Consider the following 72,089-nt stretch of genomic DNA (forward strand, 5'->3'; position numbering starts at 1 on the left):
CAGGGCACAGCTGGGGCTGAGGGGTGTCTATAACAAGTGGCAATGGTGAGAGACTTATTTCTGGAAAGGTGGATTTTTAAAAGTAGAAGCTTGAATTGTTTGGGCACAGACCTGGATAGTATGACAGAACTCTGCAGTAGATTGCAACTCCGCCCCCTTTGGCAGTTCTATCTTGTCTGAAAATGTTGTAGTTGGGGATGGAAATTTCAGAATTTTTGGTGGCCTTCCTAAGCCAGGATTCAGACACGGCTAGGGCATCAGGGTTGGCGGAGTGTGCTAAAGCAGTGAATAAAACAAACTTAGGGAGGAGGCTTCTGATGTTAGCATGCATGAAACCAAGGCTTTTACGGTTACAGAAGTCAAAAAACGAGAGTGCCTGGGAATAGGTGTGGTGCTGGGGGCTACAGGGCCTGGGCTAACCTCTACATCACCAGAGGAACAGAGTAAGATAAGGGTACGGCTAAAGGCTATAATAACTGGTCGTCTAGTGTGTTGGGAACAGAGAATAAAAGGAGCAGATTTCTGGGCGTGGTGGAATAGATTCAGGGCATAATGTACAGACAAGGGTATGGTAGGATGTGAGTACAGTGGAGGTAAATCTAGGCATTGAGTTACGATGAGAGCGGTAGTGTCTCTGGAGGCACCAGTTAAGTCAGGTGAGGTCTCTGCATGTGTGGGGGGTGGGACAAAAGAGCTATCTAAGGCATGTAGGGCGGGGCTGGGGGCTCTACAGTGAAATAAAACAATAATAACTAACCTAAACAGCAGTAGACAAGGTACATTGACATTAGGCAGAGGCATGTGTAGCCGAGTGATCATAGGGTCCAATGAGCAGCAATAGGTGGGTCAGTAAGCCGTTCGGTGGTCGCTACTACGCTAGGCGAGCTGGAGACACGGCGATTCAGAAACCTAGCGGGCCGGGGCTAGCAGATGTGTCTACGGCGACGTTGCAACGGAAAAGCCTGTTGAAACCTCCTTGGACGATTAAGTTGGCAGACCAGTCGGGATGGATAGGCGGGGCTCCGTGTCGGCAAAAAGGGTCCAGGCCAATTGGCAAAATAGGTATTGTAGCCCAAGAATTAGCTGGTAGACCTCATCTCTTCGAGATGTGCCTAGCTCGAGGCTAGCTCAAGGCTAACTGGTGCTTGCTTCGGGACAGAGGCGTCAGCCAGCAGTAGCCACTCAGGTTGCAGCTAGCTAGCTGCGATGATCCGGTGTACTAGTCCAGAGCTTGCAGTAGGAATCCGTTGATGTGATAGAGAAAAAGCAGTACAATATGCTCTGGGTTGATATTGCGCTGTGCAGACTGGCAGATATTGCCCCAGCTGAAGCTGGCTGGTGCCCTTGTTAACGGTGAAGACCGCTAGCAGTGGTTAACTGCCTACAAGCTAGTAGCTAGTTAGCTGGCTACCTCTGATGGGGGTTCCGGTTCTGAAGTATAAAAATAGCAGATCCGTGCCACATTGGGTGAGGCGGGTTGCAGGAAAGTATATTCAGGATGGAAAGAGTGAATAAAAAATATATACAAAATATATACGGAAAAAGCGAGGAAAACTACTATTAACACGGGACAAGACAAAACACAAGTCCGACTGCTACGCCATCTTGGATATCATCTGTGTAACTGTCACCAGCTGCATTTGAACAATAAAGCCTGTGATGATGTATTTATTTATTTGCATGAAACATGGTGTCTTCTTGACTCATTTCAATATCATGTATAATGAGATATTGTGGGATATTAATCACACAATATAGTTGGGCAGTGTGATAAGTAAAATCCTTTGTGAGTTCGTGCTGCCATCTCGTGGTTAGTAAACATGGTGTCTACTTGACTCATTTCCATATCATCTATAAAGAGATATTGTGGGATATTAATCACACAATATAGTTGGGCAGTGTGATAAGTAAAATCTTTCGTGAGTTCGTGCTGCCATCTCGTGGTTAGTAAAATACTTGTCAAACGTCAACGTCGTAATGTTCTATATTATCATGTATCAGAAGTGAATAATAATTCATATTGTTGACAATTTGACACTGTCTCTGAAAATGTTTTTATTTTTATTTTCACAATTTGCTGTTGAAAGTCTCAAATGGGCAGTTGTATTTCTAGAGGACGGAACAGATTAATCAAATACCGGGGTTACTGAGGACTGCATTTGTGGATGCACTACAGTAATACTACTACCTGTGTTCTTCCTACTTCGCTTGACCTGTTGGTCATTTTGTTCACAACATCACTAAAAGGCTCATCTACGGGCTACTTCAGTCATGTTTCAGAATGCTTTAAGAAGATTATCTAATGAGACTCTACGTTTTCAAACGTCTGTCAAATATGTGCTTTTTTTACGGGGCGTAAGACCGCTGCCTGTATCGGCAAGGCATTTGACAGATGTGAAGGACGCACTACCGTTTGACACTTCCTTGCTCAAATTTCTGGTCTGTCCACTATCCAAAAAGCAATTAAGGTGAGTTATTATACAAAGCCAATTCAATACTAATGTACTTCATCCAACGACAATATTGTTTTGCCATGGCTTAGCTGAGACAGAAACAACACACTTTTTTTCAGCCAGAGTTAGCTACGCATCAGCTAGATAGCCAGCCAGCCAACAAGCTAGCTAATTGTTGTACTCTTCACTCACTCAGGTACGAGGAAAAGACCAATGAACTCATCAACGAGGAGCTTGGAATCGCATACCCAATCATTGATGGAATTCCAAACATGATCCCCACAGATGCTAGATTGATTAAAAACGATCCTGAAACATCAGTGGAACCAGCACAAAGGCATGAAACACCAAAGACTTAAGATATTGACCCTGCACAGTGTATAAAATAACTTGTAAGCCAAAAGTCGAGATGTTTTCTGTCTACCCTTACAGTACTGGTTCCCATAGTCTCCCTATTTTGACTTTTCTGTTCTGTGACAGTAGATGAGAATTTTCGACAGGCAGCAGAATGATGTGAATATTAAATAAAGGTTTTAGATTATTGGTACTAAAGTGGATTTAATGGATGTTTTGGAATGTTGTGTTGCATATTATCGCTACCAAAACCAGCAAATGATTCTGTAAGTAATAAATGGAATGACATTCAATGACAAATTCATAAATTTTATTTGATGAGTGACATGCAAATTATTCCATAAAATTCAATACATTTGAATGTTTTTAATGGAACTTAACCTTTGGAGAGGAAACCTATGAGCAAGAACATCTATCAACAAACAAATGTGTTCTTGTGGATTACGATCACTAATAAAATGTGATTGTTTTTTACATTTTAGTTGAACCTTTGGGTCCCCTCTAAAGGAAAGTGTGGGTGTGAAGAACTTAACTTATTACTTTTTAGTTTTCTTCTCACTGTTGGCTTCATCAAAGGAGAATGTGGTCTTGGAGACTGCCCCTCGCCCTTCATCTTAAAGGATTCATACAGTCTCAACCTGACTCTTGCACCACCAGAATGGGTCATTCTTCTTACTGGATGTTGTGTCTGTTGACTTCTGGCCAAGTGGGAGGCTGGTTTCCTTGTCATTAACCTTTCTAGGTGAGGATGGGCAATGTAGGCCAATCTTTGCTCTCATCCTTTTAGCCAGACAGGTCGGTAGGTTGCTCTGAGCACTCGGCAGCTCCACAAGACTGGTGAAAGCTGAGGAATGTGGAAATCTCTGAGATAAAGAAGTACTCTCTTTGAGTGGCTGCCTCATATGTAGACTTCCAGAACAGTGGCTCCTCTTTGGCTGTAGAGGTGACTTGGTATGTCTGGGCACTGTTGTGGCGATAGCTTCACCACTGCCTCCACTGCCGGAGTGATCTGAAGATGGTACTACTCTAAATTTCTTCTGAGTTATGAACATATCCTCACTGTTGGCATCGTCAGCAGTCATTTGAGAGTTTTTTTGTCCCTCTCCATACTCTGTCCCATTTTATTGTCCCTCTCCCACTGATACGTCTCAGGAAAGTATATCTCATTGTCACCCTAAGGGCTTTCCCAGGGAAATTTCCTTCTTGTGCTTACCTTTGGATTTATTTTTTTTATTTTTTATTATTCAATCCCAGGCGCCATTATATTTTGATGTAAAAATGGCACGATGATCATTTTCTGAAGACATTAATTCTCTTTTCCAGAGGGAGATGGCTGAAAGAGCGGAGACGGAGCACACAGAATCTGACACGTTTTTGGATTTACCCAGGAGACAAAAAAATAAAATAATTAAATGTAAAAGACAAACATCTAAAAAAGGACAAAACTCAGAGTTTCACCTCTGGGTTTTGTCCTTTTTTAGATGTTTGTCTTTATTTTATTTTATTTATTTTTTGTCTCCTGGGTAAATCCAAAAATGTGTCAGATTCTGTGCGCTCCGTCTCCGCTCTTTCAGCCATCTCCCTCTGGAAAAGAGAATTCATGTCTTCAGAAAATAATAATCGTGCCATTTTTACATCAAAATATAATTATACAATAATTTAATTTCCATTACATAGACCTAACTCCCATGTATATAGTCTGGGGGTCAGGGTTGGGGTCAATTCCTTTTCAAGTAAATTCAGAAAGTAAACTAAATTCTAATTCCACATTTTCTCATTGAAAAGCATTGAAGAAATGTGTAATTTCAGTGTACTTCCTGAATTGACTGGAATTTAAATGGAATTGACCCCAGACCTGCTGGAGGTAGCCTCTCACAATGGATTTGTACAGTTGAAGTCGGAAGTTTACATACACTTAGGTTGGAGTCATTAAAACTCGTTCTTCAAACACTCCACAAATTTCTTGTTAACAAACTATCTCATTGTAGAGTTGGTTAGGACAGCTACTTTGTGCATGACAAGTAATTTTTCCAACAATTGTTTACAGACAGATTATTTCATTTATAATTCACTGTATCACAATTCCAGTGGGTCAGAAGTTCACATACACTAAGTTGACTGCCTTTCTAAAGCCTTGACATCATTTTCTGGAATTTTCCAAGCTGTTTAATCTTCTGAAAGGCTAATTGACATAATTTGAGTCAAATGGAGGTGTACCTGTTGATGTATTTCAAGACTTACCTTGAAGACCTCAGAAAAAAAATTGTAGACCTCCACAAGTCTGATTCATTCTTGGGAGCAATTTCCAAACGCCTGAAGGTACCACGTTCATCTGTACAAACAATAGTACGCAAGTATAAACACCATGGGACCACGCAGCCGTCATACTGCTCAGGAAGGAGACGTGTTCTGTCTCCTAGAGATGAATGGTGCGAAAAGTGCAAATCAATCCAAGAACAACAGCAAAGGACCTTGTGAAGATGCTGGAGGAAACAGGTACAAAAGTATCATATCCACAGTAAAATTAGTCCTATATCGACATAATCTGAAAGGCCGCTCAGCAAGGAAGAAGCCACTGCTCCAAAACCGCCATAAAAAAGCAAGACTACGGTTTGCAACTGCACATGGGGACAAAGATCGTACTTTTTGGCCATAATGACCATCGTTATGTTTGGAGGAAAAAGGGGGATGTTGCAAGCCGAAGAACACCATCCCAACCGTGAAGCACGGGGGTGGCAGCATCATGTTATGGGGGTGCTTTGCTGCAGGAGGGACAGGTGCACTTCACAAAATAGATGGCCTCATGAGGGAGGAAAATTATGTGGATATATTGAAGCAACATCTCAAGACATCAGTCAGGAAGTTAAAGCTTGGTTCCAAATGGGTCAAATGTACAATGACCCCAAGCATACTTCCAAAGTTGTGGCAAAATGGCTTAAGGACAACAAGGTCAAGGTATTGGAGTGGCCATCACAAAGCCCTGACCTCAATCCTATAGAACATTTGTGGGCAGAACTGAAAAAGCGTGTGCGAGCAAGGAGGCCTAGAAACCTGACTCAGTTACACCAGCTCTGTCAGGAGGAATGGGCAAAATTCACCCAATTTATTGTGGGAGCTTGTGGAAGGCTACCATAAACGTTTGACCCAAGTTAAACAATTTAAAGGCAATGCTACCAAATACTAATTGAGTGTATGTAAACTTCTGACCCACTGGGAATGTGATGAAAGAAATAAAAGCTGAAATAAATCATTCTCTCTACTATTATTCTGACATTTCACATTCTTAAAATAAAGTGGTGAGCCTAACTGACCTAAGACAGGGAATTTTTACTAGGATTAAATGTCAGGAATTGTGAAAAACTGAGTTTAAATGTATTTGGCTAAGGTGTATGTAAACTTCCGACTTCAACTGTATATGCTTTTAGGCTGTTTATCAAATTATAATTCTCTGACTTTATTATAGTGTGGTATCCCAGGAGGTCTACCCCGGGGGATGGTAACAGAGGGGAGGTACGTGAGGCAACGTTGGCTCCCTCTCCTGGGAATACACGAGCTGGGCACCCCGACCTGGACAGCTAAGTGGAGGTAATTAGAGGAAAGTGCCAACCAGCCGTGGAGGCTAAATAAAAGGAGCATGATGGCACACCGCGGGAGAGAAGGGAGAGAGACGGACACCAGTTAAGAGAGAGACGGAAGACCAAGCTAAACCTGAGTTATGTCTTTGATATATTTATTTATTTTCTTTCTTAAATTGTTTTTCGGACTAAAGCCTCTGTGTCAATCTCTGCACGCTCAAACCAACACCCCACGGTTTACCACAATAGCAATAATGTATTTAATTCTTACCAGATATTAAAGACACCTTCTATTCCTCCAATGTTAGCGAGCTGTTACCAGTATTCTCTCTTTAAACCATGTAACCCAGCACCTGTATTAAACATTAAAGATTTTTTGTATTCATGATGGAACTTCTTACAGGTGCCTAGTACTTAGAAAATAGTAGCCTTTAACTTCGAAAATATTACCGGCTTTGATTTTCGACGACACGAGGTGTTTAGGCTATACAAATATACTGTTTAGGCTACCATACGCCAAATAGCCCGGAATATGGAAAACTGAGATTATTAATTTTGAAATCTATACCAATTAACGTTTTCAGAAATGAAATTAATCATGGCGATGAATTACTTCCTCCGGCCCCAACACTTGAATTGTCAGACTCCCACCAGCCCACCTGAAACTTCAAAGAGAGCACCTCTTTCTAGTGCTCATGCTGTTTCATTTGACAAGGCTACTTACTGGCTGATCTCGTGACACAGCTACTGTGTGCGAATCTTGCCTATTACTCACCTGCACATTTGGCTATAGGGTAATTCACCTAACGAGAATATTAGGTTTCAAGAATAGTGTCACCTAACGAGAATATTAGGTTTCAAGAAAAATGTTGGCTAATCTAAAGTGTCAAACTGATTCATTTTAAGGTGGTTTGTCTCAGTAGCAGTGCGTGGGTAAAATCACTGGGGAAGCCAAGCACCCCCCACCAACCACACCTTTGTTTTATCATCAAACCTGACAGCAACCTCTGTCCTTTGAAGACCTCCAGCTCTCCGCTTTCGCTGCCTCCAGCTCAGCTTTGGGGCGGCGATATGAGGAGGCTGCACGAAAGCGCGGCTGGAAGCCAGAGAGGCAGCCCCAAAAATGTCTTGGGGGGGGCACACGGGGAGTGTGGCTAAGCCAGGTAGGAGACCTGAGCCAACTCCCCGTGCTTACCATGGAGAGAGAGCGACCGGGCAGGCCGCTTGTTATGCAGAGATGCGCACGGTGTCCCCGGTAAGCAGGCATAGCCCGGTGCGGTACATAACAGCACCTCGTATCGGCCGGGCTAGAGTGGGCATCGAGCCAGGTGCCATGAAGCCAGCTCTACGCAACTGGTCTCCAGTGCGTCTCCTCGGGCCGGTGTACATGGCACCAGCCCTACGCATGGTGTCCCCGGTTTGCCAGCACAGCCCAGTGCGGGCTATTCCACCTCGCCGCAATGGCCTGGCTACGGGGAGCGTTCAGCCAGGTAGGGTTGGGCAGGCTCGGTGCTCGAGACCTGTAGTGCGCCTCCACGGTCCGGTCTATCCGGTGCCTTCTCCACGCACCAGTCCGCCTGTGGCAGCCCCTCGCACCAGCCCAGTACCACCAGTGCCAACACCACGCACCAGGCTTCCTGTGCGTCTCCAGAGTCCAGTATGCCCTGTTCCTTCTCCCCGCACTCGCCTTGAGGTGCGTGTTCCCAGCCCGGTACCACCAGTTCCGGCACCACGCACCAGGCCTACAGTGCGCCTCGGCAAGCTGCTCGTCTGTCCAGCGCCGCCTGAGCTGCCCGTCTGTCTAGCGCCGCCTGTGCTGCCCGTCTGTCCAGCGCTGCCTGAGCTGCCCGTCTGTCCAGCGCCGCCTGAGCTGCCCATCTGTCCAGCGCCGCCTGAGCCGCCCGTCTGTCCAGCGCCGCCTGAGCCACCCGTCTGTCCTGAGCCGTCAGAGCCGCCCGTCTGTCCTGAGCCGCTAGAGCCGTCCGCCAGTCAGGAGCTGTCAGAGCCGTCCGCCAGTCAGGAGCTGCCAGAGCCGTCCGCCAGTCAGGAGCTGCCAGAGCTGCCCTTCAGTCCGGAGCTGCCCTTCAGTCCGGAGCTGCCCCTCAGTCCTGAGCTACCCCTCAGTCCTGAGCTGCCCGTCAGTCCGGAGCTGCCTTTCAGTCCGGAGCTACCCCTCAGTCCGGAGCTACCCCTCAGTCCGGAGCTACCCCTCAGTCCTGAGCTACCCCTCAGTCCGGAGCTGCCCCTCAGTCCGGAGCTGCCCCTCAGTCCGGAGCTGCCCCTCAGTCCGGAGCTACCACTCAGTCCGGAGCTGCCCCTCCGTCCAGTGGCGCCATCTACGATGGTCTTCAGTCCGGGACTCGCTGCAAGGTTCCCCGCTCCAGAGGCGCCACCAAAGCGGGTAATGACTATGGTGGAGTGGGGTCCACGTCTCGCACCCGAGCCGCCGCCGTAAGAAGGCCCACCCGGACCCTCCCCTTCTGTGTCAGGTTTTGCGGCCGGAGTCCGCACCTTTGGGGGGGGGGTACTGTCACGCCCTGACCTTAGTTATCTTTGTTTTCTTTATTATTTTGGTTAGGTCAGGGTGTGACATGGGGGATGTATGTGTTTAGTCTTGTCTAGGGGTTTTGTATGTTTATGGGGTGTTTACTAGTCTAGGTGTTTGTATGTCTATGGTTGCCTAGATTGGTTCTCAATTAGAGGCAGCTGTTTATCGTTGTCTCTGATTGGGAACCATATTTAGGCAGCCATATTCCGTTGGGTATTTCGTGGGTTATTGTCTATATGTAAGTTGCCTGTGTATGCACTAATATATAGCTTCACGTTTGTTTGTTGTTTTGCATACTTTGTTTAAGTGTTCTTCGTTTCGTTAAATAAATAGAAGAATGTATTCTTATCACGCTGCGCCTTGGTTCTCCTCTCTTCATCCAAACGACAAACGTGACAAGAACCTTTTAGAAGGACAACCATCTCTGTAGCACTCCCCGAACCAGGCCTTTATGGTAGAGTGGCCAGATGGAAACCACTCCTCAGTAAAAAGCACATGACAGTCCGCTTGAAGTTTGCCAAAAAGCAGCACTCTCAGACCATGAGAAACAAGATTCTCTGGTCTGAATGCCAAGTGTCATGTCTGGAGGAAACCAGGCACCGCTCATCACCTGGCCAATACCATCCCTACGGTGAGGCATGGTGGTGGCAGCATCATGCTGTTGGGATGTTTTTCAGCGGCAGGGACTGGGAGACTAGTCAGGATCGAGGAATTGATAAATGGAGCAAAGTACAGAGAGATTATTGATGAAAACCTGCTCCAGAGCGCTCAGGACCTCAGACTGGGGCGAAGGTTTACCTTCCAACAGGACAACGACCCTAAGCACACAGCCAAGACAACGCAGGAGTGGCTTCGTGACAAGTCTGAATGTCCTTGAGTGGCCCAGACAGAATCTCTGGTGAGACCTGAAAATAGCTGTGCAGCGACACTCCCCATCCAACCTGAATGTGCTTGAGAGGATCTGCAGAGAAAAATGGGATAAACTCCCCAAGTACAGGTGTGCCAAGCTTGTAGCGTCACTCCCAATAAGACTCGAGGCTGTAATCGCTGCCAAAGGTGCTTCAACAAGTACTGAGTAAAGGGTCTGATTACTTATGTAAATGTGATATTTCAGTTTTTATTTTGCAAACATTTCTACAAACCAGTTTTTGCTTTGTCATTAAGTAGTATTGTGTGTAGATTGATGAGGGGGGAAAAACGATGTAATCCATTTTAGAATAAGGCTGTAACGGAACAAAATGTGGAAAAAGTCAAGGGGTCTGAATACTTGCCGAATGCACTGCAGATCTCAATGCAGATTTCATAATAAGTTAATACAATATCCAAATACTAAATCACCCTACAAATTGATATGGTCAGTGTACTGTATAGGCAACCTTTCCAGTTTCCCTTCAGTGTTCTGCAGGGTGTTAAATACAGATGTAACCTTTTTGCAACAATTCAGTCCTTTGTGAGTCACCAGTCTAGCTTCCAACAAGTCTCATAGCATAGTGTCAGTCACCTTCAAGTCCTACTGTGCTTACTGTTTTCACAGGCTGAGAGGGGAATGCCTTGCTCACAATAATGGGAGGACTCCTTTCTCTTTTTATTGTGGGAAAAACGTTTCTCTTAACTCTTGTCTGTGGCCTTGATAATGTCAGTCAACAAAAGCCATGATCAAGGGTGATTGAGAATATTGTCTGTGAAAATAGAATGTGCTATTTGTACGATCAGATTGATACAGTAGTAGTCTAGCGTTGTACGGCGCAAAGCTTAGTCATTGAGAACTGCTTTTGGATGTTATTCAGGAAATTCCTCTTTCCGGTGACAACTTGGTGTGCCTGTGACGTAGTTAGAGAGCCAGGGGGGGGAAAGCAGGTGCAATAACATTACGTACATAACATGCAATAAATCCACTACGCTATTTTGTTTAGCATCATTCATCGAATGATATTGTATTAAACCATACATGTACCATACGTGTTTTATTATAATGGAAGTACAGTAAATAATCAAGGTTCTTGAGTTTGCTCCACATTTATGTTTTGAAAAGGATCCAAGTTCATTGGAGCAAATATTCTGAAACTGTTGCCTCATCCTGCTTGCCCAAACACAGACAATACTGTAGCTTACACTGTGACTTTCTACCACCTGGTCACACATGGGAACATCTCTGCAATATAACATGGAAGGAAAGTATTTATATCTGAAACTAACATAGTTGTTGAAGTGTTAATTGGTGAATAGATTAGATAATAGGCAGCGATGGCTCCAGTTTTACACTAGTATGGGAGGCTGACACTGATGTCCGGTTGGCTGACCTGCTAGCGAGAATTTGTTGGTGGCGTTTGGGTGATTTAAAGGCCCTGTTTCTGTCAACACAACACGTAGGCTACGGTGTCTGACCATTGACTGCCATTAACAAGTAGTAGACAGGAAGAGTGCCAACATTGTATGAATGGCAATACATGTAATTGTGTTTTTAAGTTATCCATGACCTCCTGTTTGATTTAGGTATTGCAATGCCAAAATGAATCTGACTGTTTTTATTAGTTAGGACTGCCATAGCATTGTCCAAAAATAACATTCCATATCTTCTTGAATGTTGAGACATATTCTTATCAATAGGATTGCTGTTGATTTTATGCTACTGTTTAGAAATATTTGTGTATTTTTCACATTATATCTAGATCAACACTTAGTCAACAACATGGGATTTCATTTTCTGACATTGAGGCCTTTATAACGTTGTTATTCACATTTACAGTGGCTGCGGCTGTTTTGAATCGGATGTATTTGACATATTTAGACACTGCACAAATGATTGGTTGACTAATGTGTGGATGACTTCCAGATAGAGACTCTCATCTGTTTTCCACTCTTGATGCTCCATTCGTCTGAGCGCTACATTACTTCTGCCTGTAAATGTTCAACACACCCAAGGGATTCTCTTTATCTGTGGAGGTACAATGAAGAATGTGTCAAAACCATGGGCTTTGCTTATTTTTGGAAGCAAACTTTACCCCTTAAGTGTTAAAACACAGCATATAGCTACAGCCTTTTCACTACTCCAGCAATGGTTCCGGATATGGAATAATATAATTCATAGCATCAGATCCTCCAAACAAGTGGGCCCCTGCTATAAAAAAGAATGTGCTAATATGCTAGCTTGTTAATGCTATAGCACATAATGTGACCAGACTGTTTGTCTTACTGTCTAAGTAGTAGTAGTAGTAACCAGGCTATTTATTGTGGTGCTCATGAGCCATTACCAAGGTAGTGGTGAAATATGCAACGGATGCTACAGCTCTACCTAGATCCCTGAATTACAGGGAAGGTCAGGGCTGCATTATTGTCAGATGCCTTCCATCATTTCATTTGTTCCACGTGCCCACGCTGTCTGGGTCTATGGGTCAGTCGGTGACCATCCATGACTAATTTAGGACAGGGACAATTATTTTAAAAAACAAGATGAAACAGTGGGAAATGTTTGACATCATTCAATGAGTCTTCAGAATCAAAAGCATGCATTGGCTTGCTCTGCGAACACATCTGGTGAGACTGTTGTGTTGCCATGGGAATCCTATGGGTACAAAGGTAGCCCAGCGGGATCTTTCTGCAACTTATATCAGGTGTGAAGGTGCTGACTGCTGAGGAGGTGCTTGTAATGGTGCGACCACTACCTGTTCTCTGCGTAACACTTGGCATGAAAGCCCTCAACCCGTGACCAGCTGCAAACGGAACCGTGAGACACGTGCTTCCCTGGGATAGCCTTTGAAAATGCACACGCTTCTGTTGTCGAACACGCATAGATCATTCAGACATGTGAGAGTAAAGTGTGTGGCGAACAGCTTCACAGTTGTGATGAATTGGGATGAGGCCCTTAATAGATGGCACCACAGAGACCCAGAGTTCCAGTACACAGTACTGTACTATATCTCATACAATAATGCCATGCCTTTCCTCCAAGATGTGCGGACCGGCCCAGTCGATTTCTTCAGGGTCATGTACTGACGTTCTAAATGAACAAATGTCGACTTCCCCTCAGCTGTTGGACCCAAACCCCAGTCTGAGTCAAAGGAAGTGGAAATGTTCAATGTCTAATGTTGTGCTTAGAATAACGTTTTTCCTTCTCAGTCACGCGTGAATCCTGCTGAAACACAGCAAGTCTCTGCCGTCATTCAGATAACTACACAGCATGCTGTTGTTTTAATTTCAGATGGCTTCCACAGATAAGGTCTTGAATATTTTGGCTTTTTTACTGCTAGTATGATTGGCTTATTGGTCAATTCCAACCGACACAGTGTCAATGAGTCAGGCATACAAGATTTGTTTTGGTGGCTCTGAAGTAACTTGGAAACGTGTTATTTTATCTTGCTTTATTGTAATGTAATCAAGTTGCATGCGTCTTCAAAGCTGGTGGGAAAGGTCTGGTCAAAAGAGAATTGATGAGAAAACACGTGTATGAGAATACTCCTAACAGAAGAAATCCAGATATACTGTATATGTACTTCATAAGCTATCAATTATATTTCTATGTGTGATATGAAACCTTTCTCCCCCACCATGAAGGTGAGAAACCGCAAGCATCCTCTAATGTGTAAGGTTATCCACATTCTACTGCACACAACAAAATACTTTGGGGGCTGCTTTACATGCTTTACAAAGCGTGTGCAGACTAGAGTTAGTACTAGAGAGCACCGGATCCGAGAAGGTGATGGAATGCAGACCATCAACCAAAGTCGATGCTGGCTTGCCGTGAGTTACAGTGATGCCCATCATAGTGCATTGCCACTTGGACACATCTGGGGGGGGGGGAGGTCAGACTTAACTAGAGCAAGACGAATGTGGTGTCTGTAGTGTCAGAGATAAGTGACTGTATTTTCACGTTGAAAGGTTCTCCTGGTTACACTTTTGCCTTGCACCGCAAATCCTAAAGGCAGGCTATACTAATCAACATACAGTTAACAAATGACCATTTTGCGTTTTGAGTCATACAGGTGCGTTCCATGTATACATTCTCATATAGTCACTCCCTGTGGTATCAAGATCATCTCATGTCAATACATACGGTTAAGTATGGTATGATTTTGGTTGGACTCAGACTTTGCCATTATAGCTATGATGCAAATCTTTCAAAACATACATCTATAGATCTATAGACCATCTATAGATCCTTTCAAGTTTAAACAATATAAATCATGAAGTGTAATTTCAACTAACCCATAATGTACTATTTTGATGACTTATGAGGAGTATCTCTGCGGTGTTATGCATTAAGTCTGGCTCCTCCAGCTTTTTTTATAGTCTATGAAACCAAAAGGAAACCTATGAATAGTACTGCTACGCTAATTACTGATTGTATTTACTGTATTGCTTGAATTATTAATAAGTAAGCACCTGCTAGTCATGATTGTCATTATTGTATGGGTAGATGTCGTTAGCAATGCCTTCTCTTTAATCCCGGTAGGATTTCCATGCACCCCAATGCTGTCACATACCACCGGTGACATTGCTTGCATTGAACCAACATGAGGTAATGAGAACTACATGGTTTAGGATCTCATGCTAAGTTCAAAGGTCATTTTGTTTGGTGGGTGTCATCTAAACATGCCTGCTGCGGTCCATAATAGTATCAAGAGAAACCCGTAAGAGGGCAACATCTTTAACGTGCAGGTCAGCTTGGCCATCAATCTTGTTGAACTGGTATGTAAACAACTTTAATTGCACACCACCTGGGAAGTTTGTTTTATAGAATGATTAGATAGTAAATCAAAAACGAGCATTGTGCAAATTGAGCTTCAGTCTCGGACCATCATTATCAATATTAGCGGTTCAGGACATTGATTTGGTCAACAATAAAGTAACTTACTAAAATGGATATGCCAATCTAATAAAAGGATTAGAATTTTCTTAAAAGGAAGAGTGCATTGAACTTGCTTGAGACGTGCAACTATGCATGAACCAAAGTGCACCAGAGTGCATAAAAGTGCACCTTCAAACATATTCCAGAACTTTCCAACACCCAAGCTGCATTGTTTCTCCCCCATAGTGAATATCAAATATTATGTTCTTTGCCCAGAAGCACCTGAAAGTTGCTTATGTCCTCACATAACGCCAAGGACTGCCTGCTCTCTGTCAGCAAGTTCTTTTTGGGGGCATGCATGCCTGCAGCCTTGACAGAAACCCTAACCAGTCCACGAGGGAAGATCTTTAGGTCGGACCTGTTTGGTTCCTCTTTGGGATGTATTCTCTGTGTCATGACATAGCCATTCCTCTTCCACATTTAGAAAGATTCCCTCATGGTTACCTAATGTGCAATTGCCCGCCCAGCGCCCATAAAAGTAGGACAGGGTTGCTCGTGTCCCAAGGATCATCCTAAACACCTGTAGCTACAGCAGGATATCTCGACTCCGGGGCATCAGAAAGGGAGCGATTTGACGTATGGCTATAATGACTTATGTCTATTATATGGCGTAACATGTGTCAATAGAGCTGATGTGTGGCTCATCAGTTGGATAGATGAAGACCAATGGGGATTCTTCTGTCCATACATCTGGAAGATGGAGGGGGTCTAGAGTTGATATTAGTTAGGGAGTTGACACTGCACATACATTACTGGACAGACAGGGTGGGTGTGGGGAATCTTCTTAAAATGTTTCTGCAGGTTTGGAATGCATTTGATAGACTGACCTTTGAAGATTATTTTTCAACCACTTTTATGTATTATTGGTATTATTTTATCATGACTTACAGAAAATGTGACACATAAGGCAATGATGTTGAATCAATGAGGTGTGTAGGCTTACATTTGAGTGAACTTGCATTACAAAATAAAATAAAATCTATATAGCATGAATCATTTTATTAGGCTTTATGGTTTATGTTTCCATCTGAGCCGTATTTGAATCTTAAACACTGCAACGATGTCTCTGAGTTAAGTCATGAATTAGGGGAGACCGGGGTTGGTTGTCTCAACGGTTGGTTGTCACAGTACTAATTACTTCCAATCTAAATGGCGCTGTGTACTAATTTTAAGGTTAATATGTGTGAATTCTTTGAAAGAGCTCATCCACCTGGTCAATTCATGTCAGCATGATAAAACATTGAGGTGAGGGGAATGTATGTGTTTTTCATAGGTGAAAGTAAACCACTGCCGGTATACAATAAATCCCAAGTTATTTTGTGCTTGTGCTATAAAGAGCCCCCTTTGTTGCCTCTCTCTCACAAACATATTTTTTTCTGTCACACACCAACACATGCATACACACAAATTTACTCAGAATGTAATTCTCAAGGCATAAAATGCTGAATTTTGTTAGGAATATTGTTCGATCAAAGAAAGGATGGACTTTTTTTAAAGATTGTTTGCTATATTGCTTTATGTCCTGTTACAAAAGGAATAGGTTACCAGCAAACATTGTGACAACCAATCCCATACTGTGTGACATCCAACCCTGTGATGAGGCTGGTTGTCACACAGTTGTCACACAGTGTGTTTGATGGCTTATAACTCCATGTTGGAATAATATATGAGGATATAAGGGTCCCCATTTCAACCCAAGACCTTGCTCTTTCTCATAATATTAAAAAAAAACTATTGTAAGCGGGTGCTGAGAAATACATTTGGGTTAAAAGTGTTGCAACCAACCCTGGTCACACCGTACTAGATGTCCCACTGTGAAAATATGTTGCACACAGAGCCGCCAACTGCACATTTCAAACTTTCCAAAACATAGCCCTTTGGATGATCAACCAAGTGCATTGGTATTTTCCCGTCACATTTCACTCATTACCATCCGGCCCACTGAAAGTTACTCTGACGTCATTGTCGGAGTGAGAAGAAAAAAAAGCGATTCAAAGTGAGTGGATAGTTGGTATCCCAGGGAAACTTGATAATTCCCTATAGTCATAAATGTGTCTACTGTTAATTTCTCATTTGAGTCTTGGCAGAAAAAATCAAGAGATGACGACATCCATCTATTTAGACTCATAAGGACTGAAATACAAGTATTGCATAATATTGATAATCTATACAATAAATATATATATATATAATATAAGCAATAAATACACAATTTGACAAGTCATATAGGCCTACAATAAATATAAAATATATACTTAATTCAATATACAATAAATGTGACACAATTTGACAAGCCTATAAAGCCAATTTAATATAAAAATGTATACTAGGTATCCACCCAAAAGTTGCAATAGACCTATATGTCAGTAACGAAACATTAACACTGAAAGTCTGATCCATCTAGGCTATTATAAATATTTGCTATTGAAAATGGGTTATCCCCAGTAGCGCAGAGTTTCAAATGCAGCGCAATTAATTATCCCCGTGCAAATGTGCTGAAAGCTCGAAGTTGCGGAGGTGTTTTCATGCGCATGCCTATCCCCATCAAGGCAAGGGGTGACATCAGCACTAATAATGAAGGCGGCTCATCAATGGGCAGAGGGCTATAAAAGGAACTTTGGGAGACTTACCCTAATCATAACAGATAGGCTGATCTACAAACCGGGTTTACACCTCTGCACCCTACATCACAACTTTCCAGAGAGAAGCCTATTGCACAAGAGGCAAGTTGAACTTCATCAACTTTGTCATTATTTTGTCTGCATGACATCCTATGTTCAAAGTTGAATTCTTTAGCCTATTTAACTTTATTTGTCGTAAAAGTGGTTGCTTATCAATCACATGTAGTCGTATTTAACTTTATTTGAAGTGAAACATTTTAGCTTATCAAACACAAATGTATTACAGATATGGGCTTATGTTCTAAACTATTTTCTTACTTTGACAGGTTATCAAAATGTTTCCCATCAGAGGTTTGGACGTAAAAGTGGTACTCATATCACTCTGCATTTTATACTATTCAACGCAATCTGAAGGACGACCAGTGATGTAGGCTTGAACCCTATATGACCTGGAAATAACTTTATGGAATAACTTTATATGATATACTATATGATATTGTATTGTAATATGATTGGATATGACATGATACTATATTATAGCCTACTTGCAAATGATAATAATGTCCTGTTTAAAATAAGACATATAACTTAGTATTATTGTTTCTTACAGAAAGAGATCCATTAGTGAAGTACAACTAATGCACAACCTTGGGGAACACAAGCACGTGCAGGAGAGGCAAGACTGGCTCCAAATGAAGCTGAGGGACATCCATACAGCCTCGCTTCAAAATGCAGAGAGGGGGGAGAAAGTTAGAACCAGAAGGCTTCTTCCCGAGGATCTCCTGGATTTGGAGGAATTAACGCCAAACGAAGTTGAATACATTTTAAACATTTTGGAGAAGCTACTCAACGCTCAGTGAATTTAGATTTTTGCAGTCTGGACTGTAGGCTACCACGTTTGACACTTCATTCTATTTCATGACTTTTATAGTTTTTCTGTTTTATTTAAACAACTCTTATTTATGTATAGGGCATGCGATTTTAAAATGGTATTGGAGAAATAAAGTTGTGAGGAGGCTAAGCTTCCACAGTTTTAGCTTAAAGCACTTGTATTTATTATTCAGTAGTTCAAGCTATTTATTTATCCTAATCAAATAAAAAGGAAGGGCAAATACTGTTTAGGACCAAAACATTGTTTTTATTATCTGAAAAAAGTAAGCGTTGTACAATTGTTTATTAACTTGATGATGGTTGTATTTTCGTGTTCTATACGTGCTATGGTATTTCTATATGTGGTGTAAAACTGTGGTAGTATGTATAAATAACTAGTAAATAGTGTAACTTGTGCATGGATACTTATATGCAGTAGGCCTAATTGGGATAGGGATCATTACAGTTGATGAGCTATAGCATAAATGTTAAATATTTATGCAATTTAACTGTAAAATGTAGCCACTTATATGTTTTATATCAACCAACTCCAAAGTGCCGCAATGTAATTGTTTGTTGTAAATAAAATAGCATTATCACAATAGCTATATACTGTATGTTTCGTAATAAACAATTAAGTTAATCTTCCATTTTTATTTGCATCTGCTGGCTTTTTAAACTGCTGAATAGTCATCCTACTAATGTATTAATTTATATTTCTACTTAATGTATCAAACCTGATGTTTCCGAAATTGGAAGGTTACTGTACGTATTAATATGAATTTACACCTCAGACGGGAGGTGATTGGTTGCTGATGTTAGCTCAATAACTGTTAGCGCCTCAGTGGTTGTTCACAGGGGTCAATGTACACGGTAGCTGCATAATAACTCATCATAATTAGTAGCCTATATGAACATAAACATTGATATATAACCGTTATATACACATATAACAATTAATACAAATATTTAATTTCCTAACTGTTTGGGGGCTTGATGGGGTTTTTAGACTGCAGATTGCGCAGGGTGTAGTAATTCCGACCCTCGTGAACAAGCCGAGGTTATATAGTCTCGCGATCTATCACCTTAGTTGCGCAACAGTCAAAACAAGGGATTACAGTTAGGCCTGTTTTAGTGACTGTCCGGGGAACATGGCTGTCATTATTACTGTAATCAGTCGGTCACCAATCTAGCAAAAATATTTATAAGGAATTTGTTTACTTTCGCTTTCGGATAAAACTCAGACAACAATGAATCCGAAGAGGTAAGGAGCGCCATGCTATAGTTAGCGGGCTACTTCAGGCAGTGAGGTAACGATATTTAGCTAACGTGGGCGTAATTGTATCCAACTAACGTTAACGCTAGCTACAAGTTTACTGGTTAAAACGGTTTGATATCGAGCTAGCAGTTTGGTTGTCTAAACTGTCTTCATTGCTTGCTAGCATGAGTCATAACCTAGCGGTCAAACACGGAAATTGTTCCAATTGTTTTTTCATTCATTTGGGGATTTTAGAACTACTTCAAACAAGGTATGTTTGTTTTCATGTAACGTTAGCTATAGTAGGCTTTCCTTGGCGTGACGTCTTGATAACCGTATAACTCTCTCAGACAAGGTGACTTATCAATATATTCGACTTTATTTACTCTAATTCTAATTAGCATCAAAGTACACATACAAGACTATAGCCCTTGATCAGGACTCTTAGTTCCATACACATGAGTCATTGGTTGAAGGCGTCTTGTAGGGGGGGTGGTTTGTTAAGCGCCACGACGCCCGGTCTGAACATTAACACGCAGCGCTTTCGGTGCTGTTTTGGAAGCATAAAGACCTTGGTGAGAAATATCTTTTTTTTAAAGTTTAAATTGATACGTACATTTTTTATAGGGTTAGTGTTCCCAAACGGCCATATTTCCATGTTACATCGCTTGTTTACGGAAAACAGTCAGAAGGACCGAGTGTACTAACGTTACCTGTGTTAATTAACTAACTTACACCTATGTATAAACAGAAGACAGACGCCACAAACTTGTTGTCACTGAAAAATACTGCCGGATGTAACTGTTAAAACATCGTACAGTAAGTGTGTATTTTGCATTTGTGAAATTGTTTTCTTGTGATATGAAAGAGTGATCAATGTAAACATCGTACAGTAAGTGTGTATTTTGCATTTGTGAAATTGTTTTCTTGTGATATGAAAGAGTGATCAATGTTTCGAGAACCGTGCCGCGAGTCAATCTATTCACGTTTAGATGGAGTATTTGGCTGTTCTGGCTTCCAGAACCAATTCGCCATTTAAACAGAACATGTAACTTGGACGAAGGAGTAACAATATTTTCCTTTAGTCGAATATTGGGCTAACAAGACAACAAATCCCTGCAAGCTCCTGCACTTAATAGCTGACACGTCTAAGAGGTTCAGTCTAGCTAGCTAACTAGCCAGCCATGTCACAGCAATGTTTTCAGTTACCCATTTGGTAAATAACTTGAGTAGAGGTAGCTAAGTTATTCCATGTCAAGCTAACTAACTTAGCTAGCTAGCTAACAAACAATGGGCCCATCTAGCTAGCTTGGTGGTGGTACTACTACTGTAGCAAGCTTGTTATTTTTAGTCAAGTCTAACTTGGCTAGATAGAGAGTAAGTTTATTATGTTTGCCAATAGAAGGCTTTGGGTGTTATCTAGCGTTCCATTATAAATTATATGTTTACATTTCTTCAACTAATGTGAAGAGAACAACAAACGTGTATGTTTTGTATTAACAGGACATCATGAGTGCTGATGGTGGCAGATTCCCTATTGACACCTCTAACTGTTTACCTGTGATGGCTGAATGTCCACATTTAGATGACAACTCAAGCGACACTGACAACTGGGAAAGTAGTCTTCACAGACACTCAAGGTAATAAACTAGCACTCATTAGGGAAGAGTCCTGTATTGCTACTTAAAAAAAGAATTGTAGAACAAGGACATCACTTTAGAAAGAATTCTGAATGTGCTGGATTGTTCTTGATTGTTCAGCATTCAAGACAACTGTCCAGTACTATTTTATATATAGTGTCTTCAGAAAGTATTCACACCCCTTGACTTTTTCCACATTTTTTTGTTTCAGCCTGAATTTAAAATTGATTACACTTTTACAAATTAATGAAAAACTGAAATGTCTTGAGTCAATAAGTATTCAACCTTTTGTTATGACAAGCCTAAATAAGTTCAGGATTAAATATTTGAGTACTGAGTCACATAAGTTGCAAGGACTCACTCTGCAATAATAGTGTTTCAATTAAAAACATTAGAAGAAGAAAAAAAAAGTAGACATTGAATATCCCTTTGAACATGGTGAAGTTATTAATTCCACCTTGAATGGTGTATCAATACACCCAGTCACTACAAAGATACAGGCTTCCTTCCTAACTGTTTCTTGAGAGGAAGGAAACCACTCAGGGATTTCACTGAGGCCAATAGTGACTTTAAAACAGAGTTTAACGGCTGTGATGGGAGGAAACTGAGAATGGCTCAGTTACTCCACAATACTAACTTAATTGACAGAGTGAAAAGGAAGCCTGTACAGACTACAAATATTCCAAAACATGCATCCTGTTTGCAACAATGCACTGAAGTAATACTGCAAAGAAGCAATTCACTTTTTGTCCTGAATACATAGTGTTTGGGGCAAATACAACACATTACTGAGTACCACTCTCTATATTTTCGAGTATAGTGGTGACTGCATCAGGTTATGAGTGCTTGTAATCGTTAAGGGCTGGGGAGTTTTTCAGGCTAAAAAATAAACCGAATGGAGCTAAGCACAGGCGACTCTTGCTCGACACCCAAAACACATTGAAACGGCTGTGCATACGTACACACCACCTCATTATTGCAGTCCTACTAAGACTATTATTGCGTTCTAGAGAGGACTGGCATGAGCATGAAGCATCGTATTTGCTTATCAACTTGTTTGAATGTAGATGTGGAGGAACTAGAATATTTCTGCCGTGCGCCGCTTTGACAGATCCCATGGTGCGCACTCTACGCTGATAAGTCTATTCTTTGCTGTGTTATATAGCCCTATTGGATAAAGCCAGTATTACTTGAGACGTTGGTTAAGTAATTATCCAAGCATGTGCATTATTCCAGATGACGGTTCACACAGTTTCCAAACTACCCCCTGGTAATTTTACATTTTTATGCTGGAAACCTGGAGGTTTTTATTCGAGATGTGACGGTATTTGGCTGCCAAATGTATAGGTGTTCCCATAATATTTTAAAATTGAGGAAGTGTCATTATTTTAGTTATCCATGGTAGATGTCCTTCCTAGCAAAAATGACCCCCACCCCTTCTGATTTGAGCTGCTGAACAGTATTTGCGCTTGATGCTTTTATGGCCCAGAAAGTGAAATTGCCATTTACAAATTGTTTAGCGGGGATGCCCTGCTTTAAGATCTATTGCCTAGGACATCAACAGCCAGCTGTGGTTTCATTTTAAATAAGCTATAGGTACAATAGGCCTACTTTTTATTGCACATTTAGGCCTAATTAAACTGACTCATTTGGCAATATTCAACTTCAATTCACTGGCACTATGTAAAATAGCTTAGCCATACTCAGTGATAGCCTAATATATACTTTTAGTGAACTTACTAGGCATTGCAAGACAAGACATTGCGATATAGACGAACAAGATATAGCCTATGTGCACGGTTCCGACTGTCTGCCGGCACCTCCTCTTGCTGGCTTGCCTGCTCTTTCTTTTCTCAAAGAAAGGTGTGTTCAGTCTTTGGCCTGTTGCGTGTAGAATAGCTCAGCCTACTCATTGATAGCCTCTACTTTTAGTGAATTCACGAGCCATTCCAAGTCTCAAAATTGCGAGATAAAGCACTGCCTACAGTTCCTATGCCTGGCTGTACCCCCTTCCTACCTCCCTTCCTCACTAGCTTGCTCTTTCTTCTAAAATGTGTCATTCTATTACCAAGTCGGTAACAGAATGAATGCAACTGAATTGGCTAAAATGGGAATTAAAAGTAAATCACAAAGCACAGCTCAAGTTGTCCTATCATAGCTGACACCCCATTCTTTCTGCAGACATCTTTGAATCTTAATTTGGAGTAGATATTTAAGAGTTTTTGGAAAACGTGGTCACAAACTGAGGGAGATTTTACCATCATTCTGTTACCAAAATGTACATCTACACTGTTCTTTGAGAAAATGGGTAGTTGACGTGCCACAGCTTTTTTTTCACTCCAATGTGTCAAAAACACTCTTATTTTAATTTGTGACAACATTTATTGTATGGTTAAGAAGATACTGCTTTGTTTGGATCATCTGCAGACACATGCAATGAATAAACATTTTATACATCATTTTTGAGCTAACACTAGCTAAGCTAGCGCCATCGTCTTGGAACGCCTTACAAAATACTTTTAAACTGGAAGAACTTGTCCCGATTGGTATTTTTAAATCACTGATGAATGATCTTGAGATGGTTTCCCTGACCTGTCAATGTTTTAGGGTTAAAGTTACATTTTGGAGTTAGGTTTAAGGGTTAGCTAAAAAAAAAGGTTACGGTTAGGGGAAGGGTTAGCAAAAATGCATAGTAGCTAAAAAGTAGTAAATATTCGAACTCGCAGCTAGAAGTTTGCGTTATACGCCCACCCACCCGACCAACCACCCTACTTTCATTTTTTGCCTTTAGTAACCACCTGTCTTACGTAACATACCAAATGTAACATATCATACTAATTTGGGTATCCTGGATTTACTTTTACTATGTTGTGTCTAGTCTAGTAGACCAGGATCACCACAGACAACGTGTCAAATGAGCGCTTTTTAGGGTGTGGCTATTCCGGTCCATCAGATAGCCTATGTATTTTTGACACACTCAGATGCATATTGTGGACTGTTAATCATGTCATACACTTCCTTAAAGTGGTCGTTCAGGCTTTTGGCAATGAAGCCCTTTGTCTACCTCCCCCAGAGTCAGATTAACTTGTGGATACTATTTTTGTCTCTGCGTCCAGTATGAAGGAAGTTAGTGGTTTTCCATAGAAGATGACAAGGAGAGATGACATTTTGGAAGCCGTTCATTTTCAATGGAGGGAAGTGAAGTGGTCGGGGGACCATTGGGTGACGTGAAGAAGCTGAACTTATACCACAAGTCTATTGACCAATCGAAACTCACTATATATTTTCTATCCCCTACTGGATTGGCCGTTACCTCTCACTACCTAGCACCCACATGGGGGTGAAGCTAGCATGGCTATCCAAATTATCATGTTCAAAGGAAACCCACAGTTGGAGGTAGTTTTGCGAGCCAATACTAATTAACGTTAGCCACCTAACTAGAATTCGTAACATGTTTTTTGCAAATTCTTAACATATCATACAAATTGTAATTTGTAACATATGAAATGGGTGATTGATATCCAGAAATTAATACATACCATATGAAATGTAACGCATACTATACTGAACAAAAATATTAAAACAACAATTTCAATTATTTTACTGAGTTTACAGTTCATACAAGGAAATCAGTCAATTTAAATAAATGAATTTGGCCCTAATCTATGGATTTCACATGACTGGGCAGGGGCGCAGGCATGGGTGGGCCTGGGAGGGCATAGGCCCACCCACTGGGGAGCCAGGCCCAGCCAATCAGAATATGTTTTTCCCCACAAAAAGTCTTTATTACAGACAGAAATACTCAGTTTCATCAGCTGTCCGGGGGGCTGGTCTCTGACAATCCCACAAGTGAAGAAGCCAGATGTCGCGGTCCTGGGCTGGCGTGGTTACACGTGGTCTGCAGTTGTGAGGCCGGTTGGATGTACTGACAAATTCTCTAAAAGATGTTGGAGGCAGCTTATGGTAGAGAAATTAACATTAAATTCTCTGGTAACAGCTCTGGTGGACATTGCTGCAGTCAGCATGCCAATTGCACACTCCCTCAACTTGAGACATCTGTGGCATTGTTATGTGACGACAACTACACATTTTTAGTGGCCTTTCTTCACCAGCACAAGGTGCACCTGTGTAATAATCATGCTGTTTAATGAGTCTTAATATGCCACACCTGTCGGGTGGATGGATTATATTGGCAAAGGAGAAATGGTCACTAACAGGGATGTAAACAAATTTGTAGAATACATTTGTGAGAAATAAGCTTTTAGTGCATATGGAACATTTCTGCGATTTTTTTTAAAAATATATTTTTTAAATTTATTTATTTATTTATTGCCACTCATGAAACATGGGACCAACACTTGTTGTGTTTTTTTATATTTTTTGTTCAGAATAAATTGAGTTTCCTACATTTACACACAGAATCATACACAATTCTCTGAGACCAGGTTGCTGTAGTTGTAATCCTACCTCTGGATGGACTTCTCAGTCCTGTGATTCTCAACCAAAGCCCTTATCTGGGGAGTCAATCATTTATATGAATCTCTAGCTCAAATTAAATTTTTATTAATATCAACAAACAGAACACATTTTTAGCACATATTGGCATTGTAATCTACAGCCAAGTAAAATCCAGAGGTCAATTGGTGCGCTGTCATGTTCATCATTCGCAAATCAGCAATTTTATTTAATCAGCCAAGCAATTCTGCTGAAGACAATCGTGTCGAGTCGGAAAAGGCTATATAAGGACACGCCTGACGCCCAAACCGATATTTCATTTTAGTATTAATCACAATGAGGTTACTAAGGTAAGGGACAGTTTTAGGTTTTTGCTAGTGGGTTTAAGCGTCAACTGTGTCCTTATAGTCTTCCCCTGTCGCGTCAGGCAATATCAGGACAGTAGACTGGGAGGTCGCACTACGTCAGAAGGGCTGCTCTGTGAGTCTGATTCAGTGTCGTGGAAAAAAAGCGCACAGCCATTCATTTCTACGGGTCTCCCTGTCTGAACTGAATGACTGGTCCTCGCTCTTTTTTTCCCCTTTTTTTTTCTTCCAATTGGGGCGATCGAGGCTTTCGAAAGATAATTTTACAGCTAGCAAGTTGAACAGTCTACGAAATAATGCTGAAGTTCGAAAGTAATGCCCAAGGATGCTAAACCGGCTGGCAAGGCTGCATTGTTCGGAGGAGCCCAAGTCCTTTGTGCTTTCATTCCTCAGCTCATCCCGTGCTGCTTTGTCTTTAATTTGCCGTGCGATACAAACGGGTAGGTCTGCGAAGCATCCTATGCATTGTATTTATTATAGCATATGTTGATTACCTATGTTTTTGGAAATATTTATTTCATTGGTCGGCTTTTTGTGGTTTTCCCACGCATTCTTATGAATGGCAAGAGGAAAAGAACCAAGACTACGCGTCTTTTTAAAATGAAGTGTGTCCTTTCATGGGGTTTGCCGATCAGAACGCCTTTTGTGGAGGGTTAAACCCCGACACTAGCGTGCATTCTCTCTGTTTTAATATCGTAGGGAAAGTGTCAGCAGTGCTCTAAATTATTGATGGGACCCTTTTCTTTAAGTAACGGGACTTAATGCTGCAGACGCTTATTTATAACACCAGTTCATCTGTGCTTTGCCTCCATTATCAGTCATAGTAATCGTCTTAAAATGACTAAACTTAACATTAAACATTGCAATTTGTATTTGATCATTTCGTGGAAATCAATGCCTTTTCCAAGAGGTTATGTGAGGTAATAGCGGCAGCCATTGAGTTGATATGTGGATGGATATAGCTTTGCATTTCTGCCTGCATGAAAGATGAGATGAGCTCTATCGCTTTCGCTGACCCTTTGTTTGTTAATCCAGACTTGCCTTATTCATGCACTGGGGGAAGATTTGTTATATACATAAAATAAATCTGGTTACCAAACTTTTCCCGTTTTGGCATTCTACTTTATATTCAGAATTGCAGTTATGCTAAAGGAACCAAAATATTGTAGAATAGAAAGAGGGATTGATACTGCTATGTTTCCACACCTGAATTTCTGCTGAGTGCAATGGGGGCATCACTCCATAACTAGTGCTGATTCTCCATTCAAGCTCTTAATCACATTCCCCAACCTGATGAGACTCATCACTCTATTGAAGAGTTTCTCTTTTTGAGATTTCATATGAGCCTGTAGAGCAATTGTATGCTCCATGTCAAGAACTGTCTTTCGAATAAGAGCCTTTTTCAATACATTTTATGAAGTCCACAAAAGTCATGTGAGGACACAAGGGATGTACATTTAGTTCTCTCATTGTTGTTTTTATTTACATGGCTGAAGGTCTCATAGCAGTACAGAATTCAATGCAGGTGTAGTAACGAGGACAAGCTGCACAAAGATCAGGGGACCCACATACTGTAGGGCAGGCCTGGCGGTCCCTGACCTGCATACAATGTGATTACAACTTCCCGTTTCTGGACCAGTCATTAGCATCCATTCAGTTGCTGTTGAAATTTAGACAATTATTTGTTTCAATAAGTGTTAACACTATGAACAAGATATTACAATCAGCCCAATCTTTCCACATCCTTTAAAAAAAATTTTTTAAAGACATGTCTGCTGAAATGAAGTTGTCCACATGTAGTGGAATGACTTCGATTTTTCCTACTCAGTCAGTGAGCCATCTCTCGCACTCTCTGGGACTTCATCAGTGGAGGTGGCGCCTCAGTCAGACATTGTTAACGGTTGACTGGGTTGAATATTTCTAGAAGGTGGATGGATGTCGTCCATTTGAGGGGCTATAAAGGCAGCTTCTCTAGAGCTCTCCCGTCTTTGAGAGTTCCTCTTTTGTGCTGCTGCTCTCCAGTCCATTCACTTTAGCCTCATCATATTTGATAATCACTTCCCTCGGGAGGGACGCACTCTTTATTAGGGAGACCTGCTGCATGGCACGCTGGTCAGACTAGACAGACCAGACAGTGTGAGAGAGCTTTCAGAGGTAAGGTGGCTGCCGCAGATAACATAACAGCTCTTGTGGATGCTTTCGGCTTCTCTGCCTGTCTCAATGGGATGGCCAGTTTCTCCAGTTTCCCTACAGATAGGCTCTTTTGCGATGGATAATAGGGTTATTATCCTGTGGAACTATTTTTAAAAAATGATTTCAAGAAGGTGTGTTTGGTACTTCATGCTCCATCAGTGTAATATTTCATATTTTACCAATGCCACTCCAAGAGGTGTAATAGTCCTATTTATGTGTTCTTTCACTCCCTAATGGGTTTCTCAAAGTATAGGACTGCAGGCAGCAAGCAGTAGTGTTGTATTGGCTGTCTTTCTACAGCAGTCAGCGCTGCTATTTTTTTTTTCTCTCAGAGGGTTCATATGAGTTTACTGCAGGCTTTTACCCACTTCTCTGCAGAGAAGCATACAAAATACTCCCTTTCCCCCTCCGTGCTCGTGTGTGTGTGTGTCTGACTGTGTGTGGTGTGCTCCTCTCAGTGCCCAGCCCCGCGTTCCAGTCCCTCAACTAGAGGCCGACCTGGTCAACATGAACCTGCATGGCGCCAGCGGAGGCCTCGAACGCTGCAGGGACAGTGATCGCCGGAGGTCTAGCGACCGCTCCCGAGACTCCTCCCACGAGAGGGGAGAGGGTCAGCTGACCCCTTGCATCAGGAACGTCACCTCGCCCACCCGACAGCACAACAGCGGTGAGTACTCCATTACTGCTTTGAGACCACACAGGGTGCTTTCTCATGCCTCCGGTACAGCTGTGAGATTGAGTCCCTTTCTAACTACATAAAAGCAGTGACTGAATCAGAGCTCTCAGAAATGTGGTTTCATTGTGTTGAAATCGCCTTAAAGCCTCACCCAGAGGCGGAGCCAGGTAGTCATACTACTCCTACTCAGTCTGTACCCACTCAGGGAATTAAGCCTATAACTGAATGATGTTTAAATTGCTACAGTAAGAGTTGAATAGTAGAGTCTTGAAAGGAAAGCATTTTGACTCTTGCAAAAGCTTTCAATTACTTGACCAGCGTTAACAATGTCCCTTTTCATCCAGTGTGATGAGACAGCTGTGTTGGCACCTTAATTATGGTACTCTGCCTGTCTGTCTCCCAGATCGTGAGCGGTGCGAGGGTGGTTCTTCCTCCAGGTCGTCGAGTCCTCGGCCCCCCAGGGCCTTAATCTCCGTGGGGCCCAGCTGCATCGCAGCGAGCAGGAGCAGCCTTTTCAGTACTGAGACCCACTGTAAGAGTCTGGGCCATGGACACGTGCACGGTCCCTGTGACCACCTCTACGTCTATGAGAACGCAAAGGAGGGGACGCGCACATTACGGACCGCCGAGAGGGTCACTCTGATAGTGGACAACACCCGCTTCCTGGTGGACCCGGCCATCTTCACCGCCCAGCCCAACACCATGCTGGGAAGGTATAAAGCATACTATTGTATCACCAGAAATTAAAGTGACATCCAAAAGGGATATTAAAACAAATTAATTTCAATCCGAATGTTTTTCTTCTCTCATAGAATGTTTGGATCCGGGAGAGAATACAATTTCACTAGGCCCAATGACAAAGGAGAGTTTGAGGTGGCAGATGGAATCAGCTCAACGGTTTTTAGAGCCATCCTGGTAAGACACTCTGGCTTTATAATAAGATCTCATTCACGGTTGATAATGTCACTGTTTTTCACCTAATGTACCCAGAGACAGGTTGGTATTGACGAAGTGAAGGATTACGCTGCTGCGTCATTAATCTTCATGACTGGAATGGGAAAGGCATTCTCTCTCAGATTCTATATCCATCCCCTATTTATTTTATTAGGAAGAAGAATAGGCACTCAGGTCAGAACACTATCTTTCTAAAACAGACCTTGATTATGGCACCAAATTAAAGGGATACTTTGGGATTTTGACGATGATGCCCTTTATCTACTTCCCCATAGTCAGTTGAACTCGTGGATACCATATTTATGTCTCTGTGTCCAGTATGAAGGACGTTGAGGTACACTACATGACCAAAAGTAGGACACCTGCTTGTTGAACATTTCATTTCAAAATCATGGGTATTAATATGGGGTTGGTCCCTCCCTTTGCTGCTATAACAGCCTCCACTCTTCTGGGAAGGCTTTCCATTAGATATTGGAACATTGCTGCGGGGATTTGCTTCCATTCAGCCACAAAAGCATTAGTGATGTTGGGCGATTAGGCCTGGCTTGCAGTCGGTATTCCAATTCATCCCAAAGGTGTTCGATGGGGTTGAGGTCAGGGCTCTGTGCAGGCTAGTCAAGTTCTTCCACACTGAGCACGGGGCATTGTCATGCTGAAACAGGAAAGGGCCTTCCTCAAACCGTTGCCACAAAGTTGGAAGCACAGAATCGTCTAGAATGTCATTGTATGCTATAGCGTTAAAATTTCCCTTAGCTGGAACTAAGGAGCCTAGCCCGAACCATACAAAATGGTCCCAGACTATTATTCCTCCTCCACCAAACTTTACAGTTGGCACTATGCATTGGGGCAAGTAGTGTTCTCCTGTCATCTGCCAAACCCAGATTTGTCCGTTGGACTGTCAGATGGTGATGCGTGATTCATTTCTCCAGAGAACGTGTTTCCATTGCTTTAGAGTCCAATGGCGGCGAGCTTTACACCACTCCAGCCGACGCTTGGCATTGCGCGTGATGATCTTAGACTTGTGTGCGGCTGCTCGGCCATGGAAACCCATTTCTTGAAGATGCCGACAAACAGTTATTGTGCTGACGTTGCTTCCAGAGGTAGTTTGGAACTCTGTAGTGAGTGTTGCAACCGAGGACAGACGATTCTTACGCGCTAGGCGCTTCAGCACTGGGCAGCCCCGTTCTGTTTGCCTGTGTGGCCTACCACTTCGCGCTGAGCTGTTGTTGCTCCTAGACGTTTCCACTTCACAATAACAGCACTTATAAACTCAGCAAAAAAATAAACGTCCTCTCACTGTCATCCTCGTTTATTTTCAGCAAACTTAACATGTGTAAATATTTGTATGAACATAACAAGATTCAACAACTGAGACACAAACTGAACAAGTTCCACAGACATGTGACTAACAGAAATTGAATAATGTGAGGGTCAAAAGTAAGTCAATGCAGCTGGTGGCCACACCAGATTCTAGGTACTGCAGTGCTCCTCCTCATGGACTGCACCAGATTTGCCAGTTCTTGCTGTGAGATGTTACCCCACTCTTCCACCAAGGCACCTGCAAGTTCCCGGACATTTCTGGGGTGAATGGCCCTAGCCCTCACCCTCCGATCCAACAGGTCCCAGACGTGCTCAATGGGATTGAGATCCGGTCTCTTCGCTGGCCATGGCAGAACACTGACATTCCTGTCTTGCAGGAAATAACGAGCAGATCGAGCAGTATGGCTGGTGGTATTGTCATGCTGGAGGGTCATGTCAGGATGAGCCTGCAGGAAGGGTACCACATGAGGGAGGAGGATGTCTTTCCTTTAATGCACAGTGTTGAGATTGCCTGCAATGACAACAAGCTCATTCCAATGATGCTGTGACACACCGCCCCAGACCATGACGGACCCTCCACCTCCAAATTGATCCCGCTCCATCCAGAGTACAGGCCTCGGTGTAACGCTCATTCCTTCGACGATAAACGCGAATCCGAACATCACCCCTGGTGAGACAAAACCGCGACTCGTCAGTAAAGAGCACTTTTTGCCAGTCCTGTTTGAAGGGGGGTGTGTGTATATATAGTGTAGTTTCGTGAGCCAATGCTAACTAGCGTTAGCGCAATGACTGGAAGTCATGCTAGCAGATTCCAATAGACTTTCAGTCATTGCGCTAATGCTAGTTAGCAATTCCGCTGGTGGTATAGTTATCAACTTCCTTCAAACTGCACGCAGAGACATACACATTTTATCCATGAGTTCATCTGACTCTGGGGAAGTAGATGAAGGGCCTCATTGCCAAAATCCCAAAGAATCCCTTTAATGTATTTATTAAATTCCATTGTGGAGTTATGGCCACAGATTTTGTAGTGGCCATGTGTATAGGGGTCAATACATTGTTTTTTTGAGCATATTATTGCTGCATCATTTCCTTATTATTCAAACACTTGTATTGTGTTTGTATGCAATTACTGTCAAGTGATACGTTGACAAGTAAGCTCGTTTACAAACATCTCCGGGGTTATCTATCCGACATTGTGTATTTTTGGGGAAGTGTGGAAATGCGGGGCAGATAATCTGTGCAGTGTTACGTAAGGCAGATTTTCAGGGATCAGAGCTACTAATACTGCACAACATGCTAGTGCTTTCATTTTTGTGTACGTTCGCCCCGGCATTCCACTTAAGTCTCCAGAGACACAGGGCAGGAGAACAACCAGGTAATTGCATCTGTTTTGTGTGTATCATACGGTTTCTGGGCTTTATTACAGTATCAGGGGCAGCTCTCTGTGTGCTTCAGAGGTAGTACTGTGTTCTAGCATGCCAGAGTAGCAATTTCACATCTGTATGCTTCTTTGTATGTGGGAGAGAAATGCTAATGTAGATAGTCAGGACTCGGGTATGCTGCAAGCACTTCTGTGTTTGATTTCAATGCTTACCTTGGGTTTTCAGTATTGAACGTCTCGTAGTACCGATCCGTTCTGTAATTGGGAAAAGCTCTTCTATCAAATGCGACCCGACCATAATAGCAGGGAGAGAGAAAGAAAACCATGGATGGCAGCATTATCATTTAGGGCACAGAGCAAGCTAACAGCCGTTTCCGAAGCGGTCTTGTGAAGAGCTGCGCGTCGCTGCTGCTGCCTTGATACCGTTTATTTTCATCGTTATACTTGAACTCTGTCAATATTCCACTGGCTGTAAATAGCTCTGTGGGGGTGGGGGGGAGAGAGGGTGTGACGTCGCTGCCATTTGCTGTTGTCGGAAGGCTCTGTTCTGTGTGTGCGCAGACCAGCCTCAGTAATGGCTGCCTGTTTTGTTTTTCCTGTGTGACTTTTAAATGGCAGGATTACTACAAATCTGGGATAATCTGCTGTCCTGATGGGATCCCCGTTCCTGAGCTGAGAGAAGCATGTGACTACCTCTGCATCTCCTTTGACTACAGCACCATCAAGTGTAGAGACCTCAGTGAGTCTGTATATATTGTATGATTCCCCCTCATTGCTGTAAGTTGATAATGGGTTATTACATTTTAGGCAGAATATTCCTGTGTAATATTTCATGCCATATTCTGTATTAGCTGCAAATTTTAGCCTGTGTTCAGTGTTGTGAGGTTGTTGATATGATGCACAGCTCTGAAACCAAGTCAATATTAGCCTACAGATTTGATGCAAGTCAGATGATCGCAGGTTTCCACAATGTGGGTCACTGACTGCTGTAGCCATTGATTGACGTTGTTTGAAATGTGGATGAGTGCCTAGTTTTGTTGACTTGCTGCGAGTGAGCCTGTCTGTGTGTGTGTGAACATGTACAGTGCATTCGGAAAGTATTCAGAGCCCTTCCCTTTAAAAAAATTGTTTTGTTACGTTACAGCCGTATTACAAAATGGATTAATAGAATTTATCAATCTACACACAATACCGCATAATGACAAAGGTAAAACGGTTATTAGATTTTTTGCAAATGTATTACAAATTTAAAAAACTTTATTTACATAATTATTCAGACCCTTTGCTACAAGACTCGAAATTGAGCTCAGGCGCGTCCTGTTTCATTGATCATCCTTGAGATGTTTCTACAACTTGATTGTAGTCCACCTGTGGTAAATTCAATTGATTGGACATGATTTGGAATGGCACACACGTGTCTATATAAGGTCCCACAGTTGACCATGCATGTCAGAGCAAAAACCAAGCCATGAGGTCGAAGGAATTGTCCGTAGAGCTCCGAGACAGGATTGTGTCGAAGGCACAGATCTGGGAAAGGGTACCAAAACATTTATGCAGCATTGAAGGTACCCAAGGACACAGTGCCCTCCATCATTTTTAAATGGAAGAAGTTTGGAACCACCAAGACTCTCCCTACCGCTGGCCGCCCGGCCAAACTGAGCAATCCGGGGAGAAGGGCCTTGGTCAGGGAGGTGACCAAGAAACCCGATGGTCACTCTGACAGAGCTCCTGTGTGGAGATGGGAGAACCTTCCAGAAGGACAACCATCTCTGCAGTACTCCACCGATCAGGCCTTTATGGTAGAGTGGCCAGAAGGAAGCCACTCATCAGTAAAAGGCACATGACAGCCCGCTTAGAGTTTGCCAAGGCACCTAAACAAGATTCTCTGGTCTGATGAAAGCAAGATTGAACTCTTTGGCCTGAATGCCAAGTGTCACATTTGTAGGAAACCTGGCACCATCCCTACGGTGAAGCATGGTGGTGGCAGCATCATGCTGTGAGGATGCTTTTCAGCAGCAGGGACTGAGAGACTAGTCAAGTTCGAGGGAAAGATGAACAGAGCAAAGTAGGGTGAGATCCTTGATGAAAACCTGCTCCAGAGCACTCAGGACCTCAGACTGGCGGCGAAGGTTCACCGTCCAACAGGACAACGATCCTAAGCACACAGCCAAGCAACGCAGGAGTGGCTTCGGGACAAGTCTCTGAATGTCCATGAGTGGCCCAGCCAGAGCCTGGACTTGATCGAACCTGATCGAACATCTCTGGAGAGAACTGCAAGTAGCTGTGCAGCGACGCTCCCCATCCATCCTGCCAGAGCTTGAGGATCTGCAGAGAAGAATGGGAGAAACTCCCCAAATACAGGTGTGCCAAGCTTGTGGAGTCATACTCAAGAAGACTCAAGGCAGTAATCGCTGCCAAAGGTGCTGCAACAAAGTACTGAGTAAAGGGTCTGAATACTTAATCTTTTTGCAAATGTATTAAAAAATAAACTGTTTGATTTTTTCAGTATGGGGTCTTGTGTGTGTGTAGATGGATGAGGGACATATTTGAAATAAAGCTTTTACGTAACAAAATGTGGGAAAGGTAAAGGGGTCTGAATACTTCCCGAACGTACTGTTTACATTTCAGCGCGAGAACTGGAGTACGATCATCACATCACACATGTCCCGTGATGCACTTTTCATGACCTTGTCCCACTGACACCACCCACTCCTATCTTCTAGGTGCACTCATGCACGAGCTGTCCAACGATGGGGCGAGGCGTCAGTTTGAGTTCTACTTGGAGGAGATGGTGGTGCCGCTGATGGTCGCCAGCGCCCAGAACGGAGAGAGGGAGTGTCACGTGGTGGTCCTGACTGACGACGACGTGGTGGACTGGGACGAGGAGTACCCTCCGCAGATGGGAGAGGAGTATTCACAGAGTGAGTTAGGTCATTCGCCTGACTGGCTCTGTTGATATAGTATATGTAGAATACTCTACAAGCAAGCCATTTCAACAATCATCCATGAGTCATCAAAAAGGAGGACCAAGGCACTCTTCATATAATTAATTCAAATGCCTTTATTAGTATGGCATGTTCAATAGAAAGTTTTTTTTTTTTTTAATCCGATGCGTTTCGGCTGCATGGCCTTCGTCAGGGAGTACAAAAAAGAATACAATGTCCTCTTTTGAACAGCTTTTCCAATTAGCCCTAATTAGAAGAGGGAGTGGTTACAAAATTGATTGGACACACCTAGTAAGCAATACTATACACATTAAAAAGTGAAATACTGAAGCTATGTTATCATAAAAATACAACTCCAAGCTAGAAGTATCAGAACACTTAGAAAGGTAGTTCTAACCTTAAATATGACTGGGAGAAGTGTCAAGAATAAGAAAGCAATATATTCCATAGTACACTAGAACACAGCAAAACATGAACAACAACAGTCTAAACCATAGCTGAGGGCAATTGAGCAAAATGTTCACTAGATGACAGCAAATGGATCTGTCACAACCCTACAGGAAGGGTGAGGTAAATGTCTTCATTTAAACCAGGGTATTTAGTGGCCTGTAGTTTGTAAATCCACAAACTTTCCCTTTGGTTTAATTGTTTTAGACAGTCCCCTTTTATAATAGAGGCTGGAATATGATCATCCATGAGTGGTTTATATCCTTGTGTAAAGAATTGTCCTTGGCTGTTTTTTACTGGTATGATGTGTGTCCCTAATGTTAAAGGCCCAGTGTGTCAGTTCTGGACAACAAGTTACTTACTGTAATGGTTTTTCCTTAAAATGGTCAAAAAGAAACAAGTTTCATCAGCTGTTTATATGATACAAAACCCTGGAAATACAGAATGAGTGCACTAGGCCTTTAAACCCAACACCTAATAGTTATGTATTGCTGAATGCCTGTGTGGTTTAACTTCTAATATGTATGACTTAATTTTTCTTTACAGTTATATACAGCACAAAACTGTACAGATTCTTCAAGTACATAGAGAATCGAGACGTTGCCAAATCAGTATTAAAAGACAGAGGACTTAAGAAAATCAGACTTGGAATTGAAGGTATGCTGGATCATCACTGAATTTCCTTCTTCCACATGTCTTTACAATTTGATAACACTAAGCAAGTTCTTAAACCTGCATAGTAATCCTGTAATTACCAGAATCACTATTGTGCAATCCTTATAGGTCTTATTGCTACGTGTCAATGTTACTAGAAGAGTAATAACTGTGTTATTATACAGGTATAAGAGCAACTCAATGTTACCTCAATTGGGTAAAAGAAAATAGACTACAGGTGATGTATTTAGACAGTGTTTGAACAGAAAACATACATCTCTTTTTACCCTCCCAGGTTATCCCACCTACAAGGAGAAGGTGAAGAAGCGTCCCGGCGGCCGGCCAGAGGTCATCTACAACTATGTGCAGCGGCCCTTCATCCGCATGTCCTGGGAGAAGGAGGAGGGCAAGAGCCGCCATGTTGACTTCCAGTGTGTGAAGAGCAAGTCCATCACAAACCTAGCAGCCGCCGCTGCAGACATTCCCCAGGACCAGCTGGTCAACATGCACCCTGGTCCTCAGGTGGACGAACTGGACATCCAGCCTCAGCCAAGCTACCACTACGAGCCAGACCCAGACGCCCCCTCACCGGCTGTCTGAGACTGGGCCCTCTGAGTACTGTTTGACAGCAGAAACCAAATTGCCTTTGCACCTCTTCTGCAGCCTTAAGGCAAAAAAAAAAAAACTGGTATATATTGTCAACAGCTTGGGAAGGAGTAGCAAAGCACACAATTGCCTCCTTGTACTGTTCTTAACTGACCAAAGGAGATCTTTTATCAAGAATATTTGAATCACAAACTTGTCTGTGGGTGTGGTGCTGCTGTGTACAGTACTGTAGTTCCTAAAGGGTTTGGTTTTATCCACTTCTGCTTGCTCTCCCTGTTGTGGTGCGGGTGAGACGGGTGAGACTACCACCTGGGGAGCCTCACTGTGATGCTTTGACCTCAATAAAGATTTTTATTTAATATTCACTTTCATTAATGAGTTTGTTTGCGCTTGTGCTAGAAAGGACCCCAAGCTAAGCTTACATGTTGTTCCTTATTCGCCATTTACTGTTTCAGTTGGAGAGCAAGCTTAACATATTTGCACCTTGTCAGCCATCAGCGCTAACCGCTCACTGCATGAACATACATTTGTTGGCAAACTTTTCCAAAAATACTCAGATTTCCTGGATACGAGGTCTCTTACTGGTTACCCATGTAGTAAAAATGTCAGGGCTTAAACTAGTATATTACCTCAAATCCTTGTGCTGATGTCAGCTTAGTTTCTGCCACTGGATGGCAACATGATAAAAATATCCCAGCACTGCACCAATAGGTTCAATGGAGCAAATCTGAAATAAATGTGACGAATTGCTTCCATTACATGCAATACCCTGAATGACTCACTCAACCACCCTCGGATTGTTTAGAACATTTTAAATATGGATACTACTTATTCATTAGCACACTGCATCTGTTAAGCTCAAACTTTAATTAAAAAAATATTTTACTGCTGATACCATACACTCCCATGTATTCATTAGTCAATGGGGATATCCAACAAGGAAAACCATTATGTACTGTAGTGTAAAAGCATCAAGACATGTTTTCAATATAGAAATCCCCGTTAGGATAATGTTATGTGGGCCTTAGACCAAGGATTCCAACAGCCCTGCTGGGGCTGTCCTCACAAGGGCCAGGGTAAGTCACTGAAGTCTACAGGGCCACCGAGGCCTGCATCAGCCTCTAGGAGACTCATGATCACAGCCATGGCTGCCTCGTCGTTACTGGGGCTGCTGGAGCTTGGTTCGTCCATGATGTCAATGCTGAGGTGCGAGTTGTCACCTGGAGGGGTGTTGAAGGAAAATGCTGTAGTCAGTCACACGGTTTTGGTTTTACTTGAAATGGGCAGGATTCAGTGTTTTAAATTCTTAGAACATGTTACCTTTGTGTGCACAGCTACTTACTCATAATAGACTGGTTGGAGTATGGGTATCCAATGGTGTCGGGTCCTCCTGGTAGTGTCCCTGCCGACGGAAGGTCTGGCGTTCCATTTTGAATCTGCCAGAACAAATAGGTCAGTGGTGGTCTACATAAAAGATCAGCTTTCAACCACAGGACACAGGCCTAACTAAGGAAGCAACAGACAATACTGGATCAAGCACAAGATCCACCCAATTAAAAATCAGTGCCAGACAGTGCAATTGAAAAAAATAAAAAAGTAATCTTTCAACCATCCCAATATTCTTTATCGTGTGTCTCCCTCAGACTCACTCGCTTGCCCCCTGGAGAGCAGTCTGGAGGAGGGGTGCTGATGTTCAGGGGGCTAGAGCCACAGCTGGAGGGGGTCGAGCCTCGGGTCCTGGCAGAGAGAAGAACAGACAGCGCCATTAGACTAGGGCTCTGAGACAGTGTGAACAATTCAGCTGATAAACCTTCTGCTCCAGGTAATTCATCATAGCTGACATAGCCCAACTGAACAGACTCATTTGCAAAGCCTGTCACTTTTTTGATAAAGGGTGCATAAATATCTGAGAGCAGGGAATTTGCCCGCGAAGGGATGTGTACAGAAAAGTAAATCACCGAACAAGACAGGCTTTATGGTCTGGGTGTTATTCTTTTGGTTCTACAGCTATTAACAACCTGTCATCCATTTTCTGCCTTCACTCTCTCCATCTCTCACCTCTGAGTCTCCATCACCTCCTCTGCGATCATGCGACCGATCTTACCGGCACCTGCACGTGTTCCCCCGGGGATGCCTGGCACCGTCTGAAGGGCCCGTCTCCCTCCACCTGCAATCAAACATATCAATCACACTGACTGCTCCTAGACTGACTGACAGATCATTACATTTGATCCAACGCTCCTATAGTCTTGCTACAAGATCAGATGTTTTGTCATTTCGTACACGTAGATACAGTACATTTAATCAAAGAAAGCTATTCATTATAGCATGCATCTTTGCGTACAGAGAGAATCAGCTGACAAATCTCAGATCTTGTTCCAAAGCCCTAAAGGAAGCCCCTCTGATATGTAGAAAAGCATGCCTTCTTTCGCATCACTCAATAAATGTCACCTTCTGTCGTCAGCACACTGTCCATAGAGGCAGCGGGAGAGACGGCAGACTGAGGATAGCTGGAGTCTGCACCATCCAGCATACTGCACCTAGAGATGGAGTCACACAGCAACATCAGGACCAGTTTCGAGTACAAAAACAGTACATCCACGTACTGCCAGTTAGCTCTAATACAAATCAATGGAGCCCCAATGATACATGAACAGTTAAGAGTATTTTTTCCAATGTAAACTTCGTCATAAATAGGGCGGTAGAGAGAAGGGTGACTTACGAGACCACTGTGTTTGTGGAGACGATGTACTCCACCTCTTTGGTCCAGGGATTCATGAAACTGAACCAGCGGCTTCGCAGAGTGATGAAGGAGCCATCTTTAATCTTGAACTTATAACAGTTTGTGTTGATCTTTTCTCTCATCTGAAGCACTGTTAAAAACACAAGATACCCAGGATGTAAGATCACAGAACAAAATGTGGTGACTAAATATAGTAAGATGTAAATCACAAATTAATGTTGTCATGTCAGACAGTTGATCCAATACCTTGTCTGTGACATTCTGCCAGGTGGCCAATATCATCCTGATGGAAATACTCGTAGAAAGAGGTGCCAAGAAGCTCCTGGGGTAAGTATGCAAGAATGGCTGTGGCCCTGAATAGAGAGGAAAGAGAGTTTCTTATCTGTGCTGTTCTTTGTTTTTGAGAAGAGAACACTGAAGAGCCTTTAAAATGGCACCGGAGCATTTACTATGAACATTAATCAGTTCACGGACATTTTTATGATAGTTTAAATTTTCGCCATGAGTAATAACGGCCTGAGGTGTCAAGCTGTGACCAGGAGATTAATTCATAAAATATACAGAGGCTGAAACTGCCTTGACGAGCCTATGTACATAGGCAAATTTTGGGTGAAGGGTGGTTGAAGGGGAGAAATTTACGGACGATTTGTTGCCTCTTCACATATTAGTTTAAACCATACTTCTAGAATGTGTGTTGTCTTGGCCAACTTGATGAACAACTAGCTCACATCTAATCCTAAACCAGCAATGTCATAGTAAAATGAAGTTATAAGCTCCATCATCGTACCTCTGGTCAACAAAGACAAACTTCCCATCGATGGCGTGGCGGGAGACGTAGTCGGTGGGTTTGACGCGGATGTCCTCGTGGGAGGGCTGGGGGACGATGTGGGGATGCAGCCGGCCGATGGCCACCAGGCAGCTGAGGTTACAGCCCTCATTGTCGGGCTCGTTGTCATCGTCCAGGCCCATCTTGGTGGGCGGCCAGCTCTTCAGGTAGCCAGTACTGTGGATCGTGCAGAAGCTCTTGCGGTCGGCTGTAGGTGGAAAAATAAACATTGTAAATATATTTCCTCCCATACAATGGTTCTGTTTACGGGTGGTCCATGACTTTAAGTCAAGTCTAAATGACTGATTTAATGAGACAACCACAAGCTAAGCAAACAAGTAAAACCAGCCATCTGAAATCAGTGGTAGATAAAATATTCATAAGCACTGAAATATTCAATGAGGGCGTCGCTGGACATTTGCATGCCGTTTTGCATAACCTGCACAGCTTTGCTTACTAAATGGTTTTAAATCGCAGCACATTTTAAAAGAGATTGAACAGAGGTTTTGTATACTTTTAAGCCAGTAGTTCTGAAAGTACCACTCAAGAGCACTAAAAGGGTGCCGAAAAATGTGCATAATTCTGTACATTATCACGTCATGTCTTTAGTGTTTTGATGCTTTTACACTACATAATGGTTTTCCTTGCTGGATATTCCCATTGACAACTGTATCAAACAGTATGTAATGAATACATGGTAGGAGTGTATTGTATAAGCAGTAAAATATATTTTTTTATCAAAATATTTTTTTTTGATAGTATCTATTCTCCAAGACTTTGAGCTTAACAGATTCAGTGTGTTAATGATGCTAATGAATTTCAACTCCCAGGGTGCAATGCTCCGCCCAGGGCTACTGGCTGGCTACTGCTAGAGAGCCCAGACAAACGCAAAGTAGTCGAAATATATTGTGGTCATAGCTAAGTTATGAATGCATTTCACATTACTTTTGGGTTGTTATCATATTATAATGCTCACATGAACGTCATGCTGAATATACGTTCATGCCATTGTCACTCAATAATTCCAATTTAGTTGCTAGAAGATTAACGTAGCTTTTTTAATGTTTTGGAACTAAACCGCCCTTGCACCGCACTGCTTTGTAACACCTTTTGCCTAGTGGTTTCGGTGGGCTGGTCCTAATCATCTGCTCTGTAAGCAAAATCTTCCCATAGTTTGCTTCTGGAGCCAGTTTAGTCAACAAGCTGTGGGCGTGAAGGTATGATATTTTCGTTAGAAGCCATGCTGTTGCCATTTTCTCTCCTCTCGCTTGCTTCTCAAAAGTGTCTCGCGCTCAGTGTTGCCAACTAATTTTCAGGGTAAGTTGCTAGAGGCAGGTTGATTTGTTGCTAAAAGTTGCTAAATGGTGTTGTGATGTCATTGCGTGATTATTACGTAGAATACACAATAACGTTACTCAAATTGACTGGCCATCTCAGCGAAAAATATGATTTGACATTTGTTCAGCTACAGACTCCCACTCTTTTCTGTTCTTCTGGCTGTACAATTTTGATTGAGACATGTTGATTGATGTTGTAAGTTCTGTTCAAGATCAAACATTCGTGACCAACTATATTCATTGGGTTTGCCTCGTCTAACCCGTACTACTGCTGCTGCAGTCAGCCAACAATGGTTTGCAATTTTCTGAAATTGCTGCTGGCCTGCTGCTGCCTGTGCACGAGCTGAGCGCCTGCTGCTGACGTCACGAGGCCGAGTGCGTGACAGATAAAAATTGTTTTTGTGTCATTTAGAAGGAAAATGCGTGCATTTTAGCATTTGCGTCACCTTTCAAAAATTTCTAAAAGTTCAAAATCATTAATTATTTTCTAAATTTGTTTCTAGGTGCTGTTTGAAAAAAAGTTGCCAGGGTAGTCTGAAAAGTTACTAAATCTAGCAACAAAATTGCTAAATTGGCATCACTGCTCGCGCTGTGTCAGCTGCATGCATAAGTAGCCTGGCTAGCTTACAAACAGTGGCGGAAAAAGTACCCAATTGTTACACTTGAGTAAAAGATACCTTAATAGAAAATGACTCAAGTAAACGTGAAAGTCACCCAGTATAAATAATTTCAAATTGCTTATATTAATTCATTTTTAAAATACATTTATGGAAAGCCAGGGGCATGCTCCAACACTTAGACAGAATTTAGAAGCTAAGCATCTGTTTAGTGATTCCGCCAGAGTGGAGGCAATAGCGATGACCAGGGATGTTCTCTTGATAAGTGTGTGATTTAGACTAGACTATTTTCCTGTCCTGCTAAGCATTCAAAATGTAACAAGTACTTTTGGGTGTCAGGGAAAATGTATGGAGTAAAAAGTACATCATTTTCTGTAGGAATGTTGTGAAGTAAAAGTTGTAAAAAATACAAATAGTAAAGTACAGATACCCCCAAAAAGTACCTAAGTAGTACTTCAAAGTATTTTTACGCCACTGCTTACAACTGCCTCCTTGAGAAGACTCCACCAAATTACTAGAGACTCGATCCTCTCAATCCGTATGTGACGTGAGACTTGACAGAAGTACCAAAAATGATATTACCGAACCGTTTCATGTTCTAGTATCAAAAAAGTACCAAAAAGTTTCACTACAGGGTGCAACACTATACTAACACAGTACACCAGTGACACCATTTACGATATACAGGTTGTGAGCATAGTGTATCTGATCTGGCTGACAATGAATTATCTTCTAATGTATGTCTGGCTTCAGTGCACATCATTTTCTTCTTGGTTTCCAGAGATACGCATTGAAAGAGAAATTAAACTACTACCGATGTCTAATAGATCTAACTATCCCTGCTCCACGTGACAGGAACGAGCGTGCAGATCTTGTGCACTAAATGATGCCAGGTTAGAATGCAATCATTTTTTGCCTTTCTCGGCTGGGAGAGGACTGCAGATGGTTTAGTTTGCATGTATAAGCCATACATTGACATGTCGAGTCCAAAACGAGAGGTTTATTTTTTATTTTTTTAAGTAACGAGGTAGTTTTCAAACCTCGATAGTTTCACTTGAAGTTCTAAAATAAGCATATTGTTTATTAGCCAAGCCACTTGGTACATAGAGAAGCATACATCCTGTACTCTAATTGTAATGCTAGTATGATGCTAATGATCTGTGATGACAGGTTTATAAGTACCGAAATAAAGGTATCAGGGAAGGAGGCCGGCCTAGATCTTGAGATGGGTACCTTTCTTTTTGGAGCAGGTGGAGGGGAAGTCCTTGTCCTCTGTTTTGACGTAGGGCCGGTTACACTTCATTCGGCAGAAGAACGAGCGTCTGGCCCCGGAGCACAGTCGAGATGGCCCAGGGGTGATGTCTGTCTTAACTGGTAGACCGGCTGAGGGAGAACAATTACGTCTGCTGAACATTGTGAGCTAATCATTCCCAATAACGTGTATATAATGTTAAAAGCATTATAATCTTATATGCCATGATGTTTATATACTTAATATCACAGGTAAACTGGCAGGTAATTGGCATACAGTATTTAATGAGACAATGCTGTATTGACTTTTTCACCCCGTGTCAGACTACTTTCCTGACTTGACCTGCCCTTATGAGGACAGGGTCTGACATGACAGGAGGGAGAGTTTACTTTTGGCATCAATGAGCCGCTCCCGAGGTGCTGTATCCGATGACGACAGTTGCTCCTTGACTTTGGCGATGTCTTTAGGATGCAGGTAATCAAACAGACTCTGGCCAATTAGGTCATTCTGAGGAAAGGGAGATTTTCAAAGTCAATTAGCATTTGTGAGCTCAGATTTGGTCTGGTATAGTACAACATGAATTACAGTATAACAGTAGGACATTTGACAGGAATGGAGACGTGCCTGGCAATAGTTGAGGATCTTGTAAACTGACTCCGAGACAAAAAGGATCTTCCCACGATCACATCCAACAACAAACAGAAAGCCGTCAGCAGCCTAAAACACAAAACATTGAGGCTTGTGTCGTCAGGCTCACCCAGAGAGCAACTTAGCAAAGAGGAGTTAGAGGGCTTGAACCTACCCTCAATATTAAGTGCTTCAGTTCATCATCGGACAGGAAAGACGGCTTGTAGTTCGCCTCTGTGTAAGGGTTTGCTGCTCCTGTAGAAAAACACAAAAAATTGTCATTGAATTCTCAAGTCACAACTTCTCCCTCCTCTTTGATGTCCAGTGATAATTTGCCTGCTGTCTCTGTCTCCATCGCACCTCTTAATGTCTTCATATGCTGGACAGCCATGCGTAGGACCGTGAGTTTGTCCAGCTTGCGGGACATAACGTTGCAGGTAGGGACTAGTGCCGCCAGCTCGTCTATGAAGCAGTTCATCTTGTCCCTGCGCCGCTTCTCAATCTGACTGTGTGCCTCCCTATTGGCAGTGTAGCAGTAAGCAAACAGTCAGAACAACTCCTAGTCCTTCTGTTACACAGTGCAATCTATAGACTACATAAAGTGCCTATTCATCAATGGGACACAAAGCTTTCTCTGTCTCTAATAATAATAAAAAGGAGCATTAAATTCACCCTGCAAGAGAGATTAGAATATATTTGATCCTGGAGTTCAACCGCTTGCCAGGTCACTAGAAACACCATGCGTAGCTGCCGACAGAGACTTTTAAAAGTGAACCATGAGGATTCAGGAATGAGTCTGGGTACCTGGCATTTTTTATCCGGCCCTGGTGATCACCACACTCCCTGGAAGAAGGTGGAAAAAGGAGACACGTTTTAGTGGAAACTGTCTTGCACCAATCACACAACATGGGTCCTGTTACAATAACAACCCCTTATGTGTCTGCATCCCATTCACCACTGGTCCACATAGTATGGACTTGTACCATTTACATAACCTATCTCAACATCTATGCCTCCCCTGTACAATATAGAACCAGTTACATGTAATAAATAAAATAAATAAGCCTCACTGTAGGGTAATTCATGCCTTTTGCTGCAAAAATTCTCACCTAAGTTTATCCTTGTCTGTATCCACACTGCTATCGCTGTGGAAGTTAATCGGATGCCATCATCAACCCTTCCTTACAATAGTTCTATCTACAAGTCCTGTTTCCAAACCTTTAATATTCAAAGTATTTATCCAAAAAAGCTAACTGCAACCAAAGGTAAAAAAATTAAACATACTTACTCGAAAGAAAATCCATCAATTCTGCAAAGAAAATAATGCGTTAATCATTCCGTTGTCAGATGAATGTGGATCAATGACAGATTGCAGGAAAACTACTGAGCAGACATACAAATTAGTCAATATAGCACAATGCCCTAAAATATTTATTTTTGCAGATTGCCTGCTATAATTCAGAGAAAATGTGCAAAGTAAGTGGGTTGGGTTAATTATTAATTCATAGCTTTAGAATTCAGTGAACCCATCATCTCCAGCACTGACTGTGGTGGGAGACTGCACAGGGACTGAGTGGGCCACAGTGTGGTGATGGGGATGCTTACTGGTAGTCGGAGGTGCTGCCCTTTCTCTTGCGGGTGTAGTCCATGCCTGGGGTGTTGACGGAGCTGCTGATCAGGTCGCTGGAGCTGGGGGACATGAACTCATTCATTGTAGAGGTAATGTCCATTCTTTGGTCTGCCATTAGATCATCTGAAAACAGAAATATGAATTAGAGTTACTAACTTGTACTATTTTGAGGAAGGATCATTCAAATGGAATTCAAGAAAAATGCCGGACAAAGCAAGGCACAAAAGGGATCTCGCTCACCACAAATGTTCATTACAGCTTCTGGAATTTCCTTCCATCCATTTGCAATTGCTCTGGATGAAAAAAAGTGTATACCGTAAAACTTTAATAGCTGAACATTGGCACACATTTCAGCAAATAAATGCCTGTTTCAAATAAAACTCTGGTTCTAAATGAATTGTTTACGAGGTTACCATCGACACGTCTGATATTCCCACAGTCATATGCATTAAAAACTTGATTTTATTCTGTCATCATTGCTAGCCATAGTGCCACTAAAAAGAAAAACGTCAAATTTATGGTGCTGAAGCGCAAAATCTGGGGTGTATATGATAGGCAACCTAGTCTTTGCAAGTTTGATCTGGGATGGATTTGTTATCACACTTTACAAAAATATAAAACACAACTTTTACTGGGGACAGGGGGGTGACATGAACCCCCACATTCATAAATGTCCCCCCCCCAAGTTATATCATTGCATTGTGCTACAAAGTACACCAGCATCGCTGTACTTTAGGACCATGCGGACGCCTCAGAGCAGTCAGGTAGGCTGTTTGGTGGTTTCAGCCACAGCGAGTGCGAACAGGTGAGGGCTTTGTGTGTTGTGCTTTTTCTCTGAGTTGTAAAAGCAAGCAGAGCAGAAACTGGCTACTCTTTATTTGACTGATGTAGCTGGCAAGGTAAATGCTGTTTGACTTAACAGAAAAAAAGCATTTATTCCCAGGGCTGAGCTAGTAGTGTAACTGACATGTAACGTTAGCTAGAGTTTCATCCCCTCGGCTGAAGTTCTGTCTGTAGTGAATGAGCTAACTAGCAGCTACCACAGCCAGTTCAGCTCTAGCTAGTCTCTAGATATCCGTCAGGTAGGAGTGCCTGTTGTGTACCCTTTGTTTTGTCCCATTTAAACAGAAGTAAATTAGCTTGGCTCGTTTTTGCCAGTTGATGTACCATTAAAGCTAGCCAAAAGTTAGATGTTATTTTTGCCCTAATAAAAGTCAGTATAGCAATGTAACACTGGTTTGTCCGTTTCCCTAGCTATTTCCCTACTTTTCACACTGACACGGTATAAAACAGCTCCACAGGCGTCATTGTCATGGTGCAGTCAATACACAACACTAAATACAGTATGTTCATCATGTCTTAGCAGGATCAGGTGGTGACAGGTGTCAAAGCAGGGTCAGACAGCCAGGGAAGACCAGTCTATGGAGCTCAGGTGAATTTTGCAGTATATTATAACAATCAGTGAATGGATACAAAGTTCCATCTTGAGTTGATGACAGGCTACAGTCTGGGATCTGGGAATAATGGTCAATTTAGTAAATGAACCATTGATTCTGTTCTTGGATAATATAATGTATAAATCTACACAAGGCAATTCTTTGTCATGCCTCCTCTGAGCAGGATCAGATGGTGACAGGGGTCTCAGCAGGTCAGGCAAACAGGAAAAACCAGTCAGTGCCGTCACAGAGGTGAACTTTCGCATATACAACACTTTATTCTATCTGTGCAACAAACACTGAACAAGCCAGAAGCTTCAAAGAATGAAAAACCTCTACAGTCAAACTGTATCATTGGCTTTTCCCAATGACACAAAACATGTAAAACCAACAGTCTGCCGTACTGTTGGTTGTCACTCTGGTCTTGGCCTAACACACCTGAAACCAAAGAATGTTCCACTAAGATCCAAAAGCTGAGTGGGATGTGTTAGCATTAGGTAGTATCTTGTAGAAGTGTTTAGAAATATATTCAGACCTAAAATATACTTTTTGTCCACCAGCCACTGTGGCAGGTGGACTTAAAAATCTATCAGCCATTCAGATTTTTTTTACCAGTCAAAACATTTTTTCCCCTGCAAAAACACACAAAAAAATTATAAATGGATGAGCATGCTTTGTAATGTTTCTAAAACAATAAATGTGTTACTAGAAGTAATGTGGTATATTGTTTAAGTTCATTTCATTTTTTGTGACCTCAAGTCTTTTAGCCAAAATATCAGATGAAGCAACATTTTCACCTGCCCCTTTAAGGGCGGGAGGTTACCATGGTAATGTGACTCGAGTCATGTTTGTGCCTGTGAGATTGAGTCTGACTAGTAGCAGCGGTCTTCTCTTCCCTAGCAGTTGAATCTCAAACATTGAAAAACAACCTAGCTTGTGAACAAAACAATGTAAATAGCCAAGAAACACAAGGACAAAGTCTCACTTCAGCAGAATTTTGTTTAAAGTAAATTTGATAAACAATTATGCCTGCACCTCTAAAAATGAATCTTTCACTCAGATCTTCATGTGCGCAAAGCCCCCAGCCAGGGATGCAGCGCGAGGTGGGATAGGCTCCATAAGATTCGTAGTTCTTTGACTGTGCGATTAATTTACCAGCTATGAAACAAAAACGGCAGAAGCTTTGAAACAGCTATAAAATGTGATCATACTTGACTATTTATATTCACAAAGGCGAGTGAAATGCTTGCACTGTGGAGCCGTGAACACCAGCCAACGTGACTAGTGAAATAGACATCTTACCCACCAATGTCAAAAGCGACACACATTTGGCACGTGGTGGGTGTTCATTTTAGGCCCTGAACATATGCTATTCTTATTTACAATAAACGTTACCCCAAAATGGTCATATTAGATTGTGTAGAAATGCAGGAAATTAGCTTTACATGCCCCAAAAATTCTGAGGGAGGACCACCAGATCCCCCGCCAGGTTATGACTCCTCCGAACTTCTAAAACCAAAGTTGCACCCCTGCACCCCAACTTCAAAGATTTTGCTGAGTTACAGTTCATAAGGAAAATCAGTCAATTTAATGAAATTCAATAGGCTCTAACCGTGGGAATTCACACAAGGTAGGGGCGTGGATCAGAAACCCAGTCAGTATCTGGTGTGACCACCCTTTGCCTCATGCAGCGCAACATCTTCGCATAGTTAATTTTTTTGTACTTCTTACCCCTTTTTCTCCCCAATTTCAGGATATCCAATTCGAACTTAGTCTTGTCCGTAGGGGAGTTGCATCGATGGGACTCGGGAGAGGCAAAGGTCGAGCGCAATGCTTCAGAGTTGATCAGGCTGTTGATTGTGGCCTGTGGAATGTTGTCCCATTCCTCTTCAACGGCTGTGCGAAGTTGCTGGTTATTGGCAGGAACTGGAAAACGCTGTCGTACACATCAATCCAAAGCATTCCAAACATGCTCAATGGGTGACATGTCTGGTGAGTATTTGGACAATGGAACAACAGATTTTCAGCTTCCAGGAATTGTGTACAGATCCTTGCGGCATGGGGCCGTACATTATCATGCTGAAACATGAGGTGATGGCGGCGGATGAATGGCACAACAATGGGCCTCAGGATCATGTCACAGTATCTCTGTGCATTCAAATTGTCATCGATAAAATGCAATTGTATTTGCTGTCCGTAGCTTATGCATGCCCAACCATAACCCCACTATCACTATGGGGCACTCTGTTCACAACGTTGACGTCAGCAAACCGCTCGCCCACACGACGCCATACACCCGGTACAGTTGAAACCGGGATTAATCCGTGAAGAGCACTTCTCCAGCATGCCAGTGGCCATCGAAGGTGAGCATTTGCCCACTGAAGTCGGTTAAGACACTCTTAAGGACGACAAGCTTCCCTGAGACTGTTTGACAGTTTGTGTAGAAATCCTTCGGTTGTGAAAACCTACAGTTTCATCAGCTGTCCGGGGAGCTAGTCTCAGATGATCCCGCAGGTGAAGAAGCCGGATGTGAAGGTCCTAGGCTGGCGTGGTTACACTTTGTCTGCAGTTGTGAGGTTGGTTGGAATTACTGCCAAATTCTCTAAAATCGACATTGGAGGTGGCTTATGGTAGAGAAATTAACATTCAATTCTCTGGCAACAGCTCTGGTGGACATTTCTGCAGTCAGGATGCCAATTGCACTCTCTACCAAAACTTGAGACATATGTGGCATTGTGTTGTGTGACAAAACTGCACATTTTAGAGTGGCCTTTTATGGTTCCCAGCACAAGGCGCACCTGTGTAATGATCATGCAGTTTAGTCAGCTTCTTGATATGCCACAACTGTCATGTGGATGGATTATCTTGGCAAAGGAGAAATGCTCACTAATAGGGATGTAAACAAATTTGAGAGAAATAAGCTTTCTGTGTGCATCTAACATTTCTGGGATCTTTTATTTCAGCTCATGAAACATGGGACCAACACGTTATATTTTTGTTCAGTGTATAATGTTTATAGTGGTCATAACGGTCACAAACAGTGTGGGAGTCTTCTACATTTTATTGAGAAAAAGCTGTGTGCATTAGGGAAATAGACACATGGCTCTAATAGAATCCGGTCTCTACTAAGCGTTGGTTGTATTGATTAAAGTAAATAAATACACGGGCTATTAATTTAAGCTTTACGGTATGTTAATTCTAAATCATAGCTCATCTTTTTACATTTCATTGCTTCAAACAATTAAGTCAAGTTTGCCGTCCTTGTGAGAATAAAGAGTGAATTGTACACTGTGCGCATGCACGCACACACACACGGGCTCTGCTACAGACTAGACTGGTTGCCAGGATACCGCAAGAAAAAAATGCCATCTAGGACATGTCTGGATTACTAATGGATCTCAGAGGGTAAAGAATGGACAGTGAAGGGCCATTGTCTGACTGCATCAAAATAAATCCAATGGCGGTCGCCTTTTTATCAAAAACGGGCCTACAGTGCGTTCTGCATCCTAACAAACCTCAAATGTACATCATACCTCACCTAAACTAACCCACCTAGCACCTTTCAACATATCAGTGGCACTTATGCAACTCTAACAAAGTGTTGAGTCAGTATATAAAAGCAAACAGAGGCCCGGCCAAAGCTCATCATCTCGGCTTCTGTCCTCAACCAGGGGAGTGCTCTAATCACACCACAGGGCTATTGACCGATTAACCTACCTACGAGGCTGCCTCAATCAGGTTCAAAAAGGTATCTTAAGGACAACGTGTGCTTGTGTGTAATCTTCTCATCACCGTCTGTCAGGTGATCTAAGGATAACTCGTTGGGTGGCGAGTTCCAAGCCTCTGCTAGTGAGTGTTTACTTAGTTTGAGATGAGGGGGAGATGCCTCCTGGTTGGTTGGTCTGGTATTCCTTCTCTGAGACACTGAGCTATGTGCTCTACCTGTACAGAGAAGAGGACTGTCAGATGTGGTCTGACTACAGCAGTAATCCTAACATCCTAGGTTACACATCACAGAAACTCACGCAATACTATGTTGGAAAATCAAGGACAGTAACATAGAAGCAATTTCACAGTAAAAAAACAAAAATGCCCCCTATTTCAAATTAAAATCACATATGTATAATATGGATATTTAGGCTATCATTAAATCAGAAGTGTTGCAGAGCATAGGCATACTGTTGATGTAGAATAATATTCTGTTAATCTTCCATACTATTCATGGGCCTTTTTGTTAAAAGACTTCAGGCTTGTGAAAGTTATTCCCTCCTGGCCTGAAAAAGCAAAGCACTTCTTGTTAGTCTCTCTTCTGTGAGAGTGGGACAAAGCCCCAGGAAAAACACTGTCATGATCAGCACAACGCGAAGCCCAAAACGGTCAGCTTTGCCCGGCGTAATTTCTCTCCTTTACTTGATTAAAACATGGTCTCTGAGGAGATGGTCTCTGAGGAGATGATCACAGTAAGGCTCCCAGCGCAACTGAGGACAGTGGTTTACTGTATAGCAGTTCCATTACAAAGCTTTTTCCATGGCTTATGGATTTACAACCAACATTCTTGACAGATATCTTGGAAATGATCCATAGTGTCAGGAACATTTCAATAAACTTGTGAGCATATTCAATATCCAAAAAGGCAGTTTGGAGCATTACTTGAATGTAACATTACCAAATTAAGCACTGGCATTCAGACAACGATTAAGATCTAGGAAATATTGGACTCTGCCTATATACAACTCACTGGCAACTGACAGACTTTAGGGAGCCAAAAACCCACCTCCCAAAGTTGTGTCACAAAGCAGCATTGTTGGGTTGGTACAGTACACTAGCTAGCTAGATAGATAGCTAGATAGATAGCTAGCCCACATAGAAAAGAATGTGACATAGAAACACTGGCTTGACGTGCACTGTGAAAGAGGAAATATATAATCCCCTGTTCAACTGCGTGTATAACCCATGACCTGTGCGATGGGGCGGCCGGTAGCCTAGAGGTTAAGAGCATTGGGCCAGTAACCGAAAAGTTCAAATCCCTGAGCCGACTAAGTGAAGAATCTGTCGATGTGCCCTTGAGCAAGGCACTTAACCCTAATTTCTCCAGTAAATCACTTTGGATAAGAGCGTCTGCTCTATGTAAATAGTTTGATTTAAATGTTTACATGCTTTGCAAGAAGAACAATTTCCCTAATAATCCTGTTTACATGGACATCTGAAATCCTGATGGATACATGCAGAAAAATTACCAATCAAAATAAACGTTCTACCATGTTATTTTTGGGAATTCTGAGTTCGGGCATATAAAAGTTTGTATGTGAACATTTCTATGATGGCTACTTTTCCCCCCGAACTCACGTCACTCATTAAGGAGACTTGCACTGCTGGCACATGCCAAATCAAATACACTGCTCAAACTCCGATTAAGCTGGTTAACATGTCCCAGGGTTTCCGTTAGGAAAATGTGGCGCCCCGAACAATGTGACTGGGAAGATTCTAATTTAACGGCCATTTCAGAAATTAACCCGACCCATATGCATTGGGTGCATAAGCCATTAAGGCGTCCACCTACGGTGCTCAGAATGACAGAAGTCACATTTAGATTATGGTAATGCTCTTAACAGAACATGAAACTCATGTAATGAAGCAGCCAATAAAACAATGTAAATATTTGTCAAAACGCAATTCGCAGGAGAACACCATTCTATACACCTGATAATGGTTCCATATGTGACAGAGGTTAAAACAAACATCGAAGGAGGGGGGGGGGGGGGGGGTCTAAAGATGCAACAACTGGGCTGAGTTGCTAATATGACTAGGATTGTGCCTTTGGCTTCTGGACAATAAAATAAAGTTGATATGTGTTATGGGAATTTTATGAATAATGACTAAATGATGTATACATTTAACGTAGAATTATAACTAACAGAATTATATCCTGTCTGATGAAGAATGTTTGTCCATAAGAAAGAGGGACTGTTGGTAGGCAAGGAACTGTGGCAGACAACTTGTGACCACTGTGAAACTGATAACAGGGATGGAAGTCTCCCCACCCAGGGAGGGGAGAGACCTTGGGCTTGTAGTAGATTGTATAACAGGTGGCGGACAATGTATGAGAAGAAGACTTGTGAACTATGTTGCCATTGTATCTGAGAGGAGAAGGAACGTTTATGACGAAATGTGAGGTATATAGACCAATGTACCGGAAATGATAAGGAGAACGTTCCCGTAAATAAACATTTGACTATTGTAGACTGGGCCTCTGTCTGTTTTTATTTCTATCAGTATCCTACAAATCCTGATATAGCAGACTGAGTAGTTTAATGTAATTGGTTAAAGAACATGAGAACATAATTCTCTTAACAATATGAAAACCAACAGAACAGGAGAGATTGTCAAATAGACCACAATGGGTGACATTCAACAGTGAGTGCAGCACAAAGAAAGCCGTCTCAACTGGATCACTCTGTACAGATGACAGTAGGAGCATCTGCTCTGAGATAACATACATAAAATACTCCGATGACACATCCAATTCTGATTACATGATTCAGTTTACAGTGGACGAGTTTGACCTTGGTACAAGGAGAACATCCTAGATCTGAATGCCACCAAGACCAAAGACCTTAGAATAGACTTTAGGAAGTAATCAGCTCCGAAAGAAATCACCATTGGTGACCAGAGCATAGGTGGCGTACAAGTACCTCGGTACAATAGTTGACAATAAGATGAACATTGGAGTCAACAGTGGGCGAGTGTTATCTAAATGTCAGTCAAGACTGTACTTCCTGCGTAATCTTAGAAGGCTGAATGTCAAATCTGTTTTACAGATGTTTTATTGAACCTATACGATTAGAAAGGTTAAAAAACTATGAAAAATATATGGCACATGGAAACCAAACGAGGGTGGTCTATGGTGATAGGTGGGATGGGCTGAGAGTTGGGATTAAAGAGTTTATGTTTGGTAATGTATTATTGTTATGCGACTGCTTTACATAAAAGTACCATGTATGTAAAATGTGTATGTAAAATGTATGTATGTGTAGCAGAAAAGCTGTAAAAAACGAATATATTTGTCCTCCGAAGAGGTGAAGAGGGGTTAAAAAACAATAATAGTAATATATATCTTATTTACAATAACAGCCTACCCGGGCCAAACCCTAAACCGCACGATGCTTGAACTCCCAATCACGGCCGGTTGTGATACAGCCTGGAATCGAACCAGGGTCTGTAGTGAAGCCTCTAGCACTGAGATGCAGTGTCTTAGACCGCTGCGCCACTCGGGAGCCCCTAAAGATATATACACCTTCTAAGAATTTGTATCTGTCATGTGTAAATGTTGCTGTTTATGTTCACTATATAGCTTTATCTTATCCGATTTGCCAAAATAAAGTTATTAAATTCAATCTGCTGGCCGTGGTTAATCCCTACCAGATACATGTGAACGCCTTTTCTTTCTTAAGATTCCTTTCCTTTCCACTGGCTGTGGTTAATCCCTACCACAACCTGTACATGTGAACAACTCCTTTTATTTCTCCAAATTCCTTTCCTTGCTTCATTTCCAAGCTCCCCTTCTTTCCCTCATCTAACTTTATTTTCATCTCTAATGACTGTGGTTAAAATATTCTCTGGTACTTTTGTATACTTTTTAGCCAGTAGTTCTGAAAGTAGAGTCCACTGCCAAAAGTGGTCCCCAAAAATTGGAAAGGGAGCAAGGAAAGGGTATAGGAGCTAGGAAAGGAAAGAACACAAGGAAAGGGAAATAAGGATGAGGCAAGGAAAAGGAGTTATGGAAGGAAAGGAAGCTAGGAAAGGAGGAATGAAAGGGCACAAGGAAAATTACCTAGGAAATAAAAAGGAAAAGAACAAGAAACGGGAGCTAGGAAAATATGAAAGGAAGCTAGGAAAAGAGGAAACAAAGGGAGAGAGGAAAGGAATCTAGGAAAGAAAAGCAGTCCACAAGTATGTGGTAGTAATTAACCATGGCCAGTAGAGGAAAGGAAGTTAACAAAGGAATCTATGACATGAGTGAGGAAAGGAAATAAGGAAAGGAATCTAGGAAAGAGGAATTCACCAGGGTTGGGGTCAATTACAATTGTCATTTAGCAGACACTCTTATCCAATGCAATTTACAGTAGTGAGTGCATACATTTTCACACTTTTTTTCTGTGCTGGTCCGCCATGGGAAACGAACCAACATCCCTTCCGTTGCAAGTGGCATGCTTTACCAACTGAGCCACATGGGTCAGTTCCATTTAAATTCAGTAAGTACACTAGAATTCAAATTCTCTTGAATGCTTTTCATTTAGGAACATTTTGAATTTGGTTAACTTTTTGAGTTGACTGGAATTTAAATGGAATTCACCCAACCATGGCGTTCACATGTATGTGGTCGAGATTAACCACGGCAAGTAGAGAGAAAATTAAGAAAGAAAGGAATCTAGGAAAGAAAAGGAGTTCACATGTATGTGGTAACCACGGCCAGTAGCTGGCGATAGTATTGGTTTTAGTGACAGGCTAGTTTGTCACAGCCTACTGCTGCGGGGCTGCAGCACGATAACGTTACTATTGTATTGGGCTAGCTAGCTAGGTTGCTAACATTACCTAATGCCCCTCTAGAAAATCAGTATGACCAGGAAAAACAAGTCCTTGTTGTGCTAGCTAGCTAACGTTAGCTACCTCCATCGACTATCTAACCAACTAGCCATTTGTCATCACGATATATTGAACATAAAGCATAAGAAAACATGACGTACTTACATTAGATAAATCAGCTAGGCCATCTCCATTCAATGATAGAACCCTCTGTTACAAAAAAACTGTGATATACGGTACTCAGTCTGTGACCTACTTTCTCCCCTCTGTCATGACTGCCGCACTACTAACCTAGTTTTTCCTAAACCAATTGTATAGGAGGACTACACCATGTCCTTTTTCTCACCAATCACAAAACATTTAAGAACAGGAAAAGATGATGGACGTACTGGTTGTCCAATCACAGGGGGCGCATTTGACATTGCAGCCGATTTTTAAACATTGGGCGCGTTTGAGCGAACCATTTTTTTTAAAGCCGTTGACCATCGTTGGTCACCGCCTTTCAAAGTGGGTTGTATTATGGGGTAAAACAAATATCCGACTTGCACCTAGAAGTCGTATGCATGAACTTTACAAAAACCATGTGATCAAAGTTCATGAAGTTTTGACTGCAGTCGACTGCAAGTTTCTGCAGTTGCTCTTCATCAACTTCATCCTTCATCCCACTTGCATTGTGGGAGGCTCTATTGTCAACCAATCATTAGGGTGTTTCTGTTTGACCCATGCTATCCGAATGTCACAAAAGACAAATGAAAGCGGAATCAACTTTGCCATGATTCATGAATATAGTGTACAAATGTATGTGCTATTTGAGGCTCTCTCACAAATTGATAGTACAATATACACACACACATGTCCAGTTTGGGACATGGGAGTTGAATGTTTATTTTGACATTACAAAGATAAACTTGTATACACAATGGCAACACTGCCATGTTGCATTGAGTCTTGCTGTTGGAAAACCACATAAGTGTGACTTTTGGTTGTCCCAGATGCTCCTCCCCCGACTTTACTCCTCCACCTTCAGCTGCAGTCGGTTGCTTTCGCCTTACCACTCAAATACGCCCAGTTCCTCTGCCCAGGGTTTGCTGATGCCTGCCAGACCTTACACCTGGATCAGACTGTGTCATTGCATCATGCTCCATAATAAATTCTGCAGTAAAACTTTTTTCATTATGTAATCAAAAATGTTTGCTGGATATAGAGTACCAGTCAAAAGTTTGGACACACCTACTCATTCAAGGGGTTTTCTTTATTTTTTAAACTATTTTCTACATTGTAGAATAATAGTGAAGACATCAAAACTATGAAATAACATATGTAGTAACTCAAAAAGTGTTAAACAAATCTAAATATATTTTAGATTTCAGACTCTTCAAAGTAGCCACCCTTTGCCTTGATGACAGCTTTGCACACTCTTGGCATTCTCTCAACCAGCTTCACCTGGAATGCTTTTTCAACAGTCTTGAAGGAGTTACCAAATATGCTGAGCACTAGTTGGCTGCTTTTGCTTCACTCAGCAGTGTTGCTGCCATGCTATGTTGTTGTCTTAGGTCTCTCTTTATGTAGTGTTGTGGTGTCTCTCTTGTCATGATGTGTGTTTTGTCCTATCTTTTTATATAATTTTTACTTTTTAATCCCAGCCCCCATCCCCGTCCCCGCAGGAGGTCTTTTGCCTTTTGGTAGGCCGTCATTGTAAGTAAGAATTTGTTTTTCAAATCAAATCAAAATAAAATAAAATGTTATTGGTCACATACACATGATTAGCAGATGTTATTGCGGGTGCTTCTAGCTCCGACAGTGCAGTAATATCTAATAAGTAATATCTAACAAATTACGCAACATATACCCAATACACACAAATCTAAGTAGGACTGAATTAAGACTATATACATATGCACGAGCGATGCCAGAGCGGAACGGACTAAGATACAGTAGAATAGTATAGAATACAGTATATACATATGAGTTGAGTAATGCAAGATATGTAAACATTATTAAGTGACTGAGATACCGTAGAATAAAATAGAAAACAGTATATACAAATGAGATGAGTAATGCCAGATATGTAAACATTAAAGTGACTGGTGTTCCATTCCTTAAAGTGGCCAGTGATTTCTAGTCTATGCCTATAGGCAGCAGCCTCTAATGTGCTAGTGATGGCTGTTTAACAGTCTGATGGCCTTGAGATAGAAGCTGTTTTTCAGTCTCTCGGTCCCAGCTTTGATGCACCTGTACTGACCTCGGCTTTTGGATGATAGCGGGGTGAACAGGCAGTGGCTCGGGTGGTTGATGTCCTTGATGATCTTTTTGGCCTTTCTGTGACATCGGGTGCTGTAGGTGTCTTGGAGGGCGGGTAGTTTGCCCCTGGTAACGCTTTGGGCAGACCGCACCACCCTCTGGAGAGCCTTGCATTTGTGGGTGGTGCAGTTGCCGTACCAGGTGGTGATACAGCCCCACAGGATGCTTTCAATTGTGCATCTGTAAAAGTTTGTGAGGGTTTTAGGTGACAAGCCACATTTCTTTAGTCTCCTGAGGTTGAAGAGGTTCTGTTGTGCCTTCTTCACCACACTGTATGTGTGAGTGGCCCATTTTAGTTTGTCAGTGATGTGTTCGCCGAGGAACTTGAAGCTTTCCACCTTCTCCATTGTGGTCCCATCGATGTAGATAGGGGGGTGCATCCTCTGCTGTTTCCTGAAGTCCACGATCATCTCCTTTGTTTTGTTGATGTTGAGTCAACAAACTGACTTGCCTAGTTAAATAAAGGTTAAATATAAATAAAAAATCTATAAAAATCCCAAACCATCTCAATTGGGTTGAGGTCGGGTGATTTGGAGGCCAGGTCATCTGATGCAGCACTCCATCACTCTCCTTCTTTGTCAAATAGATTTTACACAGCCTGGAGGTGTGTTTTTGGTTCATTGTCCTGTTGAAAAACAAATGATAGCCCGACTAAGCGCAAACCAGATGGGATGACGTATCGCTGCAGAATGCTGTGGTAGCCATGCTGGTTAAGTGTTCCTTGAATTCAAATAAATCAAGACAGTGTCACCAGCAAAGCACCCCCACACCATCACACCTCTGCTATGCTTCAAGGTGGGAACCACACATGCGGAAATCATCTGTTCACCTACTCTGCATCTCACAAAGACACGCGGTTGGAACCAAAAATCTCAAATTTGGACTCATCAGACCAAAGGACAGATTTCCACCGGTCTAATGTCCATTGCTCGTGTTTCTTGGCCCTAGCAAGTCTCTTCTTATTATTGGTGTCCTTTAGTAGTGGTTTCTTTACAGCAATTTGACCATGAAGGCCTGATTCACTCAGTCTCCTTTGAACAGTTGATGTTGAGATACTGTCTGTTACTTCAATTCTGTGAAGCACTTTTTTTGGCTACAATCTGAGGTGCAGTTACAGTAACTCTAATGAACGTATCCTCTGCAGCAGAGGTAACTCCGGGTCTTCCTTTCCTGTGGCGGTCCTTATGAGAGCCAGTTTCATCATAGCGCTTGATGGTTTTTGCGACTGCACTTGAAGAAACTTTCTAAGTTCTTGAAATGTTCCGGATTGACTGACATTCCTGTCTTAAAGTAATGATGGACTGTCATTTCTCTTTGCTTATTTGAGCTGTTCTTCCCATAATATGGACTTGGTCTTTTAGCAAATAGTGCTATCTTCTGTATACCAACCCTACACAACTGATTCGCTCAAATGCATTAAGAAGGAAATAAATTCCTCAAAGTAACTTTTAAGAAGACACACCTATTAATTGAAGTGCATTCCAGGTGACTACCTCATGAGCTGGTTGAGAGAATGCCAAGAGTGTGCAAAGCTGTCATCAAGGCAAAGGGTGGCTACTTTGAAGAACCTCAAATATAAAATATATTTTGATTTGTTGAATACTTTTTTGGTTACTACATGATTCCATGTGTGTTATTTCATAGTTTTGATGTCTTCACTATTATTCTACAACGTCGAAAATAGTAAAAATAAAGAAAAACACTGGAATGAGGTGTTTCCAAACTTTTGGAAATTACTTCCGGTCAAGTGGTGTAAAGTAAAGTTGTGTAAAGTAGTAAAGTAAAGTAAAGGTGTTAAGTTCTACTTAAGTCGTTTTTTGGGGTAACTGTACTTGACTTTACAATATATATTTTTGACTACTTTTACTTTTACTTCACTACATTCCTTAAGAAAATAATTAACTTTTTACTCCATACATTTTCTTCGACACCCAAAAGTACTCATTACATTTTGAATGCTTAGCAGTACAGGAAAATAGTACAATTCATGCACTTATCAACAAAACATCCCTGGTCATCCCTACTGTCTCTGATCTGGCGGACTCACTAAACTCGCATGCTTCATTTGTAAATTATGTCTGAGTGTTGGAGTGTGCCCCTGGCTTTCCGTAATTGTAAAAACAAGAGAATGGTGCCATCTGGTTTGCTTAATATAAGGAATTTGAAATTATTTATACTTTTAATTTTGATACTTACTGTAAGTATATTTGAGCAATTACATTTACTTTTGAGCTTAAGTATATTTTAAACTATATACTTTTACTCAAGTAGTATTTACTGGGTGACTTTTACTTTTACTTGAGTCATTTTTTATTAAGGTATCTTTACTTTTAACTAAAGTATGACAATTGGGTCCTTTTACCACTACTTCTTCTGGTGTACCAAAACGCAATGACCCTGTCGGTCTGAGCGAGGCGTTACAATGGCTGGATAGGTATTTTATGTATCAGCTAACCACATCATACAGAAATCTGTCAATCGATGAAGCAGTCTATGACGCGGCATGCAACCATTGGTTGATGCATGTAATTGAGCAGGGAAACGAGACCAATAGTGGGCTCGTTTGAGTAGTAAAGCTGAAGCAACCACATGCAGACGAAAGTCGAGGAGTGAAGACGGGGGAGGTGCATCTGCCACAGCTGAAAGTCGGACACTGATCTGGTTTTCCAACAGCAAGGCTCAGTGCAACATGGCAGTGTTGCCATTGTTTATACAAGTTTTTCATTGTAATGTCAAAATAAACATGTCTCCAACCCCCATATCACACACTCACAAACTGTAAATATAAATGATGTGTGTACATTGTACTGTCAATTAATGAGAAAGAGCGTCATATCACATTCATTTTGTACATATCCATTGTACACATGAATTGCGGCAAAGTTGGTTCCTGTTTCAGTCACATCTTTGTGCAAGTTTGTGTTGGTCAACCAAAAGCCCCCTAATTATTGTTTGACAAAGAGTGCCTCCCACAATGCAGGCGATGGCTCCATGGTGCAGTTGGTGAGAAGTAACTGCAGCGACTTAAAGGTGACTTCATTAAAAACTGCATGAACTTTGAGCCTATCTTTTTTGTAAAGTTCATGCAGTCGCATTTCGGCCAATTTGTATTCCCATAATGCATCACACCAATGATGGCCACTGACTAGACACAATTTATCTGCTCAAACACAATGTCTATCTATGGACTGTTGTTACTAAATTTTTATTTAACTAAGCAAGTCAGTTTTAAGAACAAATTCTTATTTACAATGACGGCCTACCCCGGCCAAACCCAGACGACGCTGGGCCAATTGTGCACCACCCTATGGTACTCCCAATCACAGTTGGATGTGATACAGCCTGGATTTGAACTACTGTAGTGACACCTCTTGCACTGAGAGGCAGTGCCTTAGACCGCTGCGCCACTCGGGAGCCTATGAAGCACCCACTACATTCCGCGCCCACTACGCATCACTACATGTCACGCCCACTGCCATTGAGGCTGCTAGCTAGCTTGGGGACACCTGTACACAACCCCCCTGAATTCGCTTCACTGGTATGAGAAATGGGCTGGCGCCCCATTAGGTCATACAAGTGGGCACGTTTGAGTGGTAAGGGCGCCTTAAGCAACCGACTGTAGACGAAAGTTGAGGAGTGAAATCAGGGGTGGTACAACCCCCGACAGTTGAAAGTCGGACACTAATGTGGTTTTCCAACAGCAAGGCTCAGATCAAAGTGTTACCATTATTTATACAAGTTTGTATTTCTCTCGGTCTCCAACGCCCATATTACACACTCACAAACTGATATCGTATAGCGTGTTTAATGGGCGAGAGTCCTGAAGCAATCAAAGACCAAGCCAAGCGCTTCAGAGTCCTTGTAAAGTGCAACCCTAAGATTGGGTATAGCCAAGGTACAGTTAGCGTGGCTGACTGTTTGCATTCACATACCGGTATGCACACAAGCATATGATACTGAATGATACTGTGTTTAGATCAGGGGCAGAGACAGAAATGGCTTGAGGACAACAAAGTCAAGGTATTGGAGTGGCCATCACAAAGCCCTGACTTCAATCCTATAGAAAACTTGTGGGCAGAACTGAAAAAGCGTGTCAGAGCAAGGAGGCCTACAAACCTGACTCAGTTACATCAGCTCTGTCAGGAGGAATGGGTCAAAATTCACCCAACTTACTGTGGGAAGCTTGTGGAAGGCTACCAGAAATGTTTGACCCAAGTTAAACAATGTAAAGGCAATGCTATCAAATACTAATTGAGTGTATGTAAACTTCTGACCCACTGGGAATGTGATGAAAGAAATACAAGCTGAAATAAATCATTCTCTCTACTATTATTCTGACATTTCACATTCGTTAAATAAAGTGGTGATCCTAACTGACCTAAGACAGGGAATTTTTACAAGGATTAAATGTCAGGAACTGTGAAAAACTGAGTTTAAATGTATTTAGCTAAGGTGTATGTAAACTTCTGACTTCAACTGTACATGGCATGCCGTAATCTGAGGGACAGGCTTCCAGCAGTTCTGAGAGTGCTACAGGATCTCACACTTGAAAATAGTGATGGTAGATCAGTGGACGCAAGGGGCCTTCTTTCTCAGATTTACATTTCATAGTGCTTTTGGTTACCTTTTGTAAAGTGCTTGGTGATGCCAAATGTCTTTCTGACATGCTCCAATCAAGCTCTCTTGACCTAGCAAGGGCTGAGGATCTAGTAGGTGCCCTTACAGACACATTACAGGACTACAGAAGTGAGGGTTACTTTGGAGAACTATAGAAAGAGGTTGAAGAGATTTCAGAGCACTGCAAAATAAGTGTACAAACAGTGTGTAAAAGACAGCCTAAAACAAGCTTAAGATTTCACGACTCATTGATGATGAGCACTGTAGAACAGAAAAAATAGTGACCAAAGTGATGGTGAGAGCTTCCAAAGAGCTATCTTTTATCAGGTGCTTGACAGTCTCACAGCTGAGCTGCAGAGGCGTTTTTCACAGAGGAATTGCGAGATAATGCAAGGGGTCCAGTCTCTCAACCCAAAGAGTACAACATTTTTGAATGAGGAGCCTCTGTTTGCCTTTGCTCAGACCTTTGAGTCAGATTTAGAGGACCTCAAATATGAGATTCATCAAACCAAATGGCTTCTTGATAGGAGAGATAAAAGTGGAAGGGACAGACCGTCTACTCTCCTTGACTTTGTTGTGTTTCTAGAACCTTATAAAGAGGTCTTCCATGAGCTATTTCAACTTTGTAAGATTTCTGTTGTTACACCAGTCAGCAGTGCTTCTTGCGAGAGAAGCTTCTCAGCTTTAAAACTGATTAAAACCCACCTTAGGACAACAATGGTTGATGATAGGTTAAGTCACCTCGGAGTTCTCAGTGTTGAGTCAAGGAGGACACGCTCCCTCAACATGGATGAGGTTGTGAAACATTTAGCCAGTTCTCACCAGAACCGCAGATTTATGCAGTTTTAAATCTGCCTCGGACAATTTGGCACTTAGGCGGTCCCTCTGGTCCTGATTAAAACCTGCACTGTGTCCTAGCTAGTACACTGACATTCTAAAATGATAAATCCAAAGGGTATCATGTCACACAGATTTAATTTGGTCTTGATTAGGCCAATTCCAAAACTTTTCTTTGCTATTAGTTACCATAATATATATGCGCATTAATATGATAATTTAAGTTTGTAATATTGATGGCCACAAAAATTATTTATATTTTTGAAGTCCATTTCTGCTTGATACCTGGTACGTGAAATTGCAGTGTGTTTTTTTGTAATTGTACTTTTTTATAAATAAACTTTGCAATTTATGTAATTTATCTTATCTCCTTGGTGCATGAGCTTTATTTTCTGAAAATATTTTGGATGTTCAACACTTATAGACCCAGATTATATATTCATGAAAACAGAGTGACCCGTGTGTGTGTGTGTTCCGCATATGCATGTGTGCGCGTGTGCATGTGTGTGTGTGTGTGTATGAGAAATTGAGCTGCAGTTCTAAGGTAGAGACACTGACTATTCATAGTATGTTAAAGAGTTCTAGTGAAGTAACCTTTTTGGACCACACTATCTGCCACATTGAAGAACTCCGGGTTCAGTGAATTATCACTTCTACCTCTAATCAGCAATCATATGATTCATTCATGCTCCTTAGATGCCAGTTTAGGGTTACACACTCATTTTCTGTCATGGTCTAGACTTGGCCACCCCATGTGTAAAACTATAGTTCTGCACTGGTTTAGATGTTAGTGGGATTGTTTGACGGAAGCACAGACACATGAATGCAAAAACAGTTGTTTTGTCAATAAGCAAATCCCTTTGAATTAGTTTCCAAGGACAGCATTTATTATCAGTATACTTTCATGAGATGCAAAAACAATTCAATTTCCATGCAGTTCTTAGTAAAATGTTAAGTTCTATACTTTAGCCACATGGTGGAAGCAGAGTCTAAGTAGATACTAAACCGGTACAGCACCATGTTGCCAAGCAAATCACAAAAACATTTCCAATACTACAGTATGTTTGGATTTTTTTATGATCTGATAATGAATGCTACATTGGTCTATTTCAGCCATATTAGTAGCGCCTCATTGACTACTTTTGTCTTGATCAGGAATGTCATACATCACTGCAGTGCTTCTTATGAACCTAAGCCAATAGGAGGCCTTGTGGGCTCTGGTCGTTCTTCTAGGGAAGTCTAAATATGTCAGAGCTGTTTGACATCTCTTCGAAGAAGTAAGAATGCACTTTCAATGTATATCACATTGTAGCGCTTTCATAAATTACACGAAACTGCATACACACAGCATATGTTGCTGTTTTAGAGCACAGGGATTCTTGAAAGAGGGGGCCCCACAAATATTTATTAACAACATTTGAAATATATATTTTGATAGACCAAAGTATCAGCTATCACACCAAGTAAAGGAACAACTTATGTATTTACTAAATAACAACTAACTGGATTTATGTCAACTCTGTCAGACACCATCACATTTTTACAATGATTGTCCAACAAGTGTTTAAAGGCGTAGATTATTTTAATTCAAATATTAGAATATTCAAATATGTAATACAAATCTTCAAACTTCTTTTTGATTTATAACACTGTTAAACGCTCCAGGATAATTTCTTTAGCCTTTTGGCATGTTTTTCTAGATATAAAGCATAAAACAACATTTATAAAGCAAACATGACCCCTTAGGTCTAGCACGGCAAATACTTAAATTGTTTATTGTAATCATTGCAGAACAGTGAACACAATATTTTTTTCTGTATATTGACAAGAAAAATCTATCATAAGGGGATTAGCTATCAGTGAATGAGTTGACAAGCCACTGACGGAGAAGACAACAGATACTCAAAACAGCCTCTAAAAATAAAAGTTCAATACAAACATTTGTCAAATATGGAAAATAATTCATTTGAAAAGCTCCAATAAAAACAACCATTCTATCAGATCTTTCAGCACTCTGACGGAGTTGACATTAGACTAAAATCTGACTGAGTTTGTTTTATGGAGTTGACAGAAATTGCATTTTTCAAATCAAATTTTGTTTGTCACATGTGCCGAATACAATAGGTGTAGACCTTACAGTGAAATGCTTACTTACAAGCCCTTAACCAACAATGCAGTTTTAAGAAAAATAAAATAAAAATAGAAATCTAACAAATAATTAAGGAGCAACAATAAAATAACAGTAGCGAGGCTATATACAGGGGATTCCGGTACAGAATCAATGTGCGGAGGTCATTGAGGTAATATGTAGATGTAGGCAGAGGTAAAGTGACTATGCATGGATAATAAACAGAGAGTAGCAGCAGCGTAGAAATGGGGGGTGGAGTGGGGACAATGCAAATAGTCCGGGTAGCCATTTGATTAACTGTTCAAGAGTCTTTTGGCTTGGGGGTAGAAGCTGTTAAGAAGCCTTTTTGACCTTTTTCTTCATTCAAGTAGTATCCACAGTAGCAATTTAGTTTTGACTAGGTCTCTTACCTTCATTTTCCTAAGTTTCTTTATGACTCTTAAACCTAATTAAATGTAACATATTTGAACCAAAATTCTATTCTATTTTAATCTATCAGGCAGGCAGATTAAGTTGACAGTTTATGGTTGTAACCATGGTGATTCCAATATTGTCTTTTTAAATCTATCAAAAGTAGAGAACTTTCCAGACCATAAGTGGTCTTGTTGCACTATATGCAATGAGGACATGAATAAGGGGTTCTTATGGTATAGCTGACCCTGCTCATTCCTGATTACTTTATACTGAAAATAAATATAAATGCAACATGTAAATTGTTGGTCCCATGTTTCATGAGCTTAAATAAAAGATCCCAGAAATTTTTCATATGCACAAAAAGCTTATTTCTCTCAAATTTTGTGCACAAAAGGTTTCTTCTTTAACCTTTTTAATTTAACTAGGCAAGTCAGTTAAGATCAAATTCTAATTTACAATGACGGCCTACCCCAGCTCTGTGCATACAACTTGTAGCTCTTAGGCACAAATCTCACATTGAGAAGACTTCAATAAAACTGCAATTCAGGGATATTTGGAGGGGATCTGCTTGATGATTTAACATGCCTCATGTGCTCTTTCTCTTTCTCAACACTATTTCACTTTGCATCCCTCTCTAAAATCATGGCCTTTTCATATAGACCATCATCATCACTGCAGCTCTTTGTCCTCAGAGACTGGGTTTACCATAAGATCCACAGATGCTTCCCAGTAACAGTCAGAGCTCATGCACGGAAAGCAGTGGAGGATGCTGAGGGGAGAACGGCTCATAATAATGGCCGAAACGGAGCGAATGGAATGGAAACCATGTGTTTGATGTATTTGATACCATTCCACTGATGCCGTTCCAGCCATTACCACGAGCCCGTCCTCCCTAATTAAGGTGCCACCAACCTCCTATGACGGAAAGAGGCTTGCCCATTTTCATGTTACACAGCTTTATCATTGGAAATGACAGCAGTGAAAGCTCTTTTCTTCCAGATGCCTCCTGCTTTATGTCAGGAGGCGGAAGCTGTGCAACCATGATGGCTCTTAAAGCAGCTGTCTCTCAGCAACAGTTTTAGTTAAGTAATGAGATCTTGGTCTGTGAATGAAATACGGAAGGTTCTTCACCAGCTGGGCCTCTGTTATCACACTCAGCTCTCCAAGTCCCACCAACCCCTCTGACTGCAGCCTTAGGCCCCCACGAGAGACTAAACCTCCACCCACCCACCCCTCCACCATCATCTACAGTATATGTAATTTGTGCTGCTTGATTGTCTTGATTGGGACCTCAGTTTTGACTCAGCACGTCACAGAGAAAAGCTGCCCATTCAGTGCTGGCGGCCTGCACACCACAGGGGATTAAATGCACTTGAGTGAATTTTTCTAACGCATCATTTGAAGTACAGACCAGCGTTTTGCTATTGACTCTTCATAGAGCTCTGCTGAAAAAGTTTGTCATGTAACTGAAAATCTTAAGTTTTTATTACGTAACTTTTTCATACCAAAGCCAAATTATCTTGCTCTCCCCCTCACTTTCTCCTTGTCCTCTCTCTCACTTTAGGATGATGTAGGGGTTTCATCCATCCATTTTGTTATAACCCTGTTCACATCCCTGACCTGCTGGGACTCTGCTGGCTGTATGGGACCTCATCATGTTGCGTGGTACAGGGAGGCACAGCCTCTGTGATTCTGTAAACCCTTTGTCATCATGTACTTTATTGTTGTTGTTTTTCACCCTACCATTTTGTTCACTGTTATATTTTCACCATATTCTTTCCCACTTAACATTGTATGTATATCTACTGGATCAGCTCATGATTGCTCCTGTAGGCCCCCAAAGTTCTCAGACTGGAGTATGAAGAGCCACATGGACAAGTAGGGAGTCAGTTAGCTTAGTGTCTGAGTTATGATGCTATTGGGCGGGGGGGAGGAGGAATGTGAAGTCAAGAGGGAGGGCCGTGCATGGGAGCATTTGTAGCGTTTAGCACTGAGGGTTTCTCTAGGCCCACCACAAACTCTAACTCAGACACTAGAGGTTTGAGTTCGATTTTTTTTAAACACACTCCCAGGGCCTAGAGGTCCCTGCTTATCTCACAATCTAGATGTGTTTTTATTGTACTGACTGTCATTGACTAAATGGTCCCAGATTGGTTTTGCGGTTTGCCAACTATATTTTTGGTTCATGTTTGTATGTCCAGTACTGGTCTCACCATCCTCCAGCTGTAGGAGTCTTGGCTGTTGAGCCTTGACCTTGCTGCCCCTGCTGCTGAGGGTAATGGTGGATGTGTGAGTGTTACATCATCCCTCCTCATTCAATAACACAGAGAGACTTGGGCCCACACACAGTAGTCTAAAATCATAATAGGAACCTTTTTATATACATTTGCTTTTATTGGACAGCCATTTGAGTGCATTTGTCGTTTTCAAATAAATAGACTTCTCTCATGAATGCAAACCAGTCAACATAGCGTCAGAAGTTCGACAGGTTTTGTTGCCGTCTAACGGTTCCCTATGGAAACATGGCAGGGGCACTGGGTTTATGTATACAAATGTGGCTGGCCAGTTCATGATGTCGAAGCAGTTACCATACTATCTAAACCAAAACCTTTTAATTGTTCTGTTGCCCGCCTCTCTTAGAAGAAATATTTATATCACGACAATAAGTTTACTTTGGCCAAAGAACTGTGGACTATCCTCTTGTTACTGTGGGTTGAACAGCAAATGGAGTCCCATCAGCATGTTAATCATTGGAGTTTAAAAGCTCTTTGATATCCAGGCTTTGTTTTAGTAGGTGGGGGTGTTGTTATAGCAACAGTGCCTTGCCAACACTATGTTGTTGTTCTTGTAGTAGGATTTGGATGGCGTAATGGGACCTATTGCATGTTTATTGATTCTGCTCAACTTGGAATAATTGTTGATCTCGACTAGTATCATATTTAACTTCCCTTTCTGTTTGAAGCAGTACTTTGCAAAGCACTATAGAATTGAGGTATTCATTTCAGATTAGTTATGAAATAACTTTTTAGCTTCCTTGAGGATCTTCCCTGCAAATCAAGTCCTTCATGTGCATGCGTTCACATTTGAATGTTTAGCCTTTTGACGGTTGTCAGCGGGCACCGAGCTACATGCCCCATTGAAAGCCTCTTGTTGCTAGCCTGGCATCTATGTGCCAGCCCAGTGAGGTCATGGTTAAGTGGTTTCTCTGTCTCTGAGGCCAGGATCCTCTTACGAAAGGAACCCAGGTAGCAAAAATAGGTTTAATCAACTTTTTTTTTAGGTGTTGGATTGGTTGTCTAAACATTCTGAATGCATTCAGATAAACGTTCGGTTTTGGTTTTAATTGTAGGGGACATATTACGTCTTGTAAACATTTGTCATAGGTGTCATCAACGTTTGGTAAATGTTGGTATTAGTGTAATTTACAACGTTGGCTATTAGTTCCTTTTTAAACGTTAATGAACATCCACCAACGTTTAACAAACGTTTAACAAACATTGGCAAACGTTGGCAATAGTGTGTACGTTGGAATATGTTTCAAATACATTTATTTTTAAACGTTTATTTAGGAATGTTGAGAGAACATTGTTACAACGTTTGTTTTTGCAACACCAATATACAACCTTTCCCAACCTAAGTCCAACGTTGGTTTAGGTTCCATGAACGTTTTGTGCTACCTGGGAAGAACCAAGCTTTCTGAAACCATAGCCCTCCTGTTCAGTGAGAGAGAGAGTGGGAGGGAAGCACAAAGCATAGGGTCAGAAAGTTATCCATACAGCAGTCAGCTGGTTAGAGGATGTTTTTATGTTGTATCCAATCACCCAGTTGCCCCGCTAAGAATATCATATATTTTCAAGAGAGACCTGATTTAACCCTGGCTTTAACTCAAAATCCACAGCCATGGGCTGGATCATTCCCCTTGGCCTGTTTAATCTAATACAGAGTGGCCAAGGTGGACAAGTCAAACACCAATAGATCATCTGGTTAATGAAGGACTTTATGTTTCATCCATCTCATCTATTGGTTTCTGCCCTAAAGTGGCTGTCTATCACTTGTCACCAGAGCCAGGGTGATAACAATGCTTTGGTCCTGCCATAGGGGGACTACTATGCCCTCACTCCACCCCCACTCTCACTGCCCACCCCTTTCCCCCCTTCTCTCCATTCAGGCCCATTGACACATCTCTCTGCCTGAGGAGTTGACAGCTCATTTGTTTCACTGACAAGCCCACTTCAATGCGGCCCCTTTTTCACAGTGCTTATGTAAAAGCCAGTATGACATGAAGCACAGGGAAAAGTTGTGTCCCAGCTCTGAGGGCCTTTTAAGTTAATATTTTTTATAACCATGATATATCAAAGGTTTGACTAACGTCATTGAGTCTTTAGGGCACACTGTCATGTATTGCCTCCAACCGATGTGATGGGTGATCAAAGTTCAAAGTTGAATGAGGAGATTGGTGTCCTAATGTGAAGCCCTGTCTGTCCCACCTCCTCGCTTTCCCCCTCAGCTCTCAGCATTGTGTCCTCCTCCCAGCCCTGCGGAGTGCCAAAGTACAGGAGTGGGAGATCAAGTGCATGAAAAGCCTGGTGTTGGATGAAACTGACGAGGGACACCACCCAGGTAAAACACAGACATAGTGTTGTAGTGTTGCAATTCAATTACTCTACCTGACTCCTGTGTGGCGTGACTCCCCCCTGAGTTCTGTGTTCGACCAATGACTGGCCCCGATACTGTAACGGGAGAAGTGGGTGGGAAACTAAAAGTTAAGTGGTAAGGTCTGACAGAGGATCCTGAGATAGTCTTCCTCTCTGATGCGCAGTCTCCAGTGTCCAGGCCTTATCTGCTGGCCCATGGTTGTAATGGATTTGGCAGGGTGAGTCTGTAAGAAACCCTGACTAAATGTCAGAGCTATTTTACCTGGACCCTGGGGATGGTTCACAAAGCTCACTCTTGAATTTCTGTGCTTTGTGTTGCAAAACGGACTATTTTCTCAGTAGTTTTGTCCTTGTTTATCTTTCAACTGGGACTGTGGGCTCTTTCTTTCTCTCTATCCCTCTTTCTCTCTCCCTCTTTTTTGGTGTAGCAAATTGGTTGATACCACATTGGATCATGGTGTTGCTCACTCTATGGTTCTGCTTCATTTTTGTTTTCAGTGGTGAAGTGAAGAATTTTTAAGGAAATGTTGACATGACTCAGTCCAGAGGGGTATACTACGAAGCAAGTTCGATCTACTCAGGGTTTTCTAAAGCTAGCCAGCTTCAGTTAGCTTCCCACTCCAGCTCAGGCTTCATCCGTACTACGACGGTGGATATTGCTCGTCTCCCTGCCGCTAACTCTAGCAGGCTTGTAGCTGCGCGTGCAGTTTAATCAGTTGACTTCCTCAAATGAAGTGGATTATGTCACAATCTTTGCGGGAGGGAGAGAATCTGATTTCATTGGTCCTCAACTCACGGCCCAGCCACTTCATTCAGGATAAATGTAGTCGTCCCTGACTTAGCCTGTCCTGGAGCAGGTACGTTCTGAAGGATTCGTTGCCATTGAAATGTACCTGGCTGAAAGGTGAGCCACTTTCGTGGTA

At 42.0% G+C, this 72,089-nt stretch overlaps 2 protein-coding genes across 16 annotated transcripts; one reads left to right on the forward strand and one right to left on the reverse strand.

Moving 5' to 3' along the window:
• Window positions 1-19,329: 19,329 nt before the first annotated feature.
• Window positions 19,330-37,524, forward strand: LOC139540261 (BTB/POZ domain-containing protein 10-like). 10 transcript variants are annotated; one of them, XM_071343949.1, is made up of 10 exons: window positions 19,359-19,530; window positions 20,276-20,343; window positions 21,028-21,164; window positions 28,636-28,844; window positions 29,257-29,566; window positions 29,666-29,768; window positions 33,130-33,250; window positions 35,235-35,432; window positions 36,450-36,560; window positions 36,853-37,524. In XM_071343949.1, the coding sequence occupies exons 3-10, from the start codon at window positions 21,034-21,036 to the stop codon at window positions 37,155-37,157; spliced, it is 1,488 nt and encodes a 495-aa protein (XP_071200050.1). In that variant the 5' UTR covers window positions 19,359-19,530; window positions 20,276-20,343; window positions 21,028-21,033; the 3' UTR covers window positions 37,158-37,524. The 10 variants fall into 10 exon arrangements, with proteins under 10 accessions (XP_071200049.1, XP_071200050.1, XP_071200054.1 ...); XM_071343954.1 differs by having other exon boundaries at window positions 19,391-19,530; window positions 21,110-21,164; XM_071343950.1 differs by lacking the exon at window positions 19,359-19,530 and adding an exon at window positions 19,975-20,099.
• A 434-nt stretch (window positions 37,525-37,958) lies between these two features.
• Window positions 37,959-56,518, reverse strand: LOC139540260 (basic helix-loop-helix ARNT-like protein 1). Of its 6 annotated transcripts, XM_071343942.1 has the most exons (20): window positions 56,380-56,492; window positions 51,493-51,573; window positions 46,436-46,488; window positions 46,171-46,318; window positions 45,854-45,874; window positions 45,675-45,710; window positions 45,370-45,408; window positions 44,926-45,083; window positions 44,741-44,820; window positions 44,563-44,655; window positions 44,328-44,445; window positions 43,920-44,069; window positions 40,694-40,940; window positions 40,153-40,259; window positions 39,886-40,036; window positions 39,615-39,703; window positions 39,222-39,330; window positions 38,813-38,900; window positions 38,506-38,599; window positions 37,959-38,383 (listed from the first exon to the last, which is right to left on the reverse strand). In XM_071343942.1, exons 3-20 carry the CDS (start codon window positions 46,446-46,448, stop codon window positions 38,226-38,228), a joined length of 1,899 nt encoding a protein of 632 aa, XP_071200043.1. In that variant the 5' UTR covers window positions 46,449-46,488; window positions 51,493-51,573; window positions 56,380-56,492; the 3' UTR covers window positions 37,959-38,225. The 6 variants fall into 6 exon arrangements, with proteins under 6 accessions (XP_071200043.1, XP_071200042.1, XP_071200044.1 ...); XM_071343941.1 differs by lacking the exon at window positions 51,493-51,573 and having other exon boundaries at window positions 56,380-56,518; XM_071343943.1 differs by lacking the exons at window positions 51,493-51,573; window positions 56,380-56,492 and adding an exon at window positions 51,349-51,436.
• Window positions 56,519-72,089: the final 15,571 nt, after the last annotated feature.

The sequence above is a fragment of the Salvelinus alpinus genome, chromosome 15, assembly GCF_045679555.1.
Source record: "Salvelinus alpinus chromosome 15, SLU_Salpinus.1, whole genome shotgun sequence".
In the NCBI taxonomy this organism is placed as follows: domain Eukaryota; kingdom Metazoa; phylum Chordata; class Actinopteri; order Salmoniformes; family Salmonidae; genus Salvelinus; species Salvelinus alpinus.

What these genes read in the sequence shown, in the direction of transcription:
- LOC139540261 (XM_071343947.1), top strand. Translation starts at nt 19,983, where the DNA reads ATGAGTCATTGGTTGAAGGCGTCTTGTAGGGGGGGTGGTTTGTTAAGC. An exon ending in TTGGAAGCATAAAGACCTTG is followed by an intron (nt 20,100 to 21,027) that starts GTGAGAAATATC and finishes TTGTATTAACAG; the next exon opens with GACATCATGAGTGCTGATGG. An exon ending in CATCAAGTGTAGAGACCTCA is followed by an intron (nt 33,251 to 35,234) that starts GTGAGTCTGTAT and finishes CCTATCTTCTAG; the next exon opens with GTGCACTCATGCACGAGCTG.
- LOC139540260 (XM_071343941.1), bottom strand. An exon ending in TGAAGCACTTAATATTGAGG is followed by an intron (nt 44,656 to 44,740) that starts GTAGGTTCAAGC and finishes TTTGTGTTTTAG; the next exon opens with GCTGCTGACGGCTTTCTGTT. An exon ending in TTTGTCTTTGTTGACCAGAG is followed by an intron (nt 40,260 to 40,693) that starts GTACGATGATGG and finishes CTCTCTATTCAG; the next exon opens with GGCCACAGCCATTCTTGCAT.